This window comes from Thalia democratica, chromosome 2 (genome assembly GCF_965202585.1).
Source record: "Thalia democratica chromosome 2, ktThaDemo2.hap1.1, whole genome shotgun sequence".
NCBI classification, from domain to species: domain Eukaryota; kingdom Metazoa; phylum Chordata; class Thaliacea; order Salpida; family Salpidae; genus Thalia; species Thalia democratica.
The window spans coordinates 45,875,895-45,947,983 of record NC_139166.1 but is presented as its reverse complement, the minus strand read 5'-3'; the positions used below and the strand labels follow the sequence as shown (position 1 = coordinate 45,947,983).

Below are 72,089 nucleotides of genomic sequence, written 5' to 3'. Positions count from 1 at the left end.
TGAATTAGGAAAACTTGAGGTCCTTTTAGATTTTTATTAAAAACATTAAGGGCTTTAAAGTTTACATCAATCATCGTGAGTTTTTGTATGATTTTACGTTTCTTCGTTGTTATTGATAGAAATTTGTTTAAATAGATATATGTTATTGGCTTCAAAATTTTTACTTGCTTTTAAATTTAACAGCAAGTAGTACCAAATTAGAAAAAATATTCCAGTTCTTAAGTATATATGCGTTTTTTTAAAGCTTTTACATATTTTTGATCTAAGTGACGCAAAGTATAAATTATTTCACTCCAAAACTTAAAGGTGCATTTTAGTATGATTAACTACATCTGTCAAAACATGAAACTCAGTCACCAACACACACAACAGAGTATTTGATGCTTGTTCAGGCGTGACGACAAAACCAAATCGCATCCTATCACGTCATAATCTCAACAAAAACTAGACGCCAAGCAGTGAATAATTACATTTACTGCATGCCACACTCGCTGTTGTTGCCATGGCAAACCAGCGCTGCCATGCATCTACGTTTAATTGATTTTCACGTTTGTTGGCATGGCAACTCGATGCATTTATTTGTCCTGGCAGTGATCAATAAATGGAGGCTCGCACTGAAACCAGTGCTGATAAGCAAAAGTAAAATTATTCAGTTAATTTTTACTTAAGGCTCATTGTGAGTTGCAGATGTTTTTCTGGAGTTTTCGACATGTAAGTAATAACATAGTATTTACTTTCTGTTTATATAGAACTACATTTATTTTATTTCACGAAAAGAGTAAAACACACAATTATAGTTTTTAATTAGCATAATGGATTGAAAGTTTATATCTAATTTCCTTTTTTTTTATTCTGTTGACTTTTGAAAAGTTTTAATTATTGATTATATAAATATAGTTATATAGATTTGGTTTTCAAAAATAATCATATTGTCTCAAATCTAAAAAAATATTTAATTTGTCTTTAACAACTAGTTATATTTAGTTAAAACTAAGGTCTAACGTTTATAGAAAACAGTTATAAACAAAAAAGATTTTAATAGGGTGATCTCAACATAAGTCAGCTAAATCTAATTTGCAGTTTAAACATTAAACAAAATGCTCATTAACCTACTTCGTATTAACATTGGTAGATTATTTTCTAAACCTCTTACTTTAATTTGATATGATGTGAGTATAGTTAAGAGAGTTAAAAATTTATTTTAGTATTTCACAATTACTCTACTTTCCACTATCAATAGGTTTGTTTAAAAAAATTCTCCTTACTGTAAGACAATTAAACTGCATAATAACTTTTTAATATTGAAATTATTTCATAAACTGTTCTATACTAATATATTTAAATTAAAAGAACTCCGTGTTTTGGTTAAGTTGTTCTTTTTAAAGTAGAAAAAAAACAACTGTTCATAAAGTAAGAACTATTGATAAATTCTATAACTATAAGTTTAGAGAACACTTATAATTAAAAAACTGTTTAGAGAATTATTCTAAAATTTATATGTAAAAAATGTGATTAAATACAATTGAAGTAAAATAATTTTTTTTTTAAATATAACGTTATTAACATTTATTCACAAATATTTCACTCAAGGTTTATGATGTATCCAAGTTATAAAATGAATAATGTGTGTTTATTAAGTAAAAAATAACCATTTTACTAACAAATATTATTATTACATAAAATAATTAATTACTTGTAAGAATTCATTGAATATTTTAAATGTAAAAAGACTCGTATCAATTACGATGTTATTATTATAAAAAAGTTAAAAAAGAACAATCATAGATTTCTAAAAAAAAGCAATGAATATTTTTAGTACTTTGAACTTTAGTTAATTGTATTAAATAATACATACAAAAAAAAGTATTTTCAATACAGTTTATTCAGATAATGAGACAATTTTTTGTAAAGTTTATAAATTGCATATTTATTTGTGTGATAAATGATGTTTTAATAATGTTATGTTAGAATCTAATGATAACTTATTAGCTATTTAAGAGCTAACAAGTGTATAATTTGAGTTGTAACGAATTTTACTAAATTAATTTGATCTACTTAACAAGAATTTATATATCGTAAAAAAAAACGCAAACGTTTTTTTCTTACAAAATAATAAAAATTACTTTTTTTTTAAGTTTGACTGTTTAAGAAGTATTCTACTAAAGTTTAAACTTATTTTCAAAAGAGAACAAAAATTTCTAGTCTTGGAAATAACGCCTCTTCGTAGTTAATAGCTTTGATATATTATCGACGTAAGAATCAAGCAGATAGTTAGTAATAAAACTTAACCCATTGGATTAATAAGTTTTTTGATGATCTACAAGCTCCAACAAAAATAAAAGAAGCTTAAATTTTAGTTTAGTTGCTAATTTACAAACAAATAATCAAACAAAAAGTTTTCATTTTTATTTATTTTACTTTTAGTTAACAAATTAGTTTAAATATATTACTATTCTTAATTATACATCTATTAAGGATAAGCTTTTAATAGAAAAGTCTAGTTGCTGTTTATAAAATATTTTAAAGAAACACTCAATTGGAAACAAACCTTACATCACCTATTTGTATCTTATCGAAAAACCTGTTTTATGTAAGTAAAAACAAAACGTTAACCAATATATAGGATATAAAACTAATAATCTTAAAACAATGCGTCATAAAATATCTTAAAATTTATTTAAACAAATTAGAAAACTAAAATTATTGATTGATCATAAGATTGCTTTTAAAAATCATTTATCATGCAATCATTTAATGTAAATCAAGTAAATGTTAGACATATTAGAAAAGAAACTCAATTTTCCTTAACATTATTTTATATTATAAAAGTATTTTGAAAACTATTTTTTTCAAGAATTACAAAAATTCGTTAATTTTTTTTTTTAATGCATTATACTTATAAAAAATTTTTTACAAGCGTTTTAGAAAATCTTTTGCTTTTGAAACAAAAAACAAGCATTATCATACTAATAGTGCTGTGTGATTTATTTCTTAAATTTTTAATACTTTTTTTTCTTATAATGTATGTTGCAGTACTTTTATTTGATGGTTTATTTGCAACGTATTTGATTTATAACACTTTAAGTTATATATTACTTTAAGATATCGTAGTACTCGATAATATTGAAGTCGCAAAACGTGTATTATTATAAATTTCTGAATTAATAAGTTATATACAAAATAAATTTATAATAAACAATAAATGTTTAAAAACATAACTAAAACGTTAAAAATTTGGATAAACTACAGTTAAAACCAAAAATTTGTTTTTTAAACTTTCTTAAAGGTTTTTTATGTCTGTTTAACAGTTTTGCTTGTTTGTATTTGTATTTAACTCATCCCGATCCAAACAATATTTATTAAAGGTTATACTTTGAAACTTATATCATGAGATAAAGAAAGCAGACTTGGCTTGTAATAAGGTCAGCTACCTTGTCAGTTTCTGTTGCACGTGGTGTCACTTTTGTTGAGTGTTTGTAATCTTTTTCAGTGTTAATTTTTTTTCTATAAATTATTGAACTTTACTAACATTAAAACACGGCATAACTATTAAGTTACCTACTTTTTTTGTGATTTTTTTTTTTCTTTTGAAAACTTTTTTTTCATGTTCCAAGTTTTATTATCATAATTTTAACTTGTTTTTCAGACTTAAAATCTATCTTTGGGAAAGTAAGAATATTTCAGCTGTTATGCGATAATTTTTTAGTGATTTTAAGTTTAAAAAATGTTAAACCTTTATCTATTCCGAGAAAATCATAAAGTATAATGCTAAACGTGTGAGTCAGAAAAGCTTATAAAACAAGTGTACTATTTTAATGAAAGATTTTGTATTCAATTTATCAAAACCGTTATCAAAGCTAAGAAAACAATTTGTCGTTCAACAAATAAGTTACTTTTAAATTTCTAGTTATTTTTTATTTTCTATGTTACAAGTTAAACGTTAAACTTCTTAAGTTATTTCGGAAAAGTAAAACAACAACAGGTTTTACTAACTATTAATGTTGCGTATATTGCCTAAAATGCCAATAAGTGTAACTGAACTAAGCTGTTTTTTTCTGCTTTAATTTCTGCATTTCGACGTTCAAAAACAAAATACTTTAATAAATAAAAAGTTTAAATTAAAACACGAAAACCTCAGCAACACTTTATAGCTTTTTAAAATTTGTCTTTGGTTTTATAGATAAGACAATGGTCTTCAACCTTTTAAAAGGCTGTGTAAACTAAAATACTGAAAAAAGTGTGTGTACTCTATACCAAAGGCGTTGCAAAGTATTTTTCTTAGGTGGTGCAAAAAATTATAAAAAAAATTGCCCAGTCGCCCGTGCTCGAGTTGCCTCTGCTCGAGTTGTCAGTGCTCGAGTTGTTACTGCTCGGGTTGCCCTTGCTCAAGTCGCCTCTACTTGAGTTGCCTCTACTCTGCTTAGCTTTGTTTTATTTTTTTGTTTACAATAGGTTGTGTAATAATAATTAAGCCTGTACTGTTTTAGGGAATTTTCATTTTAGTTTACTAACCGCAAGATATTGATTTTGCGGTAATCCTTGAAGAAATTTTGCTTTTTTGAGTTCATTCGCGGCAGGTAGCTAAGAGTTTGCGGTAGTTTAGTGAGCAAAATGATCGTTGTCTAAATTGGAGTTTTATAAAAGATTTTATTTCAAAAAATAAATAAAACTTTATAGATACTTAATTTTTTCTTACAAAATTTTAAGAAGGTGCAATTGCGGCAGTACAACACCCCACGCGACGCCCCTGCTCTATACTATGACAATATTGTTTTATTGAACAACAAAAAATGCCCTAGGACCGAGTATACGAAAAACCTTTTGGTTATTGAGTCATACTCTACGGATACAGTTTAATGTTTTGTCCATGACATGATATAATAAAATATAAAAGTATAAACTATTAAAAAAACACTATAGTTTTATGTTTTTAGTCTCTTAATATGTGAATAAGGTAACAAGAAGTCTTACTTATCTTTATAATTAGTATTTTGAGAAAGACATAAGTTATTTCAAATATTTTATTAGCTTCAAAAAGTTTTATGTACAGTAAAATAAACCATGAACACCATTGTGTACAGGTGTACTCTGTGAATACAACTGAGTTAGACAATGGTTAATATTTAGCGATAAGTTTCTCTACATATTAACACTTAACCATATGACTTAGTTTTAAGATATTGAAGACAATATATCGGTTAAAAACTAATTCGAATATTTATTTTGAAAAAAATAATTTTAAGTCTAAGGGCAATCCATACTAGTATATTATTGCAACTTTTAAAGTATTAGTGATATTTCATTTTCAATTTCTAAACTATTCGTTTTTCTAGCTGGACAATCTTCTCTGTGCACTTTTTTTTGAAGTAAATTTTAATTTTGATACTAAATTAAGAAAAAAGGTGCTTTTAATCTTTCAAATTTCGACTACTTACTTTTAACTTAGGTTATATAATAAGTAAAAATATACAAAATACTTTATTTAAAATCTGGTGCACCATAATAGCTTAATGGATCTATGTACGTATTCAAAATCAAGTTAGTTTTCCGTCTATCATTCTTTTTCAAAGTATGTAACTGTGCACACTATTACTCATATAGATATTGAAGACGTAGAACTCCTGTATTAAGACATCATGACAGTAGAAACTTGATAAATTATCTGATTTAAAAAAATTCCAAAATGTTTTTTTATTCAATTCATGAAATTTGCGAGACACCTATAATGTACAATGATACTCTCTTGTTGACTTTAAAAACATATGGTGTTTATTAGTGGCTAAAGCTGACATTTCCTTTTAACTGCAATATGCCTAAATTTTTATTTTCAATTTTTTTATTTTTTATGATATAAATTTAAAGTAATCTTTAAACTCTTGAACTGCAAGGCATGTAGCGTATAGTCATACATATTTTTCTTTCTATCATATAACAACTTTATTGCCGTACTAGTTTAATTTTAGAAACCATAAGACAATATTACATGCACATACTAAAGAATAGTGTATAACACAACTAAAACTAGACTATTGACTTAAACATTAATATTCAAGCTATTAAAGAATTTAAATATAGAACCATAAAAAACACAGTTTTTGTCTTTAATTATAACACACTTTCTCCTGCTTTATTTCCAAAGCACCGGGCACTATAACACCAAAACTAAACAAAGTACCATAAAAACTATATTACTCTCTCTTAACTAGAAATATGTAGTATTTTAAGTCCGGGCCAGGATAACTAGAAAATTTCTTTTGTTAGCCGGACTTTCTTAATATATTGTCTTTGCAGGTCTGATAATTTTGAATTATATATTTTTTTAACAGTAATGAAACGATCTTTTAATTTAATGTGTACTAGAAATCAAATTAAACATACTATATAAAAATTTACATTGTTCTTTAAGTAAGAACATATTTCTTTTTTTTTTAAACTTTTCAAGTCGTGAGCCTTATATTGCTTCACTGGCCAGATCCTACTCATGAACTGTACAATGTACATTGCTTATCCCCAAGCTAAACAAACGTTTGAAATAAACATTTTATGTTTACTAGTATCAGGTTCTCTTTAAAGATATTTAGTTTCTTAGCTGGTATAGTACATACAGTAAGATATGACGCATCAGTTGTGTCGGTGGTTGTTTTTATAATATATTTTAGCAATTAAAAAATAATATGATGAAATTAACAAAACTTACAGTCATGAACTTTAATAGAGACATTAGCTTTTGTTTATGTGTGTTAGTTATAAAATTAACCGATATAAGTTTGTATAATATATAGTTTGTATAAATAATATTAAAAACATAACTGTTTTCTTTAAAAAATTCACTTTAGTCTTAACATAAACCAATGGATTATTATAATGTTGCAGTAACGCGGCAAACCTCTAGTCATAGCTATGTGCTATGTATTTCAATAGTATAAGTATAAAATGAATAATTTTACCTTTTGCTTATCAGCGCGGGCTTCAGTGCGAGCCTCCATTTATTGATCACTGCCAGGACAAATAAATGCATCGAGTTGCCATGCCAACAAACGTGAAAATCAATTAAACGTAGATGCATGGCAGCGCTGGTTTGCCATGGCAACAACAGCGAGTGTGGCATGTAGTAAATGTAACTATTCAGTGCTCGGTGTCTTGTTTTTGTTGAGATTATGACGTCATACTATGCGATTTACTTCAGTCGTTACGCCCGAATAGCCGAATTTAGATAATTTAAAAACATAGTTTCTTACTCTTGTAGCAAAGATGACATGTTTGACATAAGGAATTTAGAAAACTGAAGTATATCTTATTTAAAAAAATTATATCTATTTAATAGAATACTCAATGCAGTATTACTTAAACATTTGCAAAAGTCGCGCCAATTACCGAGCATATAAAAAAGAAAAAAATAGTTACATATATTTTTATTTATCAATATATGTACTATATATGTACACTAAATTTATATGAAAGTTTAATGTTTTATCACGACTATATTATTTTTCAAAGAATTTATATTCATCATTATGTCAATTCATGTACAATAAATTTTCAGTGCAACTGAAAAGAAAATGAAGTTTTGACAAGAATTTGTAAGAGCTTCATTAATTTCTTATTTTAAACAAAATTCTCACAGAATTTAAAAAAAAAACGATAGGTATATTTCAGAAATCATTTATTCAGGTGAAAGTTTAAAATTTTATTTAAGAGCTATTTTTTTCACATTTTATAAAACTTTCTGAAGTATCTGAAAAACGTTCAATAAAATATGAAGTCTGATTTAAAGCAAACTAACTTAAGTGAAACTTAAACTAAGTTTACGTAGCATAACATTATAACTTTGTTTTAATGTGTTTAGTAAAGTATTTCATAAGTAAATTTCATATATTTAGAAATTTTATACTTAGGAAAGTAAAGTTAATGTCTCAAGAGTTAAGAATTTCTGTGAAGCTCAGCAAGTATCAAGGGAACTTGAAAACCAACAAATTTATTGAGCGTTTTCGAAAGCTAAAAACGAACTTAATTTGTTTTTTCAAAGTATACATTTTACTTCTTGTTTCGCTACTTTTTATCTAAAGTAGTTAAATTTTTATGTTTAATTAGATTACTAATTAAGTAGCACAGATAGAAGATTTAAGTTTTCTTTGTATCAATTTTTTTTAATGACACTGTAGGTACCAGATGTAAAAACTATATATATGTAATTTTCGGACAAATTTATGAATAATATTTCATGAATATTAAATAGATATTTTTATTATTTACTCAACAGACCAAATTTTTTTTTTTACTTAGTTGTAAAGTTTAATTAGATTTTAAATTTATTCTAAACATTAGATTTTTTTTTTACAATCATGTGCCGAATAATATTTAATACTTCGATAAAAAAAACAAAATGGCTGAAACATTATGTTTTTCAAAAAATCTCGAGCCAAAAACATCAATGTTAATGATGAGATAACAAAGCCTCGTTTATAACAAAGACAAGGGTCATTCAAGGGACACGCAACGAAACGGGCGAGGAAAAGCAAACAGCTCGAGATTGAAAGGTTAATGCGACGTGTGTACAATCGCAAAAAAGCGGCCGAATAAATTCAGCATGATTTTTCTGCTTCACACTGAAGCGCTGGTTGCTTGATTTGGAAGATCTTTTGTGTAAATCTAGAAGTATTTTATTATTACTCGATACTTTAAAAAATTATGATTTTTTTACACAACTTATAAGGTATTTGTTTTAAACTTTATGAATACTTAAATAAGATTTAATGTTAAGAAATATTTAGCACATTAATTCTCGCAAGCTTATCACTAGAAAAGAATGTATTTTAACTAAAATTATACAAGTCAAATAAGAAGTTAATTTTTTATAATATTCGTTGAAATTTCACCATTTATTAACTGGTAGTTATGCAGTGATTTTATAAGGTTGTGAGCTTTATATAACTGAATTTTAGACTTTAAAAGTCTTCTTCAAAATAATTTAAAATATATTTTTCAAATTGTTCCTTGCTCAAAAATTTACATTTTTAAATATAAGTAAGTTGCTAAATAACTTATTGTGCTTAAACATCTTTTATCAGCTTTATACACGTTTTAAAAACTAAGAGCAGAAGCTTCGAATTACTTACACCATCATAGTAAGCATATTACAGCAACTTTGTTTTTGCTTACTCGTTAAAGTTATTCACATACGTGTAACTCTTTTTTTTTAAGTAAACTTTTACAACCTTAATATTTTAAAAAGTCTCAAGTTTCTAAATAAAAAAAATTTCTTTTATTTTTAAGTACTTTTGATAAAAATTGTTTATACTTTGGATACTTTTTAATATATTTAAACTAATTAATGTTTTGGCCGTTATTCTTTTTTTAATGAGTTTTAAAATATAATTCAAAATAATGAGTATATGTATTTGAGAAATTTATTCACCTTTAACGGAATTAAAAAATAATCACTACTTCATTTTTTTAGCAAATCAGAGTTAAATAAAATAGTAAGTTCGATACAATGAAAAATTTGCTATATGAAAAACGTCGCAAAAGTTGTAAGACATTATTATTTATTAATCGTATAAGAAAAAATTACCTAATCATACATAAGTAAACTATTAACTTTAAGATTTTAGTACTATTTGCATTTTAAATACATCTGTATTACTGTTAACTTAAAACATATTTCGTAATTATTTTTTTTTGTGGCACAAAAAAGCACTAAAATAATTAACTTTTATCTGTTATATCAAAATTTAAGATAAACGCTGAGACTTTGAGCATTTAAGGTAGCTTTGTTTTAGTTTAACGTATTTTATGATATCTTGTAGCTCCAAACTTAACTTTTTAATCAGTCTTTGATGAAGACAAAATAAAAATGTAGTGTTTTTTTTTTAATTGTTGTTTGTAATTTGTGAAACGTTAAACTGATGGTAGATATAAAACGTTTGTATAAGCTTTTATAGTGTCATGGTCTTTTATTTTATTCTTTTCACTAATGTCTTGACTAAAGTAGTAAACAGTAGAAGTAGAATACTATTTTTTAGTGGTACTAATGTTATTTGTTATAAACTTATTTAACATTCTGTACAATTACTAAAAGTTTTCGCATTTAATTTTATTAAAGTAAACCCAAGCTTTTACTAGTCTTAATTGGTTTGAATGACTTTTTAACGATTCAAGCTCATGTTTGTTTTTTCAAAAACAAGGTCAAGAATCACATTAAATTAAATAATTTTGTTAGTTTTTCTTTTATCTTCCAACCTTATTTAATAAATTTATTTGATATTTTACTAGCGAATTAATTCTTTAGCTTCATCTAAAGCATATTACCAGTGAGTTTATTGTTAATATATGTATTTTTTATTATAATTTTAAAATTGTAGTTATATTCTTTCCAATGTAAAGTCAGAATCCTGATTTAACTTAGTAGTTTAGAATTATTTTTGATGTTAACTATAAAATTTATTTTATATCGTCAATATTCATTAAAGTAAGTTTTGTTTAGTAAGTATGTTTGTTCATGAAATCAGTAGCAAATGTCTTTTGTAGTATTGTACAAAGTACACTTAATTTTTTTACTAGTCTGATTTTGTCAAACGTTTAAATATGTTTTTATAATTAGTAAATTTAAAGTTAAGGTTTTCTTTAAGTACAAAACACAACTTTTTTCAGTAGATAAAATGTTTCATTATTGCTTATTAACAAGTTTTATTTACCTTTATAATTATTTGTTTAAAAAATTCGTTAAAAGTTTTGTTAATAGTAGCCTTTAGTTATTTTACCAGTTTTCAAATTTTTTTTGTTGTGTGCTTAAACTTAGTTTGTAAAATTAGGCTAAGCATTTATGTCTCCAAAAATGTTTATTTCGATTTCCATATATTTATTATAACTGAGGGTCTCATTATCATTAGTTATTAATTGATATACATTATTTTGTAAATAAATTCACGAGTCAATAAACTTGTAAATTTATTTAGACAAAAATATAAATTACTTTTTTCTGTAGACTCGTCAGTTTATTAAGTATCTTAAAAAACGTTACAAAATGTTATAAAAGAGATAATAACCTATTATTTGTTTTTAACAAACAATACCATACTTAATGATTTAAAATCATTTTATAGCACATTAGTTAGTTTTTTTTTTGTAAAATCATTAAGATTTTAACTGGTAAGAATGATGCAATGGTTTTTTGTGGCTATTTCTGACAGATGAGGACAAACCTAGGTCGCAGAACGTTGATGATAGCGCGGCCGTACAGTTTAGTGATAATTTATTTAATAAGTAAAGTTAAGTATAGGTATGATGTATTTTTAATGTTTAAACTTTTATAATCTAACAACTTATTTCTAATTTCGTTTTTAGACACTCATCTTAATAGAAATTTCTATGTGTGTTCTGATTAGTAGTTTTTTTTAAATTCTATATAGTTTTTAAAATAAGCAAGCATGATAAAACCAGTAAAATAATCATTATTGATGATTTATTTAATGATTGTATTTTAAACTTATCTAATTGTCTAAAAATTTTAGATAAACGAATATAATTCTGTTATCTTTTTTAAACATACAGTCTATTTTGTCAAGTTACTCGAAGAGTTTTTTGTTACTTATTAACATATATTTTTTTTATTTCATTAGCATTTTGACTTGTTCAGTAAATAACTTGATTGAACAATTAAGTAAAGTCACGTAAATACTTTGTCAGCTGCTGATACAGTGTTTTTAAATTAATTACAAAATTGTTAATCTTTGATAATATTTATATAAAAAATTAAATAACTTTAACTTAGTACCATTGAAATAATTTCACACAGTTTTCATAGATATGAAAGCAGCAATTGTTTTTTACTTTTTCTCCATTCTTCTTGCTATTTATAGAAAAAAAAGGTATGATGTATATTAATCTATTATAAGTTGTAAATACTCTGCATCATCATAGGTTTTTTTTTTAATTTACTTAGATATATCACATACACGTTGGATTTTATGCCTAAAAAACATAATAGAGAAGTCCTTGTTTTAGTACGGCTGATAAAAGATACAGCTTAAAATAAATATGTAACAAATTTGATTAATTCAGAGATACACATGTTATTTAACAGAAAGTATTTTAAGATGTAAATTCGTGTAAATATATTTATAATTAGCTTTTGTATTTAGCATTTTGTGAAATTGTAAAGCGTTGAGTTTGTATCTTTTTTTTTAATGTTAAATGTTATAGCGTTTTATTTACCATTTGAAGTATACTTTTTTAATTTTAACAAGCATTGTTTTTTTTTGTTTTGCTTTTATTTTCTATAAAACAAGAGTTTTTTTTTTTTTTTAATTAAAATAAAATACTAAAATACGAAAATAACTTAAAAACTATAAACTAAGTCCATATTAAAAAACATAAATCAAACAGTTAGACTCTATAGGTAATCAATCATAAAAACTTTTATCTAACTTTAATTACCAACAGTTTTTAGTAAAACTCGATAAATTTTTACTGACTGTACTTTGTAAATTTTTTTTGTAAAAAAATTTAGATAAAATAAAAAAGAGAGCACAAATTGTTTTTTTATTTTACAAGAAAGTATATTTTTTAAATTAAATGATAATAAATACTTCTATTCTAACTTTAATAATTAAACTTATTTAAGCTTAAGCTTGGTCAGATGCGAAAGCAAAATTGAAAATGATAGAAAAACATGTACCTTAAAGTACTTAGTTTTATGCATAATAAAAAAAGGTATATTTTTGGTTCGATTAATTTTATTGAAGGAAAAAAAAAGTCATTCGTGTCACTTGTTACAAGTTTATCTGATCGGCCTTATTTTCATCTCCAGTTTTTATCTAAAAATTAAATTAGCGAAAAAGTTTACTTTTACTAACTTCACCTGCCAAACATATAAATGCTCTGTACAGAAAATACTGATTGAATTTTAATGCACTGCCTAAATGATGTTGCAAAATTTGTTACTTTTTTTTTGTAAAACGTTTAATAGTATAACATAAAAAGAAATACTTTAAAAACCGAACTATTATCCTTTTGTATGGCTGTGTAATTTTTATTTTAAAATAAGTTTGTATTGTTTTGTAAAAGTTACTACTTAAACAGTTATCAATAAAGTTTCGATGTATTTGATAATTAAAAAACTAAAACTTATGCTGTAAAACAAAAAATATTTCAAAGCTTATAATCTTTGAATCAAAATAAATATTTAGAATACAAGTTATATCATAAAAATATAAATAGATACTTTAGATTCAATTTTAACTTAGTTTCCATGATGATTTCGAGACTTTTTGAGTTTATATACAAATTTTAAGTTACTCATCAAAAAAATTTTTTTAGTATATTGAGCTCAAGCCTATGTAACAATTTATACATCTTTAAGGTTGCTTTTAGCTCTGTTGAACAATAATTACTTATTATTCCATACATAAAAAATTGAAAAATTTAAATAGTCAATGGTCATTAATATATTGTAAAAGTCTTTAAACATAACAAGTTTATTAGGAAAATTTTAATATTTTATATAGTTTGTATTAAACTCTGTATAATAGGTAACTACAATTTAAGTTCATGATTTTTTATTATTCTAATAAATTTATTTAAAGCGCTTAATACAGAATACTTAATTAATAATCGATAAATAAAACTGCATTTATTTTACATAAGTAAAAGAGCCTAAAGAAAACAATAAGTTGTGCCCAGCAAAAACAAAATAATGTACGTAAAATTTGATAACTTTTATTATTATTTATTTCTACTTTAGTTATTTTAGTCACATAAGTAATTAGGAGTTCAACATATTTATTGCAAAAAAATTAATCTACATTTTATATCTTTTTATAAAACAATTGAACTTAAAGGCAACAATAAAAAAAATATTTAATTGAAAATGTTAATACTCTCCTATTTTTAGTTTTTCTAGACCGAATTGAGTGTATAAATGTTTCATTAAATATTGTTGTTAAGAAACCAGTAACTTTTAACTAATGTGTTAAATTTTATTTTTTAATTTTCAAAATTTTGTAACGATTTGATAAATAATTTATAAAAATAGTCATTAGTCTCTTTTTTCAAAGCTGTTAACATTAATCTAGTTACAAAAAAAACATATTTATTTATGAGTTTTTATCTTTAAATTGTATATCCTAAATTTAATGCATTCAACAGCTTTCTGTTGAGCAGTGAGCAAACCAATATTATTGATTTTTATAACAAAAATATTGTAATAACACGGTTTTCCTATTATTTTTCAAGTTATACACTTAGTTTTTTATGCTTTGCGTTCGAAACTGGTAAAGGTTAGGTAACTATTTTCTAAATCTTTTAACCTTATAGAAAAAATAGAAAAAAAAAAGTTTTATCTTAAATCAAAAAAAATAGTAGTTATTACCATATTTTCTAGTCATAAAAGAAGAGAAAAGTATTACTTTTAAGAGTAATATAAGAATTGTTAGTTTAAATAACTAAAAGTTTTAACATTATTTTAAAATTTAATTAAGTATAAAAGATAACTTCTAAAGGACAAATATTAACGATTATTTTTTAAGCTACTGCTATGGATGAAAATAGCAACCACGTAATAAGAATACTTATAAAGTATAAATTCTCAGAAATATTTCAATCTCTTTTTTATCGTTCTATACAAACAAGTTTTTACAGTATAAAATAAGTTTAATAATTTTTTAAATATATAAGTTTAACAAAAATTGTTGAAAAACATGAAATTTAATCAATTATTTAAAATATTTTCTTTTTATGTTCATAGATCTGTTTTTTATTGATCAAACTTATTTGATAAAAAAAGTTAAACAACAAAAATAAAGTTATATAAGTTTTTAAAGTCTAGAACACATAATTTTTAATGATAAAAAGCTCTTATAATTTTGCAAGTGCGTTTAGTGAAGAAATTACCAATTAACTTAATTAAAACTACAACATAGAACTAAGTCTAAAATTATAATGTTACTTCTAATTTGTTGCCGTTTTATAACCGTTTTTTTAAGTAGTTTATATAACAAGTTTTAATTTTTTTATTATAAATGGCTTTAACTTGTACTGCGCAATGCTATTAATTCTTTAAACACCTTACTTAATGAAAAAAGTTATAACTATTTCTTAGTTTTTTTACAAAAGTTTTTTTTTAGTTTTTATAAGTTTTATTACGTACAAGCAAAAAAATAAATAGAATAAAATTTTTTGATTTTCAATATACTTTAATTATTCTTTTATTATATTAACTAACATGAATAATGTCTTAAATTTGTCATAAAAAAGGTGATATAAAAATATATTTATGTTTTATAATATCAAAAAATTAATTTTTATACTTATTTAACGACACTGGCATTTTCAAAAATTTGTAAGCATCATAACAATAATACTTTAGACTGAAAAATAGCACAGTGAGCAAAAACAAATTTCAATTTTTTCAAGTGTTTACACTTAATAGTAATAAATAAAAACAATAATTATTCTAAAAAGCAAAAAAAATAAAAATGGAAAAACAACGTTTCAAATAAGTTTAAAAACATTTATTAAAGTAAATTTTTGCTTATTTTAAACTAAATAGAGCAATTTTTAGTGGTTTAAAGGTTTTTGTTTTTAAAAATTAGTTCTACTTCCTGGCATGCAAAAGTCACTGAGCTTCATATTTCGCCATTCTTCTTGTTGCTTTCTTGCCTTCACGTCCAAGGCGTTTTGTCCTCGACTCCATACGCGACTCTGGTGTTTTTTGTTCGATACAGAACTGGCTGTGACCAATTCACACCTCCCAATTCCACAGGTGATTGAAGACATGTTGGGAATCGTTTTTTCCAGAGAAAACTTTGTAAATGTTGTAGGACGTTTAACCTTACAATTTTCATTTTTCGTAAAAAGGCCCATTGAACAAGACGACGAACCCATGATAACTCCGCTACACCCATTGTTTGTCAATGAGACCGTTGAAATTACTTCACTACTTTTTGACGAAGTAGACAAGGGAATGAGATCTGATTTATTCAAGCTATCACTAGCTGTATACGTATCACTAGATTTTTTACATTTATAAGCTTTTTTCAGTTTCTCAACGGTATTTTTGGTGGTTTTTATTTCTTTTAGTTTGTTGTTTAGCTTATTTTTTGAGTTTGGTTTAAAATTACAAGTAACTTCACTGTATTCATCAGAACGTTCCTTAGGCATTAAAGAATCGGAATCACATGCTTCTGCTTTTTTAATGTACTGAAACTTTTCAACACCTTCTTTTAGTTGACTTTGCGTTGTTTCTTCAGAACTAAAAACTGTATCATTACAGTAACGATGTTTTAATTTAGCCGAAAGAACGAATGTTTCCGGCTTGCGACCTTTAGGGCGCTTTTGTTTTCGCTTGTTTTGATTTTTTGTACACTTTACAGTCATTAAACATGTATTAAACTTATTTAAGTTGGCTTTTGATTCTTTAAATGATAACGCGTTTGGTGATAAAGTACTACTTATGCTTTCATTTTCTAAATATTTTGTTTTATTAGTCTTTTTCGCTGTAGATTTGAAATTGAAAGTTGCTTGCCTAACGGGAAGCTTGATCTCACTAATGTTTGGCTGAAGCCTTTTGTCATTTTTTTTTGTAAACAACGCTTCATTACTAGCAAACTTTTTGCGTGGTATAAAAAACTTTGGTTTAGTCATTACAAAATTTTTAGAAGTACTCTCAAAAACCTTACTATTTTTAGTAATAGCTTGTAGCTTTGGTTTGAGTAAAACGTCACAATCACTATCTTCCGCACTCGACGAATCAGTGATGTCCTCAGCAAAAATTTGGTCGTTAAAACGATCTTCGTCATCACTAATATCTTCACAAGACTCAGAAGATGTACGATGTTGTTCTAATGAATTACGGTACGAATTGGTAGATTTAAGTGCTTTTTCTACCAAATACGCTTTACTTTGTTTCAGTTTAAAATCGCTTATTTTATCATCTTTGCATGATTGAACTATAAATGGTGACCCCACAACTTGTTTAGTTGAAAAGTTAGGCTGTTTTTTTAATTGAACTTTTAAATTTGGAACATCCAAACTATCGAGATTAAATGGTGACTTTGTAAAGCATGAATCGCCATTTTGGTTCGATATCGTCGAACTTTGTGTAAATTTAGTTTTATTTAGCGGTACTTTTTTGTTTTGAACTTCTGTGTTTGCGGTTTGTTGTTTAATGACTTGAGGGGAAGAAAGTCTAATTCTCTTCACTTCCGGTTCGCATGCGTTTGTTTCGTCTTTTTCGGGCACGAACTTTCGACACATTTTCTTCTTGAAATGCACCTGTCCCATCTCGCTGTTTGTGACGTCATAAATCAGCGTGTCGTCATTTGTTTTGCCTTCGGTCGTCGATGCCACTTCATCGTCTGACACAACGTCAACATTAACATCCAAGTCTTCTTCGTTTTCGCTATCAGCTGACTCTGTTAGACGGCAAGCTGTTTCTTTGGTTACCGAGCTTTTTACAGGTCGACGACTTTTCAAAGCGTTATCGCTACAATTCTCCTGTTCAGTTTGCAAACTTGCGTTAATATTTATTTGGTTTTTCAAAAGCTCAAAAGAGTTTTTAACTTTTTTGTTAGAAAGTAAACTGTTCTTATTAATATGATTGTTTTTTGTTTTATTTTTTGGTTTTATATTTATTCCAGAGTTCTGTAAGTCAGAATTGTAGCTAGTCAGTTGTTCTTGGCTCGCATGAGAGTAGTGAAATGGAGAATTTTGCTCTTTGTTATCTAACTGCTGTTTTTTATTTATTTCAACACAATTAAAAAGGTTTGTATGAGTCAGATTCGTTTTTAACAAGTGACTATGATTTTTCAAAAACTCTTTATGAAATCTATTTAGGGCTTTTAAGTCCTCTGTACCTTGTTGATTTTCTACAGGGTTTTTATAGTTAGGAGTTTCGCTTGTAGAACACGCTATACTTTGTTGAAGCGATTTTGAATAAATCGCTTTTTCATCAAACAGTTGATTATTATTAATTTTGTTATTAGCAATCGAGTTCATTAGAATATTGTTGAACGATTGCTGTTGGGAGTAAGTGGGAATTTGGGAAAGAACATGTTGCTGTGCAGCTAGAAACATCATTAACTCGGGATTTACAAAGTCCATCGTCGGTAACAGTAGAGGGTTGACTCCCTGTGGCTGCATAAACATGCTCGCCATCGGATTAGAATAAGTATTTCCGTACAACTCTTCACTTTGTTGCGGTAAAGGGAAATTTGTTTTTGAAAAAGCAGTCATTGGAGTTTGAGGAATTAGTGCATTAGGATCTGAAGGTATTCCATTAAGAAACGGAAACCCCATATTTAAGGAACCTGCTAATGAGGAAGGAACGGCCGCGTGGTAACAAGAATCGTTGATAATCATTTCTTTTTGTGGGAGCAAGGGATAGCGGTAGTCAGCTGAAAAACGCTCTTCCAAAGCTGCTGAAGTTGTGCTATTTTGTGCTGTAATGTTCTGGTGATTGATACTCGGCATGCATTGGAGGTCATACGAAGGTGAACGTACTGGTTCTGAATTAGTCATGTTGATATTTTCTGTGTTAGATGAAATCGCGTTGGGCTTTTGAGACATTCTCACCTGCGCCATTCCTTTCATGAAACAAAAAATGGTCTTGTAGTAAAACAATTATTAAAAACCTGTAAAAATTATTACTTCGTTGTTTTTATAGATAAGGATTTTTTTTTAAATAAAAAACACTGACTTTTTTGTAAAGTTATTTTTCTTTTGTTAAAACTTTTTTCTTATTTTTGTTTACTTCAGTGCAAAAGTTTTAAACAGTTCAGTATAAATATAAAAATAGCTTTTATAAGTTTTTTATAAGTTTTTAGAGAAGCAAATTATAAATCATTTATCAGTAGTATAACCTTTTTCATACTTTAATGATTTTTAAAAAATTCGACTAAAATTTATTTTACAAATTACTACATTTTTTCTAAAAGCAAAATAAAAAATTAGTAAAAACTTATATATTTTTTTAAATCAATGTTAGCTTTTGTACTACTTTTGTTCTATTAAAAAAAAACTTTTTTAAACAGGATAAATTAAAACTACATACTTATTCATGCTGTTTTAAATAAATTAAAAGCTCTATGCAAAGAATTTTAGAAATTGACTATATAAAGCTTAATTTTAAATTTGTAAACTTAATCTGGTGAAGCGTTTTTACTCATCAGTCAGTTTTTATGGTTAAGCGAAATAACGCGTAATGTTTATATGCGACGGAAGCTGGCATTGCGATTAAATTTTCCTGTTTTTTGAATTGCGTCACTTATGTGTTTTTAACCACAACTATTTTTTTCTGTGAAAATTCGGTGAACTTTTTTGGTCTTTTATGTTTCTGTGGTAAGATTAAAGCTGAATCAAGATAATTTTTGAAAAAAAAAAAATCAAATTTTAATCAAACGTAGAAACTAAATAATTATTAATGGTTTTTAAGTACAAGTGACATGAAGATAAATTGTTTTCAGAACTTGATTTAAAAATCAAAACTTATAATTAGTCTATAAAACTAAACACAAATAAATAAAAAATTAAAACAAAAGTTTCAAAATGTTTCTGTTAACTATCTAACTTACTTTTCTGTTCTAACATCTAACTTTAATTACTTAATGTTTATCAATTTTATGATAGCGTACCAAAATTTTTTTAGTTATGAGAAGCGATAAACTTAATTTATAATAAAGCAATGTAAAATACTTAATAAGTAGTTCTCAACTCGTACGCGTTTCAAAAACTTTTTACGAGGGTTTAAAATAAATTAATAATACACAAATTATCAATGTGGTTCTTAAAATACATATTTTAATTAAAATACTAGTTTCTAACATATTTGTTTAAACTTTACATTCAAAAACAATAACTTATAGTTTAACTGGTCATGTTAGTTTTTATAAAATTATAAGTTATATGTCTACTTCACTGTTTTTTAATTGAAATCAAAAATCACTATAACATTAAAACGTGCATACATTCGATTAAAAACGTAGCAACATTTTAAAATTTCCAAATGATTAGTATTAAGAATTTAGTGTATAGTTAAAACATTCAAACTATTTTTCAGATTTAAATACAGTTATTTTTGCGATAAAATTATAAGCGTAATTGATTTTTTTGAAATCTAGGATTAAAGCAATTGAAAAAAACATTGTATACACCAACAATATTTCAGTATAAAGTTTATTATATCATATTTACTTAAAGCACAATTTACTAGAGTAATTGCAAGTTAGAGTTTACTTGAAATTGAAAAAAGTTCTTGAAATTTAGTCAATTGGTAAAAAATAAACACGTTGAGTTTTAATCATAAACTTACATCATAGGGATTGATTTTAAGTTATACTCAATAAAGTTTCATAGGAATAAGAGCTTTTCCAGTAAAGTATGAAATTATTATCAAAAGTTTAAATAAAATTATTCTAAAGGATAATGTGTTTTTGTTTCTATATAGAAATACATAGATCCCTATTTATGTACAAAATTTTTTTATTAATTATAAAAGTAGAACTAAAAACTTTGAAAAAAATTCTTAGACTTAATCTATAAATATTTCTCAACGTTTTCACAACTATACAATTTTTAAGACAAAAAGTTTTTTGTGTACTTAAAAGTTTTTACAGAACAAAAATTCGTTAGATTTTTATTTTCAAAAATATTTCCAAATTGCAGTTTTAATAAAGTTTTAATAACCACTTATTTAATGTTATCTATATTTTAATTTTTTTAATTATTATCTAATTAAAATATATTTTTAGTAGTATAAAGGCATCTGATTTTTTCTTTTTAATATAAATATGTCTTACTTTTTTACATTTCTACTTCTAGTAATATGGTAAAAATAATAGATGTTTAGTAAAAAACATCTTTGTTCTAAAATAATAACTACTAAAACAAAATATATATATACACAAATTAAATATACTTTTACTATAGCAGAAAAAAAGGAATCTTGAATTTTTACTCGTAAATGTTTTTTGTGTTAACAGTTGAGTTACGCAAAACTGAACTCTAAGTATACTTAAAAAGTCACTATAGTTTTAAGATGCTGTAAAATAACTGCAAAAAGTTTAGTGTTTACATTACTAACAAGTTTGTCCTAAAACATAAATAGCTTTAAAACTTCATAAGCACTGGATTTTCTCTAAAAAACACTAAAAAAACGATCAAGACTTTTTTCAAAAGCTTTGAAAAAGCAATGTATTTAATCAATAAACATAAAAATATAGTAAGTCTACAAGTTTTTTAAGCCACTAATACAATTTTTTTATCAATTTGCGTTTAGTATCAAAAGTAAGTTGCATATTTTTGATAGATTGTTTATTATTTTTAGTACTAATTTTTACAATAATTTTTTTTTTTTAAGTACTGGTTTTATTCTTTTAGATGTATGTAATTAATTTTTTGTTCGTTTACTTTTCAAACTTTATGTTCATAAAGCTGTTAAATCTGCTTTTTTATTAGTAAAAATAGACAGTGTGATTGAAAGCTTTACTTTTTTTAAATTTATTGTTATTAAGCTTTAGTTTTAAAAACTCTGTGCAAACTTAATAATTCATACTATTTACAAAAAAATAAATAATATGGATAAAATTTCCTTCCTTTTTGAAGTGTTGAAATACCAAAATACAACCGAAAAATATTGAATAAAACCAATTAAAACAGAATGAGACAAAATACACACTTATTTTGAATATATTACTGTCATTAATATGTAATAAAATAATTTCTCACATTTACTCATTTTGATAAACACTGAATATAATTAAAAACAAAATAAACTTTTTCATTTTATAAAAGTCCTATTAAAACTTATTTCATAAAAATTTTATTAATCTTTAAAGTTTAAGAGCAAAAGCTATATTTTAATTATTTTTTTATAGTTATTAATTGTGTAAAAATTTATTAGCGTATATTTGTGTATATATTTTTTTTTTATCCAGAGAAAACTAAATTTACAACAAAAGAGCTGAGCTATTGACATGTAGGCAATTTATAGCAAACACGTCAAGTTATAGTACTTTATACTGCTAGACTTAAACTATTATTTAGTTTAAAAAACTGAAAACAAACAAACGTATTTAAACGATTTAATTAGCTTATCAACAAAACAAAAAACATTATTCACTAGTTAATCAATATATATATACTGCAACTGTTTTTTATAATATTCTATGTTGTTGTGAAGTAATTTTTTTTTTTTACTCTCTTTTTTACTCTATCTCGTTTTGTTTTATCTCTTTTTGTGCATTGTCGCCATTTTAATAACTTAGACTTGTAGGTAATGTATTTATTTTTATAATTTAAATGAAACAAACTAATCTATTTTCTGGTAAATCTTTGTATACTGTTAGATTAATGTACTTATTTCCATAAGTTCCTTAAGTAACTTTCTATTAATTTAATTTTTATTTACTAAGTTAAACTATATTGAAAATTATAAAAAATAAATTTCGCTACAATATAAACTGAAAATGTTTTCTTACGAATTAATTTGAAGTCATCTGCATTGCTGTTCATATGATTATTTCTAAAAAAGTATTTTTATTTCGATGAAAGTACGTTTTAAACTACTTCTTTTTTTCTACAAAAATCATAAAAAACACTGGTCGTTCATTTTGTATTCGAAACGAGCTTGATTATAAGCCAAAAAATAAAACCACCAACAGTTTCTGACTCCACGCTTAGAGGAAAACCTACAATGATGTCAAGCTAAAAAGTTCATACAAACCATCAATATTTTTTCTGACTTCGCTTTACTGAAGACTGCTCAGTTTATATCTCTTTCCATTTTCTGCTTTCAATAGAGTGGTAAACTTCGTTTGCTGCTCTCAAGTAGACTCTGTGGCACCTCAAGCGACGGTAAACCAAATGGCCTGCATTTGACTACGAAAAACTACAAAAGTTTTTCATTTATATATATAATGAATATTATACATACTTATTTTTGTATTGTGTATTAGTGTTTCTTTGTATAAAACTGTTCTAAATTGTATACATCATAAAAATATATGGTAACTACTTAATAAAAAAGTACATAATATATTAAAACAAAAGATTTAAATTCATTTTTGAAAAACAAAATAAATAAGTTAAAAATAAGACAGTTTTTGTAAATACATTCGTTAGGTATATATAGACCATTCGTGAGGCCTATCTTTGAAAATCGAGTAACCAGAAGTACGTTAAGAAGTTTATGTGAAATTTTCGATATATGTCTCGTTGAACAATAAAACTGTACTTAAACTAGTTTATTTTTACTATTTTGCAAAGACATAGACTCCCAAAATAGATTTTTACACAATTTTTTTTTTACTTTTAACATATTCTAGGTGTTTTCTAAGAACAGTAAGCTCTTTTTTTTATATTAAACACTGATTAAGTTAATAACATTTATTAAATGTTAACTTTTAACCTAGCACAAAAGCTTTAAAATATTTTAAATTTAACTAATGTTTTTTTTTTTATTTACAGTTTTATATTGCCTTTTTTTATTTAATAGTCTGTATGTAATTTTAAAAAAGAAAAAACGTCTGTACAAATAAATCTTAACTTTATTTCATTTGAACTTATTTTAGTTTTTATTGCTTTAAATGTTTAATCACCGACAATTTATTTTTATAAAGCTTAAAAAGTACTAATAAGTTGACTTAAGAAAAGTAAAAAAAATATTTATCCAACGTACTAAAAATAAACTGGTATAAATATAGCTTTTAATATTCTTTTTATCTTATATTTCATTCTTCGATAGAAATTTTTTTATCAAAACTACACCGGTATACTTTTAGGCGGTAGCTTTATCAAAAAAAAAATCAATATTCGAAAAAGACCTGAAGTTCTAAGTATGTTTAAGTTAAAACTTAAAAGAGCGGAAATAGTACAAAGAAAAACACTGTCTGCTTTGTAACGTGTTGATGGATAGAGGCGTACCATTTGTGTTTATTTGCAGTTATTCTTACTGTCAAACAGTTCCAATTATACTAACGCGCAGATACTATTTATAGGTAAAGCTATTACTGCATTTCGGTATTTTGGCAAAAGCCTTAAGTTACCATATAACTTTTTTTTGGTTTAAAAATTAAGCAGGCATAATATGGATTAGCTTTTAACTTTACTTTAAAGACTATTTAAAAACAATAAATTAAAAACATGGTAACTTCTTAATTGGCTTCCACAAGATTTTACTCCTAAAATGAAACTATTAAAACAATAAACTGTTTAAGCAGTTTTTTAGTACTATTGTAAGTTTTTAAAATATATTGTTTACCTTACTTAAAACCTTAAAGATATATTCGCAAAAATGAAACATCCTATCTGATCAATGTTTCAAGTAACTTGTTTAATATCACAACTTGTATGTTAGGATTAGCCTTTTTTAGCGTTAACCTAAATTTAAAAACACAAAGTGTATTTTTGTTTGCTGTTATCATGATCAAAAAATCAGTCTTTTAATGATGTCAAAAAATGAAATAATTATACAACAAAATTAATACCAAGTTACTATTAGTAATTCTGTTTAAACAGTTTAGTTTTTTTTTTTTAAATAATTTACATCGAAATATAATTTTATTTAACTTAACTTTAAATTAAATTAAATTACGAAATAGTTTTATTATTGAAACAGTTACTAATTTTTTTATAAAAACAACTAATATACTTAGTTTTGATTAAAAAATACTGAGTAAATAGTAATTTTATGTAGTGTGATTTAAACAACAAAAATTTGAAAACTCTGTTTAGTAGTGTAAAAATCTAATAACAATTAAGGTTTTATTTTTACAGCGACTTTCTAACAAAGCTAAACCTTAATCAGAAACTATCAGAAAAATACAACACTAGAAAAAGTTAAAATATCAAGTTAAATAAATTTAAGGCCCGAGTATTAGTTATAACTTTATTTAATTGGATAGCAAAAAGGAACATAACTTTTTAAAATGAAATCCTAGGCTATAAACACAGGCTAAAAGTTTTTAAGGCAATCGAAACATTATTTATATTTAATGCCGATTCATCAGTGCATTTATGTAAAAAGTTTTTCTTGAATGGATAATTAGAATGACAGGTTTAGTTGGTAACTTATTTAGCAAAAAATCGGACGATTTGTAAAAGCTCAAATAATATTAGTTATGATAAAAACCATTAAAAAAAACTGTCTTGTATATAAAACTAAGCACTTAAAAAGATTTTTTCGTTTGTTACAATATTAATTTTAACTAGTATCATTTTTTTTTAAGTAGATTTTAGACAGTTATTTTGTCTTAATACCTTTTGTAAACGTAAACTATATGTCTATTGGTTACGACATTTATCCTGAAATTTAGGGCATACTCACATTTAGAGTTTGTTTTTTTTTTATCTTTTTAGGACTTATTCAATTTTTGTTGCAATTGAAGAGAGTTCAGTTAAAGGAGTATCAAGGTAAACTTTTTTTCCAAAAGTTATACATTTTACTTCGCTTAAATTTCTTAACAGTCAAAGTATTTTAAAAAAACTAAAAGACGGACAAAAAACTGTTTCTGACTTTTTTTTGTACTATAAACCAATTATAACTGCATTTAGGTTCCGTATTTATTTAAAACTGTTCTTAAAGTTTTCAAGAACTCTGTACCCACTATACATGAAGGCAATTAATGTTATTTCCTTAAAACTTGGATTCTACATGTCGATCGGTAAACTATTCATTCGCTTATTTGACCAGCGGCCATTTTAAATTCGCCCTACTTACTTTTGATCTACAACGTTTATCGTTATACATTTCTAACAATATAACACAAGAAATGTATAACAATAAAATTTCTACATTAAAAATTAAATAGGGCAAATCTAATTAAAACTATATTATACATATTTACAAATAAACACAAAAATGTTTAATATAGTTTTAGTTGTATTATAAAAACAGTAAACAAAATCTATCAAATTTCTTTATATATACTTGTATTAAAAATATAAAAGTTTTGCTGGTTTCTGTTATGTTATATAAATTTTAACTTAAACTTGTTTAACAACTTCAATTACTAGTTCGAAATAGACTATTAATAACAAAACTATTGAAAAAAAAACAGTTCGACTATTCTATGAGAAATTTAATTTAGCAAAGTTTTTTATAGAAATTATAAAAGGTTTAAGTATTTATCTACTACAGTCGTGCAAAATGACAATTATTACTTAAATAGCACTTTCTTCAAATTTAAAACTAAAAAAGTTAAGTATTTATATTTTAGTTAAATATTAACAGCAATTAAAATCAAGCTCTAAAATTTAAGTATGTTTTAGTCGTTTCGTTTTTAAATAACTAACTTACGTAATACTTAAAATCTGGTAAATGGGCGGTCCTAGACTAATTCTAGTACCTTTTGCTATTACTTGTTTTAATGTTTGTTAACATAATTACTACAAGAACATAATTTGAAATAAGTAGAATTTAGATTTTATAAATTCACACAAAAATTCAACTTAGTTCAATTTATTTAAGTAGTTATATATTACGAAGTTCGCCCACAAAAAAAAAGTTGATAATATTTAAAAAGCTACAAAAAAATACGATATCAAATAAACTAAATTCACAGCTATCAAGGTTTTTAGTTGTACAAAATCCTAATTTAAATAAAAATCTTGACTAAATTATTTCTCTATTGGTTTTTCAAAAATTTTATAGTCAACTAAGTTTTTTAAAGATTTAAACAAAATGTTAAGTTTATGAACATTTTAAACTTAACAAGTAATTTAATTTGTAATGCACTTGATCAAAAAATAATAAAATTCCGATTATTAAAAATGTCAATTTAAGTCTACAAGACTTCAAATTTAAGCTTTGGAATTTAAACCTAATCTACACTAATGATGAAAACCTTGTTATTTCATTATTTGATAAAACCTCACCTACTTCCATAGTTCACTTACTACACGAGGAGAAGGTTTAAGGATGTATCAAATTGGCAAGCATTACGTAAGAACTAAACAACGTAAACGCAGTCGCCGCCATTTTAAATTTGCTTTGTGTTAAGAAAAACCAGTCATATTTTTAAAACTTAAACATGAGTGCGCTTTACTTAATAAAAACTGAAAAATTATCACCATTGAGTATAAAATTAAAACATATTCGAACTTAAGAAGTTTTATTACTGTAAACAGAACTTAATATTTCAAACAACAAAAAAACACTCGACAGAAACAAAATACTGTATAAATCATTCTCTGAAAATTCAAATAATTGTTGACGTCATGTTGTAATCTATCGCATCTTTCCTTTCAAGTCAGTTGTATTGGTTCGTTCTGTTTTTAAAAATTATTTTTATCAATTAGCTTCTGTATTTTATAAATTTTAGCTTAAGGTCTATAAGTCAATTTTCATGTTATTCCTACAAATAATCTATTTCAACTTTTTAAAAACTGATTAATTTCATTTAAGCTCATATACAAAAAGAACTCAAATTTTTTAGCTTTTAAAAAATAATAAAACATGTTTATAATTTTAAGGCACAATGTTTTCTTTTAAAATAGTATTTTCTTCAAATTGTACACATTTTATATTGACGCTTCTATTCATCAAAACCCGTATTTAAGTTTTTTTTTATTTATACACTGATAGATAATCGAAAACATTGTTTACTAAATCTTTTTAATCCTTTATTTTTCTAATAAAATAATTGCAAGTCAAGTTATAAAAATTACAAAACAGTTCGTTATATCACAATTAATAAAAGTTTATTTTTAAGAAAGTTTCATATGTTTTAATGTACTTCTTAAATATTGTATTTGTTATGTGTAAATATGGATTTATAGTAGAAAGTGAAAGTTAATCTCAAGTTCATGAATAAATTAAGACGACATTTTTTTTTACCAAAAATTAAAACTATATTTTTTATAATATATCAAAAAAAAGTGATTTTTTTGTAAACTTAAGAAATAGTTTAGTTGTTAACTTTTTGTATAGATTAGTTGTCTTACGGTTTTTAATCTGTTGTTCAAACTTTACTACGGATTTATTTAATTGGAATTTTTAATTGTATTGTAAAATCTACTTGTAAACTTGGTTATTTTTATCAAACATCTATGTAGCTTCAGAAAGATTGTACTATTGCAATAAATAATACATAGTAAAAAAAAATAAGTATATATCACTTAAGTATATATTCGACTCTCTGTTTAATTTTATTTATTCTCATGCATTAAGCTTTAATTTGTACCTTTAATTAGATTTAACGGCAATGTGAAAACAATCATAACTTTATAAAATTCGCATGAACACACTAAAAAGTTATAAATATTTAAAACAATTGAATTAAGCTACTGCTATATGACATTATTGCATACTTTTAACAAAAAACTCATCGAAAAACAAATATTCAAAAAGAAGTTCATAACTATTTATATACATATCTAACAATTATATTTAATAAATTTAACTGTTTAACTATTTAAAACTACAAAAGCAAAATAAAATAAAAAATCATCATTATCAAAAAAAATCAAAAGTGTCTGCAGTGTAAAAAGACACTTGGTTTTTAAACTTAAGTATAGACTAATGAATCAAAATTTGCCCTTACTATTATAAATGAATTTGATAAGTTTTTTTGTTAAATTGCTTTCTATTTAAGGCTTTAAGTTTCAATCAAACTAAACACAAAATAATTCAAATACAAATATATTTGTTATAGTTTAGGTACTTGTTGTAGCGAAAAACTGATAATTATTTTAAATCTTATTCTTGTTGAAATTTATATATCAATACTAGTACAACGGTGTATAACTTTTTATCATTTTAATCAACCAGATGCTAGATTTCTAATACATAACAATTTAAAATCGAACAAACTAGCTGCAAGATTTCTGCTAAATTATTCTATTATACAAAATTAATAAATATATATTTTGTTAATTTACTTATTACTAGTAAAAAAAAACGAAATGTTAAAAGTTAACTAAAGAGAAAAAATTGTTAAGGTAAGTTTAACACTGTTATACAATATATATATATATACGTGTACATTAAAACAATTAATTTTCAACGACAAAATACGGTATATTTGTATATACAACGTTTGATGTTGTTATAATTATTTTATTTTAAACTTTCTGACTTTAAGCATATAATCTAATTAATTTTCTTTATTTCTTAGTTTATTTCTAGATCAGTATTCGGCAAAATGGGGCCAATTAAAGAAAAATATACGGCCTAATAAGTACTTCTTACCAAAGACACTTTTTAAAACGATAAAAAAAACTTAAAAACTAGGCTCTTGCTTTAACAAACATTCGTTATTAGTGCTCTATTATTATTTTTTAGTTTTTAATTTAAAGTTTTGTCACTTCAATTTTTCTTAATTAATTGTGGTCCGCGAAAGACTTTTTTCGTTCGCGAAAGGCAAGCGAGCAGCTTTTTCTACAAATATTGACCCGCAGCTTGCAAAAGGCATCTAGAGTATCATTAACTTTAATCTTCAACTTGAAACTATTTTAGTTATTTTAGACAGTATAGAAACAAAGGTTACATGACATTTCAAATTCCGACAACTCAAATTCCGACAATTCAAATTCTTAAAAAAATATTATTTAAAAGACTATATATATCTCAATAAGTAATATAAATTTGAAAAAATAAGAAATACATATGGCAATCTTATTAAAATCTTATTAAAATCTACAAGCCACTTTTTTCTTTGTTGCAAAATCCTAAATGTTTTTCATGATGTTTTGAAATTTTTAAAAATAACTATGTTTTTCACTTTATTTAAGCAATATCTCAAAAAATATTTAATATTTTACAAAAAATAAAAAATGGCTTGTAGATATTAATAGGAACTACATATGTATTTTTCATATTTGAAAAATATACATTACTTTTTAATTTGTGACCCTTTCAATTTTTTTACGACAATTTGAATTGTCAGAATTTGAATTGTCCCAATTTGAATAGTCGTGCATCCAGAAACAAAATTACTTAATTATTTTAACAAAAATTATTATTTGTTAATAATTTATCGTACCGCATCAGTATAAAATAAAGCAGTATGTGTACTCTTTTTAAATTTGGTTATTTACCATATTCAAATTTATTTAAAAGTCTTTTCCATACTCACAAAACCAAAAGTAAGACAATAAATATTTTGCAATATACGATATACTTATTTTAGGCAAAAAGAACTATGTAGATGAGAGGTTCTAAAACTTTCATAACTGTACACACTAGTAAAAATTACTGATATAACTGTGTGCACACTAGTACGTACTTTTTTCTAATTATCTACCCTGTTGTGGTTTAAAATTATATGTTGTATTAAAACTCTATAGGAACTCTGAAAACTTTGCTTTTGAAGATAATGTTACACATTGCAGCTACATTTTTAATACTCATAAAATCTTATTTTAACAATGAAATTAACTATGTAGAAAGGTGCAAACTTTAAGAAACAATCTCATATATAATGTAAGTAAACCTTACCAAGACGATTGATAATTTTACTAATTATATGCGTACCCTAATGTTTATTCACATTATTTTTTCTATTCTCAGGGTTGCCAATCGCTTTTCCAAACTTTTTCCAGTTTTTTAAAAGTACACATTTTTGGGTCTATTTCTAGTTTCAAGTTAAGTTCAAGATAAGAAACTGTGTTAAATAGTATAAAAATATTGAAAAGATACTGTAAAGCTACTTTAAATATGTTTTTTAATAAAAATAACTTTTAATGATGACAAAAAAATCTTATTTATATGATAGATGTTTTGAGTCAAGTCAAAATTTTACTACTGACATGTAAAAATTGTAGGTTATTCCAGGTTTTTTTGCCTAAATTGTCAAATTCCAGGTTTTTCCAGGTTTCCAGGTAAAGTGGCAACCCTGTTTTCTGTTTACTACTACAAAAAAATTACTTAATTTTAAAAAGACAGCAATAACTTTTAAGAAACCTAATAATTAATTAAAATATAAAAAAGTTTTTTTAAAACAATTTAGATAAATATTGTTTCTTATTGTAATACTAGTATCCAACAAAGTTACCAGAATGTTAAAGTTGTTTTACTTAAAACATTTAGATGTGCGCTTAAAATACTTATATAAAAATGTTCTAGTGTGCATATAACAAGATACAATAACACTTATTTGTTTGTTAAGATAGTATTAAAAACTACAATTTTTAATTGACTTAGACTATTATCAAAAAACACAATGCCACTTAGGCCGAGAAGCTAGTGATGTAACTAATTAGTAATACATCAATTTATTTTTATCACTCAGCTTTTTTTAATAAATTTATCTACTAAGATATACGAGTAACCTTATACACCTAATCCTGTAGTATACTAAATATGTTTACAATAAAGTGTTTTTTAGAGTTTTTAGATAGAAATATTTTTAATAATAAAGGTTTACTGTGCACCAGTGTTAGTTTAAAAATTCGACCATTAGCTTTTGAGAGAAAATCCTAACGAACGAGAAATACTAATTATAGGTTATAGAATATTTGATAAAACATTAGTAGTCATTTTAATTTACTATACTTAAAGCATCAACTCTAATATAAACAAAATGCAACATAAACTGAGAGTTGCTGTACAATATTATAAATTTAAATTGAATTAATAATTATTCCGTATTAAAAAACTGAACTAATTACAAAAACATGAAAATATTAAGGTAGCAGCTTTTAGCAATATAAAACTTATAAACAAATAGCTAAAACTGTTTTAAGTAAGATTGGTTTATCTAAGCTTGGTATATCTAGCTAATTTTTTTGTTTAAGTAGCGGAAGTTAAAAGAAACTCAGTAAATTTGTTTTTTCCAAGTTAACACTGAAATTTATTTTCGGTAAGTAGAAAATAAATACTCATTGAAGACCTACTAGCAAAACAAAAACTAATCAACCAAGTTAAAATGATATGTGTTATTTAAACGTGTCATTGATTTTGTTCAAAGTAAATTCTGTGCTAAACAATGATAATTGATGTGCAAATACTTTAATATTTTGACTTTAACTAGCATCAATACAAGCAAAAATTTTAGTGTTAGCACATTCGGTTGAGTAAATTAAAAAAACAAAATGCATCGAAGTTAAACAGCGATTTTACTGACTATAAGTATACACAGGTATTAACTTTAGTTGAATCATTGTTAAAATTTTGATTACTTAACATAACTATAAAACATATATGTAAAAAATTATATTATCTTTTGTTTAAGCATAAGTTTTTACTCACAGCAAAATTTTGCACGCCAGCAATTTCTAATCATCACAGATGCTAAATGTAAAACCTTTTTCCAAAAGATCAGGAGTAAAAATTACACGTTTTATTTATGTTTTTAATACTTCTGTGGAAACAATTTAAACTTGCGAATTCAACTTGAAAAAGTTTAATTGTCGACTAAACACCATTAACGTTTCAGCGTAGCTCATCAAAACAATATTATAAAAAGAAATATCAATGTTTACTTTAAATGAAATAAAAAAAAGTTAAACAAAAATATCAATTTAGAAAATGAAAAACTCGACAAAAAATGGCGATAAACCGGAATAATGCGAAGTGCGTGACTAAATTATTTTGAGAGCAAATTGTTTTAAAATGTTAGCACGCATCTTAGGCAAGCCGTCAATTAAAAGTTTTAGTTTATTTACAAAAAATTAAATATTACCATACTGATACTGAAAAGTTATATACTACATTTTCAAGAAAGTTCTAAGAACTCTAAAGAAAATGCAAAATACTCATTGTTATTAAAATTTATCTTTGCTTGAAAATCACTACTAATAAAATTTAAGTTCAAAATACTAGCATAATTCATTGGTTTTAAGCTACATTTGTATTTAACTTAACAAGTATAAATTTAAAGTTACTGCTGTACCTAATAAAAGTTCTGGGATTAAAATTATTATAACTTTTATTATTTACGAATTTCGTTTTTTAGAAAACAAAATAATTTTAGAAGCATAAGTAAATGTTTTTTATAAAAGTGTATGCTTGGTTAAAAAAAAAAAATTATGCTTAATAAGTTTTTATTTTGAAATAAATCGATAAAACACACAACATATCTTAATAAAAACAGACGTTTATCTTAGCTTAGAACCACTAGGACTAGAAATTTAAAAAGCATTGTGTAAATTTACTCTCATCTCATAACTTTATTATCAAATTATGCATAATAGTTGATAAAATGTATCTTAGTTTTTACTCTTGTACACCTTGTATTCAAAATAGTTCCACTTTATAAGCATACTTATTAGACTTAAAAAACTATTTCAAAGAACGTTTCAAACACTATAGTCTAGCTAGTACCATAAATATATATGAAGTAGTAAAAAATATCGATGCTTATATATACATGGCAAGATAATTATCATTGAGGTGGGTGGCCTTTTTAAATGTCAATCTGAATTATTTGCGCCAAGTAAGAAGTAGTAAGTGACTTTATGTTGATTTATTTTTACTTATTTAATTTTAATACACTTTTCTAATTAATAGAATAGTAACTTATTATTTTAATATCATCGAAAGTTTCTGAAATTCTAAACATTTTAAGATACAGATATTTTTAAGAAATTTAATAATACAAAATACTATTGAAAATCTAAGAAATTGTTAAACTGAAAACTATACAACTGCATAACTACACCAAACTGTAAAAACTATGTTTTAAAACAAACTTATTGTAAGGAATTTTTTAACTAATTCATCTTACAGATATTTTAGCCCAAACCTGATCTTGCAAGGTGATGTTATTCTAAAGATTATAATAATATACTTTTTCTATATATTTATCTTTTTAATACAAACATGTACATTTAAAAAATATAATTTCATTTTAACTTTTAAAAAGTACAAGTTTGTACTTAAACAGTTAAAATACTTAAATAACCTTAATATATACTTTTGTTCTCGAAATTTTCTGAGTCAAACACAAGAAGAATTTCGTTCAAAGCGCGAAAACAGAACGTCGCTTTTCGGTCAATGAAGTTTGAACTTGGCAAGTTCGTCTCGCTTCACTGAGCAACACATTACACGAAGCTGGCTGACTTTTTTCAAGATTCTAATTTGCTCGCCTTGCATTAACAACTTTTTATTCAGAACTAGAAACAGAACGAAGTACCGCAGGTATTAAAATATGCATCATGCTTAAAATAGCCTTAAAGTTAATGATAAGCTTATTTTAGTCCTATAAAATAATAGTAATTACCGCATCTAGTACAGAATTTCTGTATTTTGGCCGTCATTTTCGACGTTACCGACATAAAATTTTATAGTTTTTAGAAACTATAATTTAAAGCATAAAAAATAATAATAACAAATGTTGTAAAAAAATAAAAATAAACCAGTCCTTTATATAAGCCATATTATTACTTACTTAACATTCTAAGGAAAAAAACATAATTGTTTAAGATTCCTGAACCTTAGTAATTTTTTCCATCAATTTTCCTCATTAATTTAAGCTTAACTATACAAAATTTACCACATAGCTTTTAATTTAAAAAAACGGAAAAAACAAACTTGTACGACGATACCGGCTCGCATGACCGCATTTCTCAGGGACAAGGACTTGACCCTGTGTATGTGTTCCCTGGCGACTTGCAGGCACTTCTCATAAGCATCGCTCCTCATGCAAGTCTCGCGAAATCTCAACACCTGCAACATGTGTGAATTAGCAATGTATGATTTTTCATTTTTAGGTCGAAGTAGCTTTAGAGTAAAACTAAAGTTCAAAACAGTCTTTATTTTAGACTTAACATCTTATTTAAGTCAGAAATAAATGGAGCTATACCCTAGGTTAAAATATTTAAATTTTAAGAAAAATCATTGAAAAACTCTACTTTCAATAAGAATTATTGCATAACCTAGTTAACCATTTTACGCAATTTCCTTGATAAATTTTTTCATTTTTGTGGTAAACTAACGTTAAAAATTTAACAATGTGAGTAATACAATGTGTTTTTTTAATTAATTATATAACTTAATAAAAATTAAAAACATAATAAGCTAAATAATTGTTTAAATAAAAGTTACAGCATATAGAACTAAATGTTATCACATTAACTAATTTTTTCAAATAATTTAACTTATATTGTTTAAAAAAATTATAACTAGCATTTTAATATATTAACCTGCTTATGTGAGTCGATTTTAGCGTTGATTTCTCCAGAAAGTATAAGAGGAATAAGTTCATCTTCTAAACTATTAATCGACTTGCATTTGAATTGTTCAGCCATTTTATGCATATCTACCGTCTTATACGGAATTGTGTACTGTTTTATTGTTGTTAGTTAGCAATAAAAATTCACGGTGTAAATCAATTTACTTGCATTTCAAGTCAAACTAAGCATATTAAACAATCGATAATTTCTTAAGCAAAAAGATAACATAATGATTTCGAGCGTGTTATGTAACGATGAACAAACTCACATTGAATTGTTTTTAAATCAACATAATTTTTACACCAATCAATTATATCCACAGCCAAAAAAGTTTACTATACAAACTTGATTTTTTGTTTTAATTATTGAAACACAGAAATAATTACTTTACATTGCTTTGAACAAATGTATTCAACTAATTTGTTAAATTAAAAGAGTTGATTGATTTTCAAATAACAATTAGATTTTTTTAATAATTCCAAGTTAATAGTTAATGTTTTTTAATATAGTTTTATGTTTAAATAAGCGAAAGTTCTTTAGAGCAGTGCTTCTGAACCTTATTCTAGTGGCGGAACCCTTTTCCAAAGTTCAACTTTTCCGCGGAACCCCGAACTTTAATTTTACATAAAATGTAAATTTTTTACAAAAATTTTTAAACTTTGAAAGGCTTCGCGGAACCCCTGAGAGGCGTCGCGGAACCCCATTTCAGAAGCACTGCTTTAGAGTATGCACACGAACTACAATTACAAAATAATTTCCACTTTTAAAACTTTTACATAAGGCCATAAGGGAGAGAGGGGTAAATGTTTTTTTTAATCTACAATATATTTTTCAAATACCAAGTTACTTTTTTCAATGTAAGCAAGTTAAGTTGGAAAGTCCAACAGGTTCCGTATGGAAACGACGACTAAAAAGGTGAAAAAATAATATTTCAGTAAAAGCTTATCTCCTCCTACAGTTCTTGGACAATCGTTTATAAATATTATCAGTCTAATCTTTGTAAATTATAAAAAACTTGTAAGTCAAGGAATTTTTAACTTTTAACTATATTAATTTGACCACAAAAAAAAATTGTGACTCGTAACTACTTGCTTTAACTACCGCAGGATTATTTTCTGAAAACTTGAGATATACTACTTTAAAAAAGTTGGAGGAGATAAATTTATAGTTTATGTCTAAAAATTTTGAGTAAATTGATCATGAAAATTTTATTTTTTATTGTTTTTAGAAACTATTTACTAACTTAATTTATCTTAAAAATAAAAAGAAATATTTTTCTCTAAAAAGTATATAACTGTATGTATTTTTAGCATTCAAATTAAGACAAACTCTAATTTATGCAGAAAAAATATTAGACTTATTATAACCTTAACTCTAAATAGTTTGTGCCTCTTTTAAAGAAAACATATGCCAAAAACTTATACATTTATTTTTTCAAATAATATTACATATATGGACTTATTAATTTATATTCTTTTAAGTAACTACTGTGGCTCACGGACCAAATTCGGCTTTTTAAGCATGGAACTTCGCCCCGCAATTCTTTGTTCTTTAGCTAAAAATGTCCGTTTTTAAAGCAATAAAAATATGTAATATTAATTTAAAATCAGGCTACTACTTTGAAAATTAGTATTTACTGGTGCTTCATTATTTGTTATTTATCAAACTTGAAGTTTATATTACACTTTTTTGTTTATTACTATAATTATTTTATTTTACTCCTTTTTATTTAGAGTGCGGCTTACAAACGATTTATTTAAGAAAAACTAGTCGAAGACTTATAAAAGGCTGTCGATTCCTGGTTTAGTTCATAGATAACAACAATACTAACTCAAAAACTTAACTTGACTTTTCAAATTTAATTTTTAATTTTTAATATTTTAGAAAACTTTCGATTTTCACAGAAAATCAAAAAAAATATGCATGGAAGTGAGCTATTAATTAATTAAAATAATTTGTTAGTTTTAAATGTACTAAAGTTTGAAAAATGTTCCAATGAAATGCTAGTTAAAACCTTATTCTAAAACTCTTACAAAAACTTTATACTACAACTTTACCTACAATAAACTTTTGTGCGAATGATTTTTTTTCACTTATAAATTTTATGTTTCTTTGTGTTTATGCGTAAAAAGCTACTAAATAAAAATTTGTATACAGCTGTTGTTTTTTGATTTCAAATAATAGAATGGTTTTATACGTAACACCGTTCTACATAATGATTTACAAAATTTACGCACGTGTTTCTAAAAATAAAAGATACCAATGTTTTTGTAAAATCTTTGATATTTAAGATCACATTCTTATATATTTGTCATAATATATTTTAAGAGATTTAAAAAAGTAGAAAAGTAATAAGAATTATTTAAGTAAAATTGTTCCTGCTTTGAAATAACCTTAATTACTAGGTTGTTTAATTCTAAAATATTATTAATATAAAAAATAAAACAGGATTTCAGTATAGTTAATAAAAAGTAAAAACTTATTTAGAATAATTATATTTCAAACACTTTTTCAGATAAATTCGCTTATAAGCATACTAAAAGAGCTTATGACACTCGTTATATAATTCAAAAACAAGCAAAAACTATTTACTTATTTATGTTTTCGGAAGAAATCAATTATTTCAACATACCAAAGCTAAAAATCTAATTATATTTTAAACAAAATTTTCAAGCAAAAAGCTAAATTTATACAATTAAAATAAACATTATACATATAGGTTATTTTATAAGTTAGTATATCTAACTTGTTCTCTTTCCTTTCAAACTCCCATTTACTTTTAAAACAACATGTTTATGTTTAATATTAAACGCAGTTAAAACAAGAAAGTTTAGGTTAGTTGTTATACTTAAAATGTAGTTAGTTTAAATAATAATAAAACTAACACAAGCCTGAACTGAAAACAAGCAACTGATAGCTTTCATTTGTGAATATAAAACTTAAATGTTTTGATCTTTATATATTATTTTACAGAATAAATAATTTATGATCATGCCTAATGTTTCAAAAATTAATAACAACACTTTACAATAACATCACATTTTTGTGAATTAAATTAAATTAATCTATTTATTTTTTTTTTGTACCGTCTGTATAAATATCGGGACTAAAACATAGGTTTAGGTAAGAAGCTTATCAACTAATTTAATCTGGTACAGCAGTAAACTTGATAAGATAAATCTTAACATGTCTCAATACCAAACATATAAGATTAATGTGGGTGATAGATAAGAATCAAGTAAGGCAATTATTTGTAGCTCTACTACTTCTATTGAACCATACATTACATTAAAACTTCAGGTTTAATAAACAAACTATGTAGTTCATTTAAAATTATTTTATTCATAAATTTTTTTTTTTTCTTTTTTGATACTTATAATAAAATGAGCTTTAATTTTATTTTTGATTATTAACAAACATGTTTATTGTCATACTCCCAATTTACTTTTTGTTAAACTCTATTGCTAGTAATGTGATTAATTTAGAACGTTTGGAATAAGAAAATATTTTATTACCTCCTCAATTAAATTGCAGCTTGTGGTAGTCAATTTATATGACTGTATTTTTTTTCATTGAACTTTTTATTAAAGCTGTTTGTTTTTTTTACACTCTTTCTAACATTAACAGAAAAAAAAGCAGTAATAAAAAAATAATAATAACAGTAATAAATAATATTTTTAATCTTGAGAAAGACGACAAGTACATTTCAACCTTCATACATCATTGTATTAAACACGATTGAGAACTGTTTACACATTAAACAGGAAGTAAACGCAACAAAAAGCAAGTAAAAAGAGCAATCAGATGAAAGCAAACCGCCAAGCATAAAATGAAACACCTACACTATTTTCTCGTTTTTTATTTCAAACAAAAAATGTTAAGATGAAAATAGACCAACATTGAAATACATTAAAATGTATAACGAGTACATTTTTTTTTCATTTTCAAGCTTTATTAATAAACTTCGTATCGGAAAAAAGAAAAAGAGTTGTTTTGAATTTAAGTTTGTTAAACTTGTAAACAATGTAAAATACTAATGAAGTTACTAATTTGAGATTCATTATATTAATAATTTTTTGTTTTCCAAATTTAGTTAAGTAATTTAAATATATCACCTACATACAAAAGTTAAGTTTTCATGTACTAACTTAACATTTTTATACACTATGTACTACTAACAAACTACAAGTTATTAGTTTAAATGAAAAAAGCCTAATTTCTTTGAATCAATGTTTATGATATATACTTATTAACACTAAACAAAACAAGTCTAATAAAAATTTCAATATATACTTATCTGTAAGTTTTAAACTTTTAAGTGTATATACTTCAAAAATTAAAAGATTTTCCATACAATAGTAACATTATAGCAATGAAATACTGCACAAATATAACATAAAATTTATTTACGTATACTCATTTGTTCAAAACAAACATTATTGTTTTTATTGTTGTTTAACTACTAAAACTTTTTAATTAAGAACTTGGTGTTTTATTTATAGATTTAATCATATGTCAGTTATTGTTTTCGTTCGATAGTAAATGAATGAAGTTTTATTTATTTACTTTATTTTATTTCTTACATTCACAAATAATGAGGGCATCAACATTTAAATATAATTATCTTTAACTAAATCAATAACTTTATGTGACACTTCTTTTTTTATATAACTAATTTAATAACATAATCAACAACAAGATTTCAAAATATATTTTTACCAACATTACGTTTAAAAATATATACTAACCTGTAACAGAGCCTTCAGTCTGATTTTTTGCAGAAGTTTGTCAGTGTGGAAAGATAAATAGAGATCCAGTTTAAATTCATTACGCAAAGCGGAAAGCATTGACAAGCAGTTAGAATACTGACATTTGTAAAACGAAATTACCACATCTCGGATTTTAGGTTCCAACTCCAACATCAGTTTGAATGTGCTGTTGTATATTACTAATATTTAATAATGTATAAACAAATTTATTCAACAAACTACAAACAAATTACAAGTTTTAAATTAATACTTTAAAACTAGCATAAGTAAATACCCAATATAAGTTCTTTCATTACTCGCTAGCCGAAAACAACAATATTTAGCAAAATATATTTCATTTTAAGTCTTTTTTTTTACAAAAACCTTTAATTGTATAAATACTACTATATTTTTTAACTTTATTGATTAATATATCTAAGAAAAGTCTCCTTCACAGTTTAATGTTAATTTTTGAATAACTTTAAAATATATTTCAAATAATGTGAGAACAAAAAATAACCGAAAATTAATTATGGTTGTTTATACAAAAAAATCATTACTGTACGCTCGGCGTAATGAGTATAAACAAACGCAATTTTGCAAAAATAAAAACCACGCAGGTGCTTTGAGAGCACGCTGATAATAAAACTGCCATTTTAATTTAAACCAGGACGTCACGTGAAAGCACGAAAACAAATAAAGCTGCTGAGTGAGCATCACAAATTGCAATGAGTTCATTTTGGCAAATTGACTTAACATTATATTACCCTGCTTCGTTGACTAGCTTTGTTTTTTTCTAAGTCAGATTTAAGCAGGTACTTTATTTTTAAAGTGATTTTAAACAAACCTACCAGTCACAAATGTATACACAACACAATATATGTAATATAAACCTAGATTGGATAAGGTCGGTTTTGATTTGATTTCTATCAAATGTAGCAAGGGCGCACAAACTTGCATAAACTGCTATATTGCTCCCTGTCATCAACTGCAATCATTAATATTTTTAAGCTCTAATTATACTTTTGATTATACTTAAGTGTTTTTCAATAGCATAAAACTGCAAAAACTACTTTTTAATTGGTTATTATATTAAAAACTTTATACCACAATAAAAAGTATTAATTTAAGTTTATCTCTTAAATTTATTTTAAATCAAAAAAATAAAGTAGTTCAATTTTATGTACGAAAGATGTCGAAATAAAAATAAACTTTTACTATCTGTGTTTATTTCAAAATAAAATTTAACTTCACTTGTTTTAAAGTCTCGAAACAATTTAAGTATATAAAATAATAAACTACTCAACTTTTTAATACACTGTATTTTTACTTACTTATCTTTCAGAGAAATTTAACTTGTCTGTAGTCAAATAGTGGCTCAATACAATTTTATTTACTTTAAATACTTAAAACCAACATTAATATAAACTTTAAACACCAAAAGTCAACATCATAACATAAACTGAAATAGCTGAATTACAAAATGATTCAAAAACTATTTAAATGCTTAACAAAACTTTCAAATACTTTCCGTACCTCACCTGAGAAAGAAAAAACTTCACGTAGTCAAATAAAATTCAACTTAACACCGTACATAAAATTATTATAGTTTAAATAACTTACTTTAACTTACAGGTAACCTATGGTATATGAGTTTTTAAGTTTTTTTTAATGTCTGTTTGAAGGCTAATCAAAATCAGTACCTCGGGAAAATCGCAAGTGTCGATGGTACACTGCAAAAAACTCTCGGCTGCCAGCTGATAGTTTCCAATGGACATATTTGCAACACCTCTTGCGCATCTAAACGTATTATTAATAAAAAATAATACTTCAACTTCATATAAATTTTTATATAAGTAATAGTTTATTTTTTTAACTATAAACCTTATATGATACCCGAAAACACATAAAACGGTGTAATTTTGTGCGAAGTTTTTTATCGAGATGAAAGTTGTTTCGATTTTATGAAGCAATAATTTGTCAATTAAATTGCGTTTTGAGAGTTTTTCCTTCTAATCAATATCGTAGGAGACAAAAAACTATTGCCAAGGCGTCATTGTAACAAAAGTGTTTTATCAGCGAAGGCAAAATAGATGATAAAATTTAACTCCCCTACTTTCTCCCTACCTCAGAACTTGCGCTTTGCTTCAGCTAGCGGTTATAAACTAAAAACGAATCTTTTAATAATTTTATTTCGGTTAAATTTCAATAAATGTCTTACTAACTTTTAAATTATTTTATTGCATTTAATACCGTGAGTAGAAAATTTAATAAAACAAAAAACACAAATTCTATAATCAATCAAATTTACTTTAATTTTTGTAAATATGTTAAGTTTTACTGCTAAGTTTTGATTATAAAGTTATATAAAATACATTTATCAAATACTTGTTACATGTACATGATATCGCTACATATCTAATAAATTACAGGGTTGCCACTAGTTTTTTCAAAAAATTTTTCAGGTTTTTCAAATTTCTTCCAGGTTTTTAAAAGTACTTATTTTTGGGTCTATTTTTAGTTTAAAGTTAAATTTAAGGTAAGAAACTGTGTTAAATAGTTTAAAAAGATTGAAAAGATACTGTAAAGCTACTTAAATTGTGTTTTTTAATAAAATAAAAATTGGTGATGACAAAAATTTTTTATATACATGATAAATTTTTTGAGTCAAACTGAAATTTTACTACTGAAAATGTTAAAATTCTTAAAAATTCCAGGTTTTTCCAGGTTTTTTTTTTGCTTAAATTGTCAAATTCCAGGTTTTTCAGGATTCCAGGTAAAGTGGCAACCCTAAAACTAGAATGACATAAATATTTTCATAATTTTAAAGAGATCACTACGCAAAACTTAAAAAATTAAATTAATGATATTGTCACTAAAAAGACAATTAATTGATTTAGTAATATTTTAAGTGTAAGAAGTTTACTATTAGTATTTGCATAAGCAAATGTCATCACATTTGTTCATATATTATTGTTTATGAGAAACTTAGTTTTATATCATTTTTAAAAAGTAAGTTGTTTTTCACTATTAGGCACACATTTTTAGTTTTGAGAAATACAGTGAACTAATTACGTTATAAAACTTTAATAATACATTATATTATTACAGACAGAAAACTCAAAAACAAATAAGTTTTAAGTTTGACAGAATAACACAAACTTAAGCTATAATAAAAATGTATTACATTAAAAAGTTATAACCTTAGTTTATTGAGCAAAGGGAGTGTTGTTATATCTTTCTCTTTAAAATAATTGCAAGCTTCAGCTTTTTGACAAAATTGCAACACATAGGGCCATTCTTTCATATAAAAACTCACCTAAAATATATTAAAAATCAGGTACTTTGTATGAAATTCTACAGCGTAAGTTTTTGATGACCAAGAAGTTAAATAAGACAATTAGCTTATTTCTTTTATAAACACATGTTCATTTTAATATCCTTAATTTTAATTTAGTTTTTTGCTGAAGTCTGTTAAAATACATAAAAATAAAATTTGATTTATATTTTATAATTTTATAGTAGTCTTATAAATTCCAGTGAAACATGTTACATGGTAGCCAGATTCGTGGAATTTGAAATATTTTGTATGTAAAATATTGAAATTTAGACTAGATAGAAAATAACCATTATTTTCTACAAAAAGTAACAGTTTATTTGTTATAAAATGGATTTAGATTAATTTTTAAATTAATTTTATATTATATTTTTTGTTATTAACAGGGGGTAAAAGGCGCATTTTTGACATGATAACCTTATTTTGAAGATCTTTAATTTAGCTAGCATAGCAGTTGCTTTTTACCTTTTTGCTAAGTTCAATTCAGTTTTGAAGTATTAAGGTATTAAGTCAGATAGTTCAATAGGCTTCTTATGGAAGGACCAAAGTGAAAAGATAAAAAAGAGTATATCAATAAAATTCTAACTTCTCATAAAGTTTTTCAACTATTTCTCCAAATCTTTATCAGTTTAATCTTAGCTTAATAGTCAACTATTGTATGGATTTTTTTAATTTAATTTTTTCTTAGTATAAAAAATAAAAAAAGCAATATTTTTTTATTTTAATATAAAATACTTAAACTTTTATTCTGTTTTTTCAAATTCTAACAATGTGTTTTTTTTTTCTTTTGTAGCAAGAGACATTTTCTAAATATTAAGTTGATTATTTAAAATCGAAGAAAATAAGTTTTTAGTACATTTTTCAAAACTCCAAGAAAATGGGCAATGAAAAATTACTCCTCAATACATTTACATCAGAAACTTTTTACAAAACATAATTTATCTCAAAGCTGCTAACTTAATTTTTATTTGATAAATTGATTTATTTATGTGATAACTTTCTTACAGTAATTAATTTTAGCTTTCGTATAAGGGCCAATTTAAAGGCTCGTATTGCCTATAAAGCTGTTTTTACTATAAGTTTTAATTTTTACTTAGAGGGCTTTGAAAAACTTATAATTTAAAAGACCTGAAAGAAATTTCTAAAAAACAGTTTCTCTGTTTCATTTGACTGCCTTTAAATAAATAGATTCTTTAAACTGGCTAAAAACATAAAAGCTTTTCAACTTTCTGCAATAAAAGTTTCCTTCTTAATAAAAAATCAAAAACGTATTTAAAAACTGTGGTAACCATAACTACTGTAGGATTGAGTTTCATTTTTAAAACTGATTTTGCTGTCAGTAATTTTTTTTTTAATAAAAATTTATAAACTTATAAATGTATCTTGTGTAAATTACCAAGCAAACTGAACAAAGTTTTTCCAGTACTCATTCAGATAGTTCACTCTTACCTTAACAATGTTTTCAAGTATATCAAATATGTTTGTAAAAATAAGTTAAAAAAAACGAAAAAGTCTAGGTAAAACTCTTCTTGGATGACTCAACTGTTTCGTTTGTAAGAACTATATGAATAGGAGGATTAAGACTATTTTTACAAAAATTAACACTGGCTCTTATATTCTCTTATACTAAAGCTGAAAGTAAAAACTTCAAGTCAGTAAATACAAAAAAGTTCAAGTTTTAAGATATAGTTATTTTTGTAAAAAGATTCTGATACTAACGTATGGACTGTAATTTCATAACTGTAAATTTACTAAGAAATTTAAAAACACAATAAAATTCTATTTTTGTTTTCTTTTTCAAGCTAATGACCTCAAGCTTTTAGGAAATGTTACTTGCATAACAAATAATAGCTATTGTACAACTTGAAAAAAAAATCCTTATGAATAAAAAAAAACTATTTTTAATTTTTTTAACAAGAAAACTATTTTTAATTAAACGTACAAAAATTTTTTCAGTAGGACTGTTTATCAAAAAAATAAGATTAAACTGAGAGTTTAAAAAAGATTGCTTGAAAACTGTAGGAGAGGACAGATTTTTAATTAAATAGTGTTTTTCGCCTATTTAACTTCGTCCTTCTTTGATGATCCTATTAAACTTTCCGACTTCGTCTGCTTATATCTCATAACTTATTTTCTTTACAAAACTTTTAAAAAATTTTCTTTAAAATAAGATCAACATGTTAAGAAAAGTTTTTTAACCCTCCCATGCCCTTACGTTGTTCTATATCTTATTAGATGTTTTACACATAAAACCTTGCAATATTTGTTAATTCTTAGAATACTTATTTATCATAAGCTGTAATAGCTCAAAACTTGTCATCAAAAAAAATCTTGTAATTTATATTTATTTTTGTTTAAAAAATAAGTAACCATTGTAAAATAATTTGTACCTTAAATAAAAACAAAATTTAACTATTTTACAAAATATTTTTACTAACTAAATTAACTTTTTTTAAACTGAATTTTAACAATTTTCATCACGACAATAAAACGATCCGTTAACAATATTTTCTTACTATTTTCACGTCATGGGGACTTTTAAAAAACACTTAAGTCACCTGAACAGCATGGGCGCACATGTTAGCCACATGCGTAGGAATTGAGCAGTAATCTCTCATGCGGGAGTAAATTTTTAGTGCGTCATTGAATTGTCCGACATTTATGTAATGACTGGCAAGAAATCCATATGCACGCCTGTTATGCACAGGTTTTAATTTCATTGCGAAAAAATACGTGAGTGTGTATCAAAGCTATTATTTAAGAAATGACTAAAAAAAGGAGTTAAAATGCATACAAAACATTACTTTTATAAGCTTAATTAGTTTTTCAAATTTCACTTGATTTTATTAGTATTGAACAAGTTTGTTTAATGTTTTAGTAATAATAGTAATTAATAAACATACATACAAACTTTAAAAGTATGTTTTTTAAACATAGTTAAAATACTCAAGTATAACAATTCCTCAAATCCTCCTAGTATTGTGATTTTTTGCCTTAATTTAGTATTAGAATATTTATGACAGTTATTTTGTCTTTATTTTTTGATATTTATGTTTTCGGATTTAAAATCTATGTACCAAAATGTGTTTCTACACATAAAAGTTTTCTTTATAACTTAGGATATATAACTCAGGACAACAAGTTAGATAATTATTAATTTCGATATAAAAAACTGATTATTAGGATTGTTAATAAAAATAACACAGTAATTTTATACAAAACAACTTTTTTTAATTTAAAACTAAAAAATTTAAATATGTAAACAAAATAATTAAAAAGTTAACTTCCCAAAACTGTTGAAAAGCTTTGTATTTATTATTTAGTATAACAATTTGTTTCAATATGCTTGATCTAAATATTTGAAAAACGACTATAAAACAAAAATTTTTGAATTTTGGGTTAGTAAAATAATTGCTTTTAAATTTTGACAAAACTTTCTTGTCTTTGATTTAACTTCTTATCTTGTAATCTATGATAAAATTAAAATCAACACTACTAAAAATTTTAATTAAGCTTTTGCTAGTTTTTATATTACACTAAAAAATATAACAATATTGTAGACTACATAATTCAACTCAAGTGTGAAAACCAAAGTACTTTAAACCTTATATTTTCTTTGATGTTCATGTTTTTGTACGTTTTGAGGTCATTTTGATATTTTTCTTGCAATTTATCGGCCTGATTGCTAAATTTATCAATCCATACCACATCTTCCTCAAACGGAAGACCTCCGTTGTCTCTATAGAAAGTAGAGAGTTAATACTCAATACAAGACTATTATGAGTTCTGATTTTAATACTGAGTATTGTTGTTTGATAAAATAACTAACATTGTCACAGTCTTGTATTTACCATAAACTTCTTTATACAAACGAATATTTTGAGTCTCTTGAACTGCATTAATTGCCAACCTAAATAGAAATAAAAATAATTCAATTGTTTTAAATCTATGCAAAGTCACATTAATAAAAGAAGTAAATACATTAAAAAACAATGGAATATACAATAGATAAAATACTTGTTTAAAAAATGTACAAGCCTCACAAGCTTTTTATAATTAATATTTTTTAAAATATTACCAATCTTGATAACTAAAAACTACTAAGGTGAAAGTTGATCAATATTTTTACTTTACACCTTTACTAGAAACTGATCGCATACAACGTTTAATTAGTTTTATCTTAAGAATAGTAGCATTTAAGTACAACATTTAAACAAGCAAAAAATTATAATTACATTTATATTTGACTACTTAATTTATAAGTTAGCTAATATTAGAAAAATTTGAAGTAAACAGTGTATTAAATAAAGGTATATAGCACTTATAAAATGTTCTATAGCTTTGAAATTTTTATTTTAGTTTTTATAAAAACAAAGCATAATAAATTTTCTCATATTAAAACTAACTTGTAAGCATCTACAGCTATACTAGGTGCATGTTGAGCAATAAAGAGCAAGCGTTGAATTTTGGTATAACCTTTGTAAGAGCAAACTAAAGTTTCTAAATCCTACAAAATATCAATTTATAATATTATTATATACTATAATAAATATAAGTAATTCAGACTTTAAAGTCAATATAATTAGAGATTTTACAACTTCTAAGTTTTCTATTTGTTCCTTAGCCATATAGCAATATTTTTATTTCCTTTACGAATTAACTTTAAAACAAAACTCATGTCAGCTGCGCTTTTGATTGGCTAATATTTTATTTCTGTTATTTTTAAGTATTTCGAATTAATTGTTATATGTTTGGGTAAGTTAGATTAGGGGTAACAGTTTAGATTTAAATTTCTGGCAACATATGTTAGGGCTATGAGTTTAAATGTTATTAATGTAATCAAATGTATTAAAACCTTATCTCATTTGCATAGTTTTATGAACAAAACAACTCCAAAAACCTCTCTATTGCAGCCAACTCTATAAATTTAAGAATAAATAGCATTCATTTAAGGCTATAGAAGTTGTTTTATTGTTTTTTACAAGTTGATCACATTTTGTTAAGTTTCTATCTTGGCTATCATATACTTTTCACCAGTTAATAAAACTTAAAGTAATTTTTTTTATATAAGCAATCAAAATTGTAAAGATCAATAGGTTCCTCATAGAAGGCAAGAACAAAAACACTATTCCACTTTATGTCTTAACTTTCCTTAATTATTCATCCTATTTTCTTCAAATTTCATTACATTTAAACCCATTACTAATATCAAAAGAATTCACCTAGAAGGATCTTTTTAATAATGAAAATGGTTGTGTTTTTATTTAAAAATTACAAAAAAAAATTCTTGTTTCCTTAATACTTAAAAACTCAAACTTGTCATTTATTCTTAACTATTTGACCATTTCCTAAAAATTCAAGTTCACTATCTGAAAAAAAAATATAAATCTTTAAAAGTCACAAAAAACTGCCAGTGAAAAATTAACAGTCAATACAGTGTATTAAACACTTTTCATAAAAATGACTATACCTCAAACATTAATAACAAATATATAGATTATTTTATTTATTGTGAAAACAAGATGACATAAATAAAACAAACTTTTATTATAAATACATTATAACTTAAGAAATCTTATGAAGATAGTTTGATAAATGCTCAGAATAATATCTAAATGAAACTATTTGAAGAGTTTCTTTTTGTAACCAAAAAATGTGAAATTAAATTTTAGCTAACATAAATTGCTACCTAAAAATGTTTAAAAACTAATCAAATGATTAATATCAAAAAACAATTTTAATAAATCTTAATAAAAATAAAATAAAAAATATCATGATAAAGGCAAAACAAACGAATTTATTTCACAAAAATTGTGTCATGCAGCCTTTCTAAAACACTTTCTTTTTGTTTTATATTTTCACAATATTACAAATTTTATTCGCATCAAGATAAAATAATTTTTATTTGTGGAGTATTATATATGGGTGCACCACAATTCAAATTCGGACGATTAAAATTCTTGAATTTTTTTTAAGAGCCAAAACTCAAAAAGTAATATTATTTCAAAAATAAAAATGTAGGTCTTATCAATAGCTACAAACATTTTTCTGAAAACAATAAGTTTTTTTTGAGATATGGCTATAAAAAATTTCAAAATACACTAATTTTTAGTAATTAATCAAAATCTTCTTTAATAAATACTTTTTTGCAAAAATAAGAAAAAAAAATTTTGTAGGTATTAATTAGACCTACACCCGCATTTTTTATTGAATTTTTCAATTAAATATTATATTTTGAGTTTTTGCCCTTTAAAAAAAAGAGTTTGAACTGTCTGAATTTAAATTGTAATGTAAGCTAAGTTAAGATATATACTTTTAAATACAAATGCGCTAAAATTGTTTTACCAACTTAACAAAATTCAATAAATGTAGCATCGTTTATAAGCAAGGACAAGGAGTAAGACAAGAAATAGATTCAGAGATTTATATACTAAACTTATGTTTAAGCTTAGATTTCTGCAAACAAAATTAGATCTTTAGTTCAAATAATTATCAACTAAAATTAAAATATATATTACTTATTTAAAAACAGTTTTTATTTTACGGAATGAAAAATAAACTTAGTTTAAACCTGCTGTCAGTTTAGCCATAAAAACTTTCTTTTTATTTTCTACAAGACAATTAAATATTTTTATTTTAAGTATGATTTAATTTTAATTTATGCAATAATTTAATTACTTAAATTTGATTTAGTTTTCTTAAATTAACATTTAGATTGGAGAATTCTTTTAACTTTAATTTTTCAATTATCTCCTACATTCTCAAAGTATCTTCTTATATTTTTACTATATTTAATAAATTCAAAACCATAAGGCGTTTTTTTTTTGAAAAAATGTCTAACTATTTTGAAACTATTCTTTTCTATTTAGTTCATAAAGTTTTTTAAATTCTTTTACTAAACAATTAGATACTTTAACAAAGTTTTAAAACTTGAAGATATTTAGCTTAACAACCTATACAAAGATAAAATTTTAAAATTTTTTCATTTTTGAAGATAGTTAAAAATAAACTAGTATTGTATAACAAAAGTACTTCATGTTTACAATTTTTTTATATCTCAAAAACATTTTTTCTACTTTATAAAAGCATACATTCAGTTTACACCTAAAAAAAAATTATCTTAAAGACTTTTTATATAAAAAGGTTTATTTAAGCTTGTAAGTCAAAGCTTTGTAAGTTATTATTTTATTAATTTAGTTTTTAAAATATTATACAAATTATACCAATAGAAAAAACTTACAAGAGGAGAATTTTCGATAGTAAAATTTTTCTCAGAATCTGTGTCATGAACTAAATCATCAACTTGCATTGGTTCTCCTTGCTGAAAGAAATTAAAATAAATAAAAAGGTACTTTAATATTACTTAATTAAAGATAAACTTAATTGAATAAAATAATTTTAATATTTTTGTAAGTAAAATGTGTACTATGTATTATTAAAAATATTTTTATTATAAAATATTCAAACAGAGCCTAAAGATCTTAAATTTTTTTTAGTAAACCTTTACGTTTTGCAAATTTTGTATATACTTTGAAACTGATTATTTCAATGACATAGTAATGCTTAAATTTTTTTATTTAACTTGTGTGTATTTTGAATTATATTAAGTTTTTATGTACTTGAATGAAAGTAAAAATTGACCAATGATCTAGTACAGAGGTCAGGCTGAATTCAAAATTTTGTTTTAAATAATATACATTTGTTAAAAAAAAATTTTTAGTTCAAGTTTTTCCTTTAGGAGATAAGGCCATAGGGGGGGGGGTCCGACTTTTTTTTTACAAAAAATAACTTTGGATTTTATATGAAAGCTTTAAATACAAACTACAAGCCTGTTTTTATAGAATTCAAAAATATATTTTAACTTTTGAGATATTTTATTTTTTGTAAAAAGTTTCCGATACAAACATATGGACCGCAAATTTTTCGGGGTCAATTTTCTCAGAAATTTAAAAATTCACTAAAAACCTATCTCCTCCTTCATTTTTTGACCTAGAGACTTTAAATTTTCAGAAAATGTTCCTTTTAATATTTTAAAGAATCTGAATGTTGGAATTTTTGAAATTTTGAAAAATAAAAATTTTATTCACAAAAAACTAAAAAAAGGGTAGTTTTTTGACAATAATTTTTTTACTCAAAATTAAAAAAATTCCTACAATAGATCTCTTTAAAGTTTAATGATACACATTCTGTAAAAATTTGAGAAAGATTACTCAAAAAATGAAGGAGGAGATAGATTTTTAGTGAAGTAGTCTTTTTTTGCACTTTTAGTTTTCGCCTTCCATAAGGAACCTATTGAACGCCTTTTCTTTGATCGCTTATATCTCAAAAGTTACTTTGAGTTTTTTTAAGCGGTTAAAAGTGTCTGATAGCTCAGATTAAATTCTACAAAATAAGATCAAGTTGTAAAAAACAAAGTGGACCCCCCCCCCCCCCCCCCCCCTATGGCCATATTCTATCACCTTTTTTTTTTTTTAAACTAGTTATACATATGTTAAATAGGCACAAAAAATTACTTTTTTTGACCTGCCGACCCCTGATTTAGTAATTTAAATAGGCTAAGAATAATTTGTTTCAAGAAAACCACAGTGTGTTATTTTTAATATATACTAGCTTCTACAGTTCCTTGTAGAGAGCCTTGCTATTTCACATACACTAAATAAAATAGTGTATTTATTTTTTAATGGGTGTAAATTGTGCAACGCAGAAAAACCAAAATTTTAAGCTTTAAAAAAACAGAATCTCTAAACAAAAGAATTTAATTACTAGCTGGCTGTATACATTACCAAAAAAATTATTTAAGAACTCTGTTAATAATTTTGTCTGAAATCAACTAAATATTTTATTATCACATAATACCTAATTTTGTACAATTTTATTGCTTTATTTACAAGTTTCCTTTTCATTGAATAAAATACTTGGCTGAAGACGCGTATTTAACGCAGAAACAGCTGTCCCAAGCAAAAGCTTGTTTTGTGTATTTTAATTTTATATATTCACATATATATATGATCATGTATTATATTCTTTAAGTATAAGTTTAGAAATATAAACAGTATTACCATTCTTTGATAATTTTCTTCGAAAGAATTCATTTGTGTTTATTTAAATTCTGTTATCCTTATTATTTCAACATTTTTGATAACAATTTATAATTAAGTAAGATAAGTTGTTCATTCTTAAACACAGTAATGTTTGTAATTGTTACGTTAAATATTTAACTAATATAATTTTTAAATAAATCCAAAAGTAACTAATTCATTTTTCAACTCAGACTATCATCAAAGCAATCAGAGATAAAAAATCATTTGAGATTTTCACGCTCTTAACAAAGTTTCAAAAAGACAACAAAGGATACATTCAAAAGTCAATAAAAACTTGAAGTTTTTATAATACTTTAAATTAAATATTAAAATCCAAAGCTATTTTACTAATTAAAACCCAAGGTTTAAGTTTTCATCTAATTTAATTTTCAAACAATTCTGAAGGACATAAGAGAGTAATAACTTAATCTTAGAATGATATGTAAAAGAAAAACTTATTTAATAGAATTTTAATGGAGTTATAAAATTTTTACTTAATTTCTTGCTACAGAAGCTTAAACAAAACAAATAAAATTTGTTTTGAAAATAAACAAGGTTCTTTTAAACTTTTACACTAGGTCACTAAAAAAAGTTAGTTTACTATATTATCAGAAAAAAATAATGTGGGTTCATCTTTTTTCGTTTATCTTTAAAAAAATATTTTTAATTTGAAACTTTTGATTTCTTCAGATAAAATGTTCATTACTTTAAAATTAGACAAGAAATTTTTGTTGAATGGCAGAGATAATGTATTAAAAACTCAGTTATAGTTTTGATAAAAAACTTTTTAAATACTTATAGTTTTAAATTAACTCTTAAAACTTAATTACTTTTTTTCACTATTATGAAAATGTTAAAGGTCTAACATATTTTTATCAAAAATTAACATTGGCATCATTTAAAACTAGTTTATATGCAATAAAACTGTTTTAAAAACTTTGAAAAAAATTGTCTTCTATAGCAAATTATAAAAAACAATTGATTCAGAAAAAAAATCTTCAAAGATAGTATGAAATAACAAATTTCATTAAAAATTTTTTTTTAAACTTTTAAATATTTTGAGATATAATCAGTCTAACAGAAATTTTCAAATACAAGTTTAAAAGAAAAAATATTTCATTGTACAACTTTTCAGAATTTAGAAAAATAAACTAAAAAACTTTCTTTTACTTTATTTCTTAGTATTTAACTTCAAACTTTTAACAATGTTCCTTAAATTAAAATTAAAATATTACCACCAAGTTGTTACATTACCACTAACAACAAGTATCTTATCAAAAAAATATAAATAATTTTTTTTTTAATGTTTGTACGTAAAATTTAAAAATTCCTAAAATAGAATTGTTTATCATTGAGGATAGACTGAAAAATTCAAGAATGATTGCTTAAAATATGCAGAAGAGGGATTTTTATTAAATGTGTTTTGTCTGTTTTATTTTGTACTTCCACAGAGAAACTATTCAACTCTCCAACACTGTACCTTTACATCAGGATCTCCTAAATTATTTTTTATAATAGACCCCTTGGCACAATATAAAAAAAATTACCAACCTTAATTAAGAAATAATAATCTTTGCCGTTGGCAGTTACAGTTTTAGTTACGAAAAGATATTTTTTAATCTTTATTACAGACCCAAGAATAAATTGTTAAAGTTAGTTGATTATTTGTTTAACTATTTGCCACCTTACTAGTTAAAGGTCATTCTAAATAGCAAACTAAAATTTATTAAATATTTTGACTGCCAAAAAATTTAAAATTGCCTCCTGTTTTGCCCCAACTTACTTTAATTGCCCAAATAAGCAACATTTGCCCTTTAAGAAAATTTTGACTTATATCTTAAACATTTATTCTAATAAGGGAAAATACTAAATACAACATGATAATTAAACTGGTGGCTATTAAAATAATGGTCTTCAAAATAAAATCAATATGGAAAAAAAATACCATACCATTCCAAGGGCTAAAATGCTTACTTTAAGCAGCCTTAGTCATTTACAAGGTTGATCAAGTTTTTTGAAATTATTTTCCAGGTCTTCTTAACTTCTTTTACGTTTTTAAAAGTACAAGCTTGTTTGTCCATTTTTAGTATATAATGATATTTAAGATTAAAAAAAAACTAACTTAAATAGTATAAAAATAATATTTTTAAATGCTTTCACCAGGGTTGCAACTCTTTGAGTCAAAAAAACTGTCCCAAGTCATCCTGAATGTTGTCAATTCTATGAAAAAATATTTTTTGAACTTTTATAATTATTTTAAGTCCAGTTATTTAACAAATTGGTTAGAGAATAAACAAAATATAAAAACTTAATCAACTAAATCTCATTCAAAATCTACAAAAAATCTTTATCAAGCTTAATAAAAAATCCTTAAGCTGTTATGATTTTTTCATAAAAAAAACAAAACCTGATTAAAACAGGGTTTCCACTAAAATTTCAAATAAATTTAAAGGGAATTCTACAAAATATAGCAAATTTATAGGGAAATTATAAAAAAAAACAATGAATTTTATAAGTTACAGACATATTTTAAGGTACATTAAGTAAAGTATGTCATTAACCATTTATTAGCACAGTCTTAATTAGAAATTTACAAAAGTTCAAGGGTTTTTGAGCTCTAATTTTAGTTAATTAAGCAAACTTTAGATAAATTGTATTTAATAGAAAAAAAGAGAAAAATTATCTGTTAGGTGGCACCACAGAGTCGCAGTTTTGAACTAATATTCCAAATGATGTTAATTAAAATGATTATAATCAAAAATTTTTTATATGATTTTCACCATGTTGCTGTTTTGATTTTTAATCATCAACATGTAAATTTCTAGGGATTTTCACATATTTTTTACTTTTTTTAAGGATTTCTAGGGATTTTTCAGAATATTGCAAATTTCTAGGGATTTATAAGGAAGTGGATCCCTGTTGAAATAAAATTTAAAATATGTTGAGTAATCCTGAGCTGTCATGAAACTTTCAAAAACTTCAAAATATCCTGATTTACCTTGAGTGTCATGAGAATCTTGAGTGTCATGAGAATCTTGAGTGCGAGGCAAAACTCTGTGTAATGTGTATGTGTTTTGTAATTAAAAATTTTTTTAATGTTACAAAAAAACTATTGTCTTTGATTATTTTGTTTTTAATCAAAACTTTATCATTAAACATGCAAAAATAGCTCAAAGTTTCAAGTTTTTACTGATATTTTTTACAATTTGTTAAAAAAATGCAACTTAAGTTGTGAGACTTATTTGGGTTTGGCCCTGATCTTGTATGGTAGAAAAACATCAATCTAATTTTCGCTTTACAACAATTAACGGTTTTTAAAAGTCAAGTCAACAAGTATGTTGAATCATGTGTAAAAAAAGTTACACTAAACTAGTCTAAAACAAAAAATTTATAAAAAATAATAAAAAGTAGCTCAGTGACACGCCATTTGACAAAAAAATCACAAGATAAATAATTAGATAACTGCCACCAATTTGAACTCACAATTAGCAAATTAAAGTTAACCAATACCTAACTTAAGGCGTTATGTTCTATAAACTAATTAAGAAAAAAATAAATACTAATAAAAAGGTAGTTTTAAAAATTTAGAAGTAACAACTTCAAACAATAAATATATATGGAAAATAATGTGATTATTTAAACTAAATCACTTTCCACAGAGCCCACTTAAAGGGATTTTGAAAAAAATTATTTTTAATATTGAATTTAAAAAAACAAGTACATATATTATGTTTCATAAAAAGAATAAAACTGTTTTAATCATCAGTTGGAGGTTGGAAGTGAATTATATATTGCTGAACATTAGTATAAATATTATACGAAAAACAAAAGACTGAATAATTATGAAATTTTGTAGAGTACAAATTATCAGTTCAAAATTTTCATCTTATATCTTATTAAATAACTAAAATTCACAAAACCACAAATAAGTGACTATTACATTAAATACTTAAAAATTAATTGAATTTTAAGAGGAGCTTTTTCATTTGTCAACAAGATGATATGATTTCACTCCTCTTGTTTAAGCAACCCTGTTTTTTCAATGCATACAACAGAGGGCCGTTGATTCTTTTAAACACAGTCTACAAAAGTGTTATTACCATCTGTTATAGGCTGTGCTCTTTTTATCACCTCCCAAGTTATTCCAAAATCAATATTCATGCATTTAAGGTAATAGGTAGTATATAAATCAAACTTTTACTTCAACTTGTAAAAAACATCAACTATCATAAATATTAATACAGTTTTGTGATTATAAGTCCAAATTAAAAAAAAAATTCAAACATTGTAATATGAATAAAAAAAATAATAATAAATACGATTTACTTAAATAATACAAAACTACCCTTTTATTAATGAAAACAATCACAAGAAAAACTCCATACAATTGGGTGTACACAACATGTATCAAAATTCAGTTAATATAAAAAATAAATTAAAAGCACTATAATTAACTTCTCAAAGACAATTACTAAAAGTTCTTTTAATTGTATCTAAAAATAATTTTTTATAACTTCTGAGATACTAGACCAAAACTTGGGACCGAAATACCTTGGAGCAGTATAGGCCAAGTCTTGTCCTAGGTTTTTCACCTTCTTTAGACTTATACACTTTGATATCATGATGTGTTGGTGCAGAAGTGTCAAATCTTATCTATAAAAACTTATATTATAAAAATATAATGTATAATGAATCTCAGTAAACTCTTGTTTTTTATGAAGAGGGAAGAGTAAGTCTGATGTTTTTTACCTTAAAAAATGTATAGATATTTATATTAGGGTGCTTATTTTTACAACTACTTTTGATTATCCAGCTGATTTTTTTTTTGGGAAATATCATAAAAATACCCTATGCAAAATTTTAGATGACTTGAAGAAACTTTGACCTAAGGTTCAACCAATTTTCTAAAGTCCACCCCAATGCAAAATTTATGGGATCAAAAAAATGCAATCTTAAAGTTTTAAGCTAAATTTTTTTATACATGTGACTAACTATCTAACAAACTCATTGTGAACAATTTAAAACGATTCAAAGAAAGTTTTTTAATGGAATTTCTTGATTTTATGTAACTTTTACCACTTTTTGTATATTTTCTTGAATTTTCAGATTTTTTAAAAAATAAGAAATCCTACCATAAAATAAAACTTTCTTTAAATCGTTTTAAATTGTTTAACAGTGTGTTTGTGTGATCATTAGACACATCTAAAAAAAATTAAAGTTAAAACTTTAAGGTCGCATTTTTTGGATCATATACATTTTGCATTGGGGTGGACTTTAGAAAATTGGTTGAACCTTAGGTCAAAGTTTCTTCAAGTCATCTAAAATTTTGCATAGGGTATTTTTATGATATTTCCCAAAAAAAAAATCAGCTGGATAATCAAAAGTAGTTGTAAAAATAAGCACCCTAATATATAAATATATTATAATATAATTATATAGTACCAAAAAAATACACATGTGCAGACAATTGGGATAGGGGATCTAATGACGGCTTTAAACTCTCTGATTTTAACTAGATTGAAACCCAGTGGTCAACACTGATTTGTTTTTTTTTTGTGTCTATGTTTTGTGTCTATCTAACCTTATAAATTTGTTATTAGAACCTCTAACCCATCAGGCCACACATATTTTATCTAATTATGTGTCCTGGACAAGACCGTGGTGTGCGACTCAATCTAAAAAGTTTTTTGTACACCAGATCCTAGGGCCAAATATTCTGAGGTTCTTTTTTTGGCTTTCAATAAACTATATGTATAAATGTATTAAATAATTATTAAGGTAGGCCCTTTTTTTAAAACATTTACTGCCAGTATTGACTGTGAATACCACTGTCTACCATGGGCATCACACCATTCTCTCCCTTTGATTTTAATCTGTTTAATTACTCATTTACAAAAAATACTGAATTAATAATATTTTAAATAATAATGTTTGCTACTTATAATTGCTAATTAATGCTATCAATCTGTTAATAATATTTGAAAGAAATCATAGCAGTGACTAAAACTAAAACCAAGTACAAAGAGATGAATAATTTTGGAACTTCTTTTTGAATTAAAATATTTGTTTGAGACTCAGTTTAAAACAATTTTTAAAAGTATAAAAAGTACAACTAGTAAGAATAGTTAAATTTTGGTAAATTTTTTAAGTTCAATATAAGATTTTGTTAAATCGGAATTTCAAAAAAAAAAACTTGTTCAATGTTTTGTAATATAATTTAGTTTAATATTAATATAATAAGTACAACTAGTTATATAAATAATAGTATTTTTATGTAAAACTATAATTACTTAAAGATTCCGTTATGTATATTTGTTTTTTTAATGCATATTTTCAACTTAAACAATTGATGTTTGTTTTTAAAAATGAAAAGACAGAAATTAGAAATTTATTATAAAAATATAGTTTAAATAAATCTGATATAATATGTTTTGGTTTTAAGAAAACAAATAGAGAGATCTCAACTGCTGGAGGAGAAGTAATATATTTATTCTTTCAAAAATTTATTTTACTAACTAAGTTTCGGTCAAAGACCTCTTCAGTGCTTAAATAAATCTAAAAAAAGATATGTGACAGTCATGGAAAATAGCAATTGAACAATTAAATTAAGATAAAAACAAAATATTACTGAAAATTTTTACTTAAGAAACTAAACAAATCAAATTTTAATATTAAGACTGAGTTTTAGTAGAAGTTTAAATTTTTAGCTAAGTTTTAAAATCAATATAACAGTAATACTAACAATAATCAAAGCTGTATGTAGCTTTCTTTTTTCTTCTAGATAATTTACAGACTAAACATTGCTTAAGTAAAAGTGTAATTAATGAAATGAGCTTAAAATTTAATTGAAATTGGTATAGCTTATTTTAATTGTGACGTAATTATTGAAAATTTGAACAATTTTGTGCTTTTAATCGTTATTAAAATTTAAATTTCCGCTCAAATGCTTTATATGAAAGCTTACAGTTAAAACAAATTTTTACCTTAAAACAAAACAAGTTAAATTATGGTACTAAGTTTGAATTTTTGGCAAAGTTTAAATTCTAGTTAAATTTAAAAATCAAAGAACAACACAAATAAATAAGAATAATGTTAATAATAATAAGTAGGCTTAAGTTAAGATGCATTTTAATCAAGCTGAATTTTATTGTGACTTGAATATTGTAAATTTAAGTAGTTTTGTGCTTTTAATAGTTACCAAAATTTTAAAATTTTGCTTGAATAATTTAGATAAAAAAAAAAAAAAAAATTAACTTTAAGAAAATTATAGTTACAAAAATTAAAAAGCATGCATAAAACCTGTATTACGATTAATTTAAGTTTTGAAGTGGAGTTTTCGGAAGTGCGGGCAGGAATAAAAGAGTTCGTACCGTTTGTTTAGATTATCCCTTCTGTCTGCTTTAGCGATCGCGACCTTTTCTAATATGCAAGTACTGCAAATGCTTTGTGGGTTTTTTGCTTTGCCAATGTGGTGGATAATTTCCCAATCTATTTTGTATTCGATGTTCTTATATATGGAAGCTTAAAAATAAGAACATCGAATACAAAATAGATTGGGAAATTATCCACCACATTGGCAAAGCAAAAAACCCACAAAGCATTTGCAGTACTTGCATATTAGAAAAGGTCGCGATCGCTAAAGCAGACAGAAGGGATAATCTAAACAAACGGTACGAACTCTTTTATTCCTGCCCGCACTTCCGAAAACTCCACTTCAAAACTTAAATTAATCGTAATACAGGTTTTATGCATGCTTTTTAATTTTTGTAACTATAATTTTCTTAAAGTTAATTTTTTTTTTTTTTTTATCTAAATTATTCAAGCAAAATTTTAAAATTTTGGTAACTATTAAAAGCACAAAACTACTTAAATTTACAATATTCAAGTCACAATAAAATTCAGCTTGATTAAAATGCATCTTAACTTAAGCCTACTTATTATTATTAACATTATTCTTATTTATTTGTGTTGTTCTTTGATTTTTAAATTTAACTAGAATTTAAACTTTGCCAAAAATTCAAACTTAGTACCATAATTTAACTTGTTTTGTTTTAAGATAAAAATTTGTTTCAACTGTAAGCTTTCATATAAAGCATTTGAGCGGAAATTTAAATTTTAATAACGATTAAAAGCACAAAATTGTTCAAATTTTCAATAATTACGTCACGATTAAAATAAGCTATACCAATTTCAATTAAATTTTAAGCTCATTTCATTAATTACACTTTTACTTAAGCAATGTTTAGTCTGTAAATTATCTAGAAGAAAAAAGAAAGCTACATACAGCTTTGATTATTGTTAGTATTACTGTTATATTGATTTTAAAACTTAGCTAAAAATTTAAACTTCTACTAAAACTCAGTCTTAATATTAAAATTTGATTTGTTTAGTTTCTTAAGTAAAAATTTTCAGTAATATTTTGTTTTTATCTTAATTTAATTGTTCAATTGCTATTTTCCATGACTGTCACATATCTTTTTTTAGATTTATTTAAGCACTGAAGAGGTCTTTGACCGAAACTTAGTTTGTAAAATAAATTTTTGAAAGAATAAATATAAATCTGATATATTTAATTCAAGGTTGCTGATCTTTTGTACAATTTACAATTGAAAGAAGCTCATCTTGGGTCTAAAAAAGTTACGTAAGATATTGCAGCAGTAGGAATGAGTTAAAAAGTAATACAATCTTTCTTAGCAGTTTCAGATACTTTTGAAACAATTACTTAATAAACATCCGAAGAGAGTACATATCAGAATCCCTTAAGACTTTATTTAAAAAGACGTAAAGCCTTAATTTCTTCAAAAATGCTTTCGTTGTCTTTTCAGAAATTAGTTATAATTAAAAAACCCTGCAAGATAAACATTGTTTTGCTAAGCTATTCTTTTAACTATATATATATATAAATGACACAAACTAAAAAACACTGATTTGTAAAAAAACATGAATTAATTGCAAGGTCTAACCAAAAAAAAAAATATTAGCTTATGTTAAATTCTAAAATGACAATAGTAAAACTTTTCTATACTGAAAATAAACTTGAAGCATTGCTAGAAAATAGATTAACAAGTTTGAGTTAAGACTAAGCTGGTTATCAAGCTGCTGCTGTCAGAAAGGACACCAAATTAGTCTTGAGAAAATTGCAAAGCAGTTAGACCAAAAAACATATAACATTAACGTTGTAATCTACAACCGTAGATATCCTAAACAGTAGAACAAACAACTAGTAAAAAGTAGCATCATCGACGCTTTTCCCTTCTTTATTATAAGCATTAGCAGATTGCTGTGACACATACAACTTTTTTACGAAATGAAAACTTTACTAGCTGTTTAGTTCCTAAACAGTGACATGAAACTGCTTAAAATAATTAAACAAAGATAGCTCTTTATAAAAGCAACAAGCAGTTACAGAATATCGACCGACTTGGTCCGATAACACAAATGTTGTTTAAGCCTGTTCGACATAATATTTTAATACATTTTTTAAAGATAAAATGTTACAAGACATGCTTAACACTAAATTAAACATGGTTGGAGTAATAAAAAAACAAATATCTTGTTAAATATATATATTTTTTTTTTTTTGAATTATTTTTAAACAAAAGCGTTGACCATACTAATTCAATTATCAGACCACAAGCTTCGGTAGACTGAGACCGGTTTCGTCCTCATTAGGACTTATCAGTCAGTCACAACCGAAAAACTTGCAGTCTTCAATCTACAAACGGTTTATCATGCTTTCGCATGAAGCAAACGTTTGCTGGTATTGATTAGTGTAACCCTTTTGTAAACTTGAGCTTGTCTCACGGCTTACGAGAGTCCTTGAGGCTTCTGCTCTGCAGACTTACGCCGATGTTTTTGTTGATTATTTTCAAACATGTATTTCTAATGAGGTACATTTTATATCAATTTTATTATAATAAAATGTTTTTATTTTTTATATACTTATTGTTTGATTACGAAAAAAACTAATATCTTTTACAAATTATTTTTTACTCCTTAAAAAGATTAAATACAAAAAGTTTGAACTATCTGCTCCATAGTAGTTTTTCTTCTTGATTTTAGTCTATTAACAAAAGTAAACTTTTAGTTTTTATCTGACTTGAAGCATATCTAAAAACTCATATTAATAATAATAATCTTTTTAAGAGCAACACAACTACTTAATCAATTTTCTATTTAAAGATCGTTTTAATTTATTATTTACTATAAATAAATTTTAAAAATCACAAAACCTGTTTATTTGACCTTATTGTTAAGAGATTTTAGAAAAATATTTTATATATGAAAATTATTACAAAAGCAAAAAAATACGTTAGGTTCAAAACATTATAGATTTTAAAAAATATGACTAAAAGTATTTAAGAATGTTATTGTTTGATAATTATGTTAACTATTTTCTAATATGTTATAATGTTACAAATATGACTCAATTTTAGTTCAACACAGATTTTTTATTAGATATATCCTTAAAGAAACTAAAACTAGGCATTTTTTTTTGATAAAAAAAAGGTTTTATTAAAAACAAAATTAATCTAAAGTATTTATTTTATTCTTTTAAATTTTTTTTTTATTAACAAAACAATGATTCACTCGTTTGAACTAAATCAAACGAGATCATCATTTAAATAAAATCTGTAAAAAGAATTTATTTATAAATATGCAAGTAGACATTATGCTGAACTTTAAATAAAACTGGCATTTATGTGTAGAAAAAATAATAAAATAAAAGTTTTAGTCTAAAGCTATCAATTTAGGAAAATTATAATATTACCAGGTTAGTTAATTTTAAGATTAAAAAATGTAAGCTACTTAATAATATTATAAATTCTAAAACTTAAACAAATAAACATACTTACAATTAGCAAGCTATTGAAAAAATGTTCTTAGCCATTTATTTGAAAAATATTTAAACTATATAATATAAATTAATATTGATACAGTAGCAAAAGATAATTATCTTAAACCAAAATATTATTTTCTACAATTTGAAGAAAAGATTTTTTAAGATTATTTTCTAAAAGATATTTTTGAAATAAAAGACTGTTTTAGATGTTTAATTGCCTATTTTGCTTAATTGCTACTATTAGATCATTTTAAGTAATACTATAACTTAAATTCTAGAAACGATGGTTTCCTTTCAATTTATTCAAGTTTAAGACAGACAAAGCAATAAAAATAGATTTCCAACTAAACTCCTTTAATCATTGCAAAGTGATGTACTTACCACAAAAACCATCAACTTATGATAGTTGTTGAATATATGATTATTGTGTTTTATCTGCTGAGTTTTCATTAAAATCCTATAAAATTATTGCTCACAACTTTTCAAAAACACTAACTAAAAATACTTTTTAAATGATTAAAAATATTAATTCTCGTTTTTTGTAAGTTAATTTTAAAGAAAGAACATGTATTTTTAAAAAACTTATTTTTTCTAATTCAATGTTTTACGGAAAGTAATCTAAATGTTGTTTTTATAATTATTTTAGTTCGAATCAAAAACAAAGTTTATTCTTATATTTAAAACTTTCAATCAAAAGTTAAAACTTTACATCTACGTTAGAAAAAATTTATGTAAAAATTTTTTCAAAAGATTAATAGTTTGGTCTAAGTTATAACTATAAAAATAACATTAATTCCATATATTTGATAAAGCATTTTGTTTTAATCGCTGAAATGTTTAAAACTTTAAAGAAGATTTTTTTGCAAGTTCAGTTCTCTAATAAAAAAAAAGTAAACGTTACGTATTAAACATGCATAAAAAAGTCTGAACGAAATCGTTTTCGTTATTTTAAAACACAACAACTTTTGAAATGCTTAATGTAAAAAAATATAGTCAGGAGTCCCTTACTCGCTCAATACAACTAATTTTAAACTGATTTAATTATTTGTTTTGTACTAAAAAAATAAAAAAATCTTCTAGAAGTTATTCTACACATATTTTAATTTTATGCTTTGAAACGTTATTGAGTTTTGTTTTGATTTTTGAAAAACAATACAACAAATTAAAACATAATAGAAAAACACATGGAAACTTTAGATGGAAGACTTTTTGCTTTTGGAGCTTCAATTGAATGTAAGTTTTTATTAACTGACTAGTTTAATTAATTTTAAAAATGTTAACTATTGTGTTTAAAAACTGTCTCAAAAGTTTTTCTTCTTGTGTTTATATCATTTGAGAACTATTATTGTTAAATTTAAAACTAAAAGTTTAATAATGTTTTTAAACTACCTAACATACTTAATATAGTTTTAGTTCAATAGATGAAATAAAGTTGAAAATTTTGTTTGATTGTTAAGTTTATTTGCTTTTAATAATTTTATAACTTAAAAAAGAAGTAAAATGGTGTGACCTGATGGTGAAGAGTGAGGGATTTGAAAACTAACTGGGATAAGAATTGCTAGATTGAAACTCTGTGGTCAAAACAGAAAACAGAAAAAAACACTTAAACTTGTCAGCCTTAAAAAAAACAAAATATATTTGCTTATACATTTTGTTTTGTTTATGTGTTGACCATGGATTTTGATCTAGAAATGGCCAATTCAGAATGTTTTGGAAACGAGCATTATGACCCTTACACCACCAGACCACACAATATTAGTTAAATAGGTCTACTAGTCATTCATTTACATTATTTTTTTAATGTTAAAAAAACTTAAGTCTCAAACTCTACTCTTCCAAAAATAAACGTTTTCTGGGCAAATAAATTTAAGGAACTAAATAAATTAAAAAAAAAATTAAAAACTGATGGCTACTCGTAAATTCCAAAAAAAATGCATTAATTTTATCATATTTTATGATAGAAGTTTTAATTTAAAGGTTTTTGTTTTCTGTGTTAAAATATGATTTTATTTATAAAAGTATCTTGAAAACTCTTCATCAAAAAGATTTTTATGAAAAGCATCTAGTAAATTTGTATATGTTATAAAAAAAAACATGAACTTTAAAATAACTCTAAATTTTAAATAATCACTAACTCTAAAATGTAATTAGATTATATTTTTTTATGTTATATCAGAGCTATGGTTTTAAAATAATCATACAACAAGGTCTTTGGAGAACCTTTAAGAAACTACAGATCAAAATGGTATAAAACACATTTGAAGTTGTAATGGAATAATTTTTTTTATAAACTAAAACTTTTTACCATAAGTTCAATTTTTAATAAAAAAAACACTAGAATTGTACATTTAAAAACTTGACAAAAGTTATTAAAATAATCTAGGAGCCACCCTGTATTATAACAAAAAAAGATATATAAAAAGTTTTTGTTAAGGTTTGTAGATCAAAATTGACAATCCAATTTTTATTTTTTTTCTTAACAATTTGCAAGAAAAAGTGTAGCTAATAAGTTTTTTCTTCTATGATGGTCTAACTAAAGCATGATTTTAATAGTAAGAGGCAATTTTTTTAATAAAAAAATGCTCATCAGTTGCATTGTATAACAAAAAATCATTCTTGGGCCACAGTTGTTTAAAACTGATGTAGTAATCAATAAAAATACAATTTTACACATAAAGTTTTATAGAATAGTATTAATATTCCATTAGTAATTACTTTTTATTTTATTAAGAGTCCAATTGTAAGATTTTGTCAAAAAAACTTAGTACATTTATTTTGTGGGCTCCTTTAACCTGCTAGCTGCAGTTTGCTGACTTCTGATTTATATTTTAATAGTTTGTTAAAGTTATAAGATTTTAATAATTAGGAGTGGAAATAACTGGCTCATCAATGTTTACAATTTTAATAAAATCTTGCCTGCAAAAGATAAAACTTTGGCCTGCAAGCATGTAAATTCAGTCCGCTAAATTAAAATTTAAAAACTCTTTTCTTAAAATTAAAAACTCTTCCCTGCTACATATTCTGGAAGCAATATTTAAAACCAAGTTTACATAAATAGAAAAGTTTGTATCTAGACTAGACTTTTAAAATCTGTGTACTTTGTTGTTTTACATTTCTTAAACAACTTTTGTTATTATTGTTGTGTAAATAAAACGTTTATTATATTAATTTTTTTTTGTCACAGCTTCAATAATTTGATTAATATAATTAACCTTTTTTGTAAATTTTAAAGTTTAAATTTTCTTCTCAGTCAAATTAAAAATTCAATTTTGTGTAAGCAAAACTTATCTGAATTATTCTGACATTTTAATAGATTAAGTTTAAAATGTTTAAAATCAAATGTTTTAATATATATTTTAGTTTCATGAAATTATTTCAGAAACTTTTCTAACAAGGCTTGCTCAAAATTTTTTTAAAATAAATATTGTTTTTAATCAGTATTTTATTAGTATCTTTTATATTTTTTGATTAGTTATTTAAGTTGTGCACGTGAAAAAGGTAGTAAAATCTATATTTAAAGTCGTTAGCTTAAACTTAGAGAAAATGTTTTTTTTTTGCATTCAAAAGGTGTCTTTGACATGCTAGCCTCACCGTTCTCAGCTCTTGTCTAAAAATTGAAATATGATTAATTTTTATCAGAAATCTCTTTTTTTTTTAAAGTCTTAAAATACTTGAAAATAGTTAAAAAAATGAAAATGATTTTTTGAGTTAGAATATTAATTTAATGAAGTTTAAGATGAAATTGATAGCAGAATTTTATATATATATATACTTTTTATTTAAATAATATCATAAAATTAAATTATCAGCATTCATTATTTTTTAAGCATTGTAATTAATTTTGACTTTTTTAAAATTAGTTCAGTTGTGTTGAATATTGAAAAATTCTTGAAAAAAATAAATTAGACTTTCAATACCACATATTTTTTTTAGTTTAGTATAGTTTAAGTACAATAATTTAATTAATTTAATTAAAGCTTACATTTAAAAATGTAAGATATAAAATTAACTATAACACATTGCTTTAATTTTGAAAAAAACCTCTGAGATAGAATGTATTTTAAGTGTTAAGATAGTTCTAACTATTTTGTTTCTAACATAATTTAACATTAAGATAGTTTCTAACATATTATGTTAAAAAATATTTGTATGTTTTTACAATCTGCCTATAATGTTGTTTAAACTGATTTAACTTGAAATAAAAAACTTGAATTTAAAAATTTTCTAACAACATGTTTAGAAAAATTAAAAATATAAAAATCAAGTATTGATAAGTAATGTGAGTCAAAATTATATCAGTTAATTGATTATTGATTGTGAAAAGGGAATTATATTTGTGTTAAAATACTTAGTTAGAACCTAAACAAAGTTTTATTTCAATTTGATTAAATGAAATCTCTATAAATTTGTCTCCTGGTTATTTACATAAGCTGAGAACTATTATTGTACAATTTAGGACTAAAAGTATAATATTACATTATCAAATGAAAACAAGCCGCATCCGAGACAATCCTGTCGTTGATCTTGCGGTAAAGTTCATTGTTTATTATCGATTGCATAAAACATCTCAACTTTGTTGATGATGGCCGAAATAAATACTGGCTAAAACTGATCAAACGAGCGCAGACTATAATCTCACAACAAGCTGACAATGTCTGAGACGTTGGGCTGTGAATGATTTAGCTGTGTCATTTTTTTCAACTTTACCCACAAACGGTCGCTTTAGTACTTCGTACTCAAGCCTGCTTGTTTAAGATCACAATAGCGGTTTCTCGCGACTATTCCTGCCTGATGAGTCCTAATAAGGACGAAACCGGTCGTAGGATTGTCTCGGATGCTGTTGTTGTTGATCTTGCGGTAAAGTTCATTGTTTATTATCAAATGAAAACAAAAAAGCTTTTTTCAATATAAGATAAACTAGTTTAAAATTAAACTTGTGAACTTGTATCTGTTATTAAATTTTATTTAACTAAAACTTGAGTAATTCTATTTTAAATATTTTAATAAGGTATAACCAAGTCTCTAGAAGAAGAAACAAGTACAAATGAAAGTTTACTAGCTAAGGTTGATTCTGCAAATACTGTGCTAGATTCTGAATGGATAAAGTCTGTTTGTAACCACAATGATGCAATGAGCAATGAAGACCAAATTAAAATTTCCTTGTTCTGTAGACAGGTAAATTTTATTTGTTTCTTAGTTAATTTTACAATGTTTGGTTGTTTTTTGAGTACATGTGTACCTTATGCACTTGTACCTTTTAGATAGTAAACTGTATTGTGTACCTAAATAAATTTTAAAAAATTTTGCGTACTCAATCAAGTAGACAATCTTTCATTATTTTATACTTGACTAAAACCTTTAAGTAATAAAATAATATTTTATTTTAAAGATGAATCATTTTTTTGAACTTAATAAAAAATTAAGATTAAATTGGAAGCCTGAAAAGTAACCCTCATGACAAAACTAATTTCAATCTTTTATATATACATTTTAGTCTTAGACAAGGAAAACATTAGCTGCTTAAAGTACTTCTTAAATAACTAATTACTTTTCGTAATAAACTCTGAGTAACATTAAATTTAAAAAAATAGATTAAGTTGTTTTATCTTTTATGAATTATGATGTGTATGCTAGTATTAAACGAAACAATTTAATTAGATAAAACATTGCTATTATTAATTTAGTTATATTATTTTTTATTATCGAAAGTATTGATTAATTCAGGACCAAAATATTTTTTAAACATACTTGTTTTTTATAACCTACAAATGATCATTTGTTCTTATTGGCACAACTTTTTTTTTGTTTTAGTTAATAAATATTTATTCTTTTCACTGATAATATTATTAAATAGTAAATTGTTTTGATAAGCTGGAGGACATTGTAGTAGGGTTATGGAATGCAATTGTTTCTAGAAACAACTCACCTGAGTTTGACGAGATTACTTGCATACAGTTACGTCAACTTTGCTATAGCTTAATTTCTTGTTGTCTTTTCAAAGCTGTCAAGCAGGGAAGTAAAGCTGATCCTTCCAACTCAGCGTATTATAACCGTAAAGTAATGGTTAGTTAAAACGTTTAAGGTAGTAATAAAAACATCTAGATATAGTATATTAATTTATTAGAATCAGTATTTTCATTTAGTTCTGACAAGCTAAGCCAATGTAAGGTTAGCCTGTGATTTAATTATTAATAACTACAATGGTGATTAAAAATTAAAACTTAAGTTTGTAATTGTAAGTCTAATGTATATTTATCTAATTAATTTTAATTTGATATTTCTTGATTTCAAAAGGATTTTTCAACTAGCTAATGGAAATTTTTGCTAGTTTTTAAAAATGAACTACAGTAGTATTTAAAATACCTGTCATAGTTTAAGTTTTTGTAAATCTAGGGATTGTATATAAATTGGTTTCTTACAATTATCAAGTCATGCGCCTAGTTGAGACGAAAAAGTGCAATAAATATTTAAGTTTTACATTTGATTAAATTAATAAAATTTATTTATTAAGGCTTTGCTTTGAAAGCCAGTTTACATTTTAACTCAAAAGTGTAGCCAAATGGCATATATTATAGTGTGTCAATTTTTTACGTTGAGTAGTTGAAAAATTATATTTTAAGCTTTTAAATCTAACATAGTATTCAAATTTTTTTATAAAGATACTAATTTAATAAAAGAAACAGTGATAAGCAAGAGTAAATTAAAGTTTTAATAGGAAAAGTTTTAAACATAATAGTTTTTGTTATTTTAAAATTTGTATACATTTTTTACTTTAATAAAATTGGAGTAACTATGTCAGGGGTCGGCAGACAGTTGGTGGTCGCGGGCCAAATTTCAAGTTTACGAAGTCCTCGCGGGCCGCAGTTTTAGTTTTAGTGACATTTGAATAATCTTTTGGTTTTAGTTTTAGTCACACGAGAGAAAAGTTTTACTTTTATTCACTTTATCATTTTAAATGACTTTTAGCTATACATAGAATGCTTATTTAAATAAAGATTTATTAGAATAAAATTTACATTGACTAATATACTTAAGTGTTAATAACTATGTACTTTCATAATCATTAATAAGTTAAGCTTAATACTTTTGTAACTTTACTAACAACCTAACTCTTTATAAAAAACAAATTTGAAAGACAATTTATGGGTTACTTTTATATATTTGTTATACTATTAACCCCTTTTTTCATATTTCTAAGAATACTTACTTCAAAAAAATGTTTTTGCGTGTTAAATAGTTTACATTCATTAAAAAATTTAGTAATTAGTTAACTTAATAAAATTAATATCTGTTTGTATTCCAGAAAGCGAGAACAAATTCTTTAACATAATTAATTCTCGAATACTTAAATAAAATATCTTATTAGTAACTAGTCTTTTACATAGTTGCCACTTAAAAATAAAAATTGTCTGAGTTGTATCAAACCAGCCTAAGTTTATTAAAAGTTGAAAAGGCTAATAAATCGCGTTGTTAATTAAGCTTAAATACCTAGTAAAAATATCATCATCATAAAAAAGTACACAAAGTGTAAGAAAACAAGAAAAAACTACAATTAGTAAACTACACTACAATCATAAAAACTATTCTGGAAATTAAAAGATTTCTTTAAAGTGTTTGAAATAAAAGTTTCACACAAACCTAAGTTTTAAAGCTTTTAAAATAGCCTGTTTGTGTAGCAACCCAGTTAAAACGAAGTTCACAGCATAAAGAAATAACGAAAGTTATTAACAGTAAATAAATTACATGCCAAAAAAACTTACAAGTCAGCTGGAATGGACAATTAAGTTTCTTAAACAATTTTAACAAAAGTATTAAACTTTATTGAGTCATTAGCGAAATAGAAAAACTTGTTTTTTATTAAGCATTATAGCAATTCTTTATCTGCAATTAGAATATTGCATTTAAAAATATTAATTGAAAAATATAAGACGAGCTACAAAAATAAAAACAAAGTTAGTTAGGAGTTATTGCGAGAAACGATAAAAAAACAAATCACCAAAATCAGTTCCAACAAAGCACAAGATTATTTTTAGTAACTACAGAATTATCAGAAAATAATTGTTAAGGAAAGTTATAAAGTAGCAAAATTTATTATTTAAAATGAGATACCGTTTATAATTGAAAGCTTTTTTAAAGAATAATTGTTGGTAGTAATGAAAAACTTTTGTTTATTTCTTCAATGACAACAAAAGGTCGTGTTTAGGAAATGCATTAAGGTTATAAAGTCGCATAAATCAAATTAAGACTTTAATCAATATGTTAACAAGAGAACACTGATAGAAAAACTATTGCTCATATGAGAATTTTTATTAGAGATGTTTTTACTAACTTTGACATTTTAGTAGAATTTCTTGGTTTAGTTCCAACACGAAGCACAACAATCGGTGAAATTTTACAAGTAAAGCTGCAATGCACCAATACAAAGGTTTTAGAAGTACAATTCCTTCTTTTTATTTTAGTATAAAGTTTAATTAAAGTTTATAATGTGTCTTAAAAAATAAATCAATATTAAAAAACACTGTTAAGCTACTTTAGTATATTTTTTAATAAAGAAATGTTTATTTGCTAAATTTTTTGTGTCAAATCGAAATTTCATTACTTTACATTGAAAAATTGTTTGAAATTCCAGGTTTATTCAAAAAATCTCAAATTCAAGTTTTTTTCCAGAACTTTTAAGCATTAATTTTCAAGTTCAATGCTTTTCCGGGATTCAAGTTTTTTTGGCAACACTGATTGTTCACACTTAAATGTACACAATAATATAAATAATATATTGAATTATATCAGCTGCAAGACTTAAAATTTAACATATATTATAACTCAAACTAACACTGTGGATTGAGCAAAACATACATCATAAGTTTAATTTGCCACTCTTTCAAGCAAAAAGCCAGCCTAAGTCAACAAAAACATTTCTGATATTTTTGTATACAAAAAACAGTTCTAGCCAAAAACTTATAAAATGACTTAGTTGG

General features: G+C 24.5%; 1 protein-coding gene across 2 annotated transcripts; it reads right to left on the bottom strand.

Moving 5' to 3' along the window:
• Positions 1–26,711: 26,711 nt before the first annotated feature.
• LOC145849983 (COP9 signalosome complex subunit 1-like) lies at positions 26,712–54,497 on the bottom strand. 2 transcript variants are annotated; one of them, XM_082955112.1, is made up of 13 exons: positions 54,394–54,497; positions 50,432–50,512; positions 47,598–47,698; positions 47,021–47,101; positions 46,796–46,930; positions 45,750–45,885; positions 43,058–43,173; positions 41,558–41,654; positions 40,748–40,842; positions 39,855–40,041; positions 35,077–35,217; positions 34,466–34,600; positions 26,712–27,261 (listed from the first exon to the last, which is right to left on the bottom strand). In XM_082955112.1, the coding sequence occupies exons 2-13, from the start codon at positions 50,498–50,500 to the stop codon at positions 27,238–27,240; spliced, it is 1,317 nt and encodes a 438-aa protein (XP_082811238.1). In that variant the 5' UTR covers positions 50,501–50,512; positions 54,394–54,497; the 3' UTR covers positions 26,712–27,237. The 2 variants fall into 2 exon arrangements, with proteins under 2 accessions (XP_082811238.1, XP_082811237.1); XM_082955111.1 differs by lacking the exon at positions 54,394–54,497 and adding an exon at positions 52,251–52,336.
• Positions 54,498–72,089: the final 17,592 nt, after the last annotated feature.

Bases quoted from the DNA above. Each gene is read 5' to 3' on its own strand.
- LOC145849983 (XM_082955111.1), bottom strand. From the start codon at position 52,283: ATGAATTCTTTCGAAGAAAATTATCAAAGAATG. The intron at 46,931-47,020 runs GTTAGTTATTTT...TACTTTCTATAG, and splicing joins AAATACAAGACTGTGACAAT to AGACAACGGAGGTCTTCCGT. The intron at 27,262-34,465 runs GTTTGTTTTTTC...TTTTAAAAACAG, and splicing joins GAGCCGGTATCGTCGTACAA to AACGAACCAATACAACTGAC.